At 42.5% G+C, this 63,025-nt stretch overlaps 1 non-coding gene across 1 annotated transcript; it reads left to right on the forward strand.

Moving 5' to 3' along the window:
- The first annotated feature begins 22,687 nt into the window (after positions 1 to 22,687).
- On the forward strand, positions 22,688 to 22,792 carry LOC116659692. Its single transcript, XR_004315060.1, has one exon. It is a non-coding gene; the product is annotated as a U6 spliceosomal RNA (small nuclear RNA).
- Positions 22,793 to 63,025: the final 40,233 nt, after the last annotated feature.

Genomic DNA, 63,025 nt, shown 5'->3' on the forward strand with positions numbered 1-63,025 from the left:
CGTTAAAGACAAATAGAAATCTTGTCTCTTTCATAGATCTTAGTAACAAGGTTTAGCCACCTAGACAGGTGACTTCGATTTGTTCCATCTGCCAGAAACCCAACTTGAATCCAACCTCTTTTGTAACTGATGGGTTTTACATTGTTGTACCATATTCATGGCTAAAATTTCGGAATGGGAACTCTGAAGTCTCTGTGTTTTGTGTGTTTGTGTGTCACGAATGTATGGCATTGCCAAATTAATTCGTAAAATGGTTCTATTTAATTGGCTTAAAGAAACTTAAGTGCTTATATGAATGCTCAGAAATATAAAGAAAAACAATCAAAATAAATTTCAGATTCACATGACCTTGGAAACTTCCAGTACTAAATCAATATCTGGTACTAAATCTAGTTTAAGCTTGTTGGTTTAATTAATACAGATACGTCTTTAGAATCATCAATGTTAAGTATAATACTTATGTTGTACTTAGGCTTACTGGAGGTCAAATAAGACCTTATATCTGTTGCACATTTTTCAGCAAGGAAGGTAACTCAATGTGAAAAAAACTTTCAAGAAAATTAAAAGTAAACAAAATAAGGACTTTTTTTTTTAAGGTAAACTCTATAGGAATAATTATTGTTTTGAGAATGTCTATCTAAAGTTGTTTCTCCAGATTTTGGTAACTTGAAACTAAGTTAAATGAAGAGAACTCTCTGTCTATTTCATTCATGAAATATTGAAACCTTAATTGCTGGGAAGGTCTAAGTTTACCTACCTTTTGCCTTCTTGGGAGGAAAAAACTTACGGAAGCATAAGTTTCTAATCAGGAAATACTGGTATGACAGCTGATTCACAATTACTTGCTTCTTGATTTTTGCCAGAGTATTAAGGTTTTTAAGGTTTAAAATTATAATGTAAGTAATTAAAGCTACTAAAATAATAAGGGACAAACTCATATGGATACAGAAAGTAATGGGAGGTTTATAAAAGAGGAACCCTGAGGAGTTTTATGTTTAATTGGAATTGGCCTAATTTAAGAGAAATTTAGTAAGTAAATGGCTTTTAAAAATAAGCTAGTGCAAAACAGGAATTGATTCTCTCCGCAAAAAAAAAAAAAAAAAAAAAAGACTTAAAAGTCCTGATGCTAAAGCTGTTAAAACTGCTGATTCTAAGAAATCTTGCAGTTTGCTTTCCCTCCCTTACTGCTTTCGTGCTAAGTAACCTCCAAACTTCTCCCTGACACTCTTTACATAGTTTTAACCCAGAGGCTTTGCTCCAGGAAGAAGGTAATGGGCCAGTAATCTCAGAAGAATGGAAAGACCCTCTGCAGTTCCCCTGTGACACCAGAAAGATTCCTGGAGGTTAAGGGGAAGGCAGCAGCACCCTGGAAAGCGCCCTGATTGTTCTCACCTTTCCTGTTCCATTCAGTTTTTTTCTATAAAACTTCAAGACCCCAACTCCAAGAGGGGTGAATTCACAGTCTAAGGCATGAGCCAGCTGTGACTCCCCTCTGCCTGGCAAAGCAATAAAGCTGTTCTTTTCTAATTCTTCCAAAACCCTGCCTCCAAATCTCAAATCATTTTCGGGGTACAGAGTCCGGTTGCGGCAACACTGTTTTGAGGTAGTTTTCTAAAGACTCTGTCCTTAACTTACAGGGTGTTCTCTGGGTAGTGCAGGGCAGGTGAAGTAAAGGTTCACAGGCAGGCCCCTGGGGCCCTCATGGCTTTCTCTGCTTCAGAGGATTGTGCTGTCGAAAGCCCTTCTGTGGCGTTGCGTCTTTAAGCAGGATTCTTTCACCGCAGCCTTCACAGCGCACCCATAGAAGTGAACAAGGGAACTTTCTGTGTGACAGCTACTAGGGCAATGAATCTGTTACATGTTTAAATGTCCATGGCAAGAAAAATTCCAAATCTGCCAAACGTTCAGACAAGGTTGTTGTTTGGCCTTCCCTTTGCTATGATTTGGTTGCCTAAAATCCAACTTCACATCTTTGTATCATGATTTGCAGGGAAATTCAAGGGACCTTTGCCTCTGGCTCAGAAAACCTAATGAAGTGAGAGGCATTGCTGCCAGTTTTTGAAACTCATAAAAGAAGGATTATAAATATTCACTTTCCCTCAGTTCATATTTAGTAAGTCTCATCTAAATTAAAACCAATTTCTTATAAGGGCCTGAACACTTTCAAATTATACTTTCTGATCTGATCCTCTTATGGTCTGCTGCATGAGTGAATTTTGATTGTCACAAATACATAATTTGTTGTTTTAAAAAGATCCTAAACTTTTTAGATACAACACCAAAGGCACGGTCCATGAAAGAAATAATTGATAAGCTGAATTTCATTAAAATTTAAAACTTCTACTCTGTGAAAGAGACTGTCAAGAGAATAAGATAAGCCACAGGCTGGGAGAAAGTATTTGCAAAGACATCTGATGAAGGATTATTATCCAAAATATACAAAGAACTCATAAAATACAGCAATAAGAAAATGAACAACCTGATGGGAAAATGGGTGAAAGACCTGAATAGATATCTCAACAAAGAAGATACCCAGATGACAAATAATCCCATGAAAAGATGCTCCACTCATAGATCACCAGGGAGATGCAGATTAAAATAAGAGCAAGATATCCTGTCTTGCCTATTAAAGTGGCCAAAATCTGTAACACTAACACCATCAAATGCCAGGGTGGATGTGGAGCAGCAGGAGCTCTCATTCATGGCTGATGGGAATGCAAAATAGTGCAGCCACTTTGGAAGACAATTTAGCGTTTTCTTACAAAACTAAGCATGCTCTTACCATATATTCCAGCAGTCTTTCTCCTTGGTATTCACCTAAATGAATTGAAAATTATGTCCACACAAAAGCCTGTACATGGATATTTATAACAACTTCATTCATAATTACCAAACATAGGAAGGAACCAAGATGTCCTTTAGTAGGTGAATAGATAAATAACCCATGGTCTATCCAGACAATGGACTGTTACTCTAAAAAGAAATGAGCCATCAAGCCATGAAAAGCCATAGAGAAACCATCAGTACATATTACTAGTAGAAGAAATCAATCTGAAGAGGCTGAAAACTGTATGATTCCAACTATATGACATTCTGGAAAAGGCAAAGCTATGGGGCCAATTAAAAGATCAGTGGTTGCCAGAGGTAAGGAAGTGGGGAGGGATGAACAGATGGAACACAGGATTTTTGGGGAAATGAAAATACTCCATATGATACTATAATTTTGGATACGTGTCATTATACATTTGTCCAAACCTATAGAATGTACAGCTCTATAGGAATGAACCTAATGTAAGCTATGGACTTTGGTTGGTAAGGATGTGTCAGTGCAGGTTCCTAGACCGTCAGAAATGCACCACTGTGGTGCTGGGATGTTCATAATGGGGGAGGCTGTGCGAGTGTGGTGGGAGGGTGTGTCTGGGAAATCTCTGTATCTTCCCCTCAAGTTTTCTGTGAACCTAAAACTTCCCTAGAAGTAAAGTCTATTTGAAAGGAAAAAAGAAAATCCTAAGTCTTAAGCAAGTGCATAAGGCACCAAGGCTCTCCCACATAGTCATGACTTATTATTTTACTTTTCTCAGAGAGAAAAGAAAAAAAGGTAGACTACTAGTGATGCAGCCCTGTGGCAAAGATGTTAAGGTTTTTGTCATCAGTGGAATCAGTGAAATTATCATACTGAAATAACAAGTAATAATTCATAAGGATATTTTAAGTTGTCCAACAAATATGAGTTTTAAAGAACAGTTATTCCCCCACATCTTGGGGTGCAGGAGATCCAGCACTAGATATGAGTCAGCACCGAGTCCCAGCCTGCACCCCGGAACCATGGGTGACGAGGACAAGTGAGTCATTTTCTCTGAGCCTCTGAGCCTTTCGTTTCTTAGGGAATGGAAATACTAATACCCTCAAGATTGTTGAAGGAATTAACTGAGATAATGGTGTTAATTTCTTTTCCCAGTTTTCATCTCTTAGAAACACTTCCAAAGAAAGAAAATTGAGGTTTCTTGATTTTCGAGGTTTCTTGCTCTCCTGCCGTTGCTGGTAGATGTAGCCAGTGTCCAGGTTCTTGTGCCATCTCGGAAAGAATTCAGAGATGAGACGTGGAGGTTAAGAAAGTAAAGTGGGGATTTATTAAGGGATGGATAGTACACTCTCAGGGGGAGAGAGGGCAGGCTCAGGTGAGCGGCTGCCCTGAGTTTCTTTGGCAAGTTGGTTACACAGGGTGTAAAAATGAGTGGGTGGAATATTCATTAGGAAGGGAAGGGTCTGGGATCGTATTTCCTGATTTTCATCCCAACTCCACCTTCCTGAGGGGAAGAGGGATTTTTGTCCTTATTTAGTCTGGATTGGAAGTGTCATGGTGTTGGTGCATGATGGGTACTTCTAATCTGGAAGGCTAATTTTATTGAAATGAGGGCCTAATGAGCAAAAGGTTACATTCCGACAGTGGAGATTTCTGCCTTTTCCCACCTTTCTTTGTTGGCCTCTAGGCCACTCATCATCCCAAAAAGTGTGACCACTTATCAGCCCAAAGGTTCCTGCTTTTCTTTCTCTGCTCAGGGCCCCCTGGTGCTTTTATGATGCATGGTTCCTGTGTTTGGCCTGTGCCTCTCCTTTCTGCCCAATTCCTGCTGTTTGGTCTGTGTCCCCCTTTCTCTGCTCATACATAGCTGTCTGCTCTAAGAATACCATGCCCTTCCATCATGCTCCCTGGCAAGTCATGTTCTGCACACAGAGGATTATTGCAGGATTGGAAACCAGCAGCTGGGTCGACTTGATTTTGAGATGTTTTCTAAGACCATCAACCGGCTGCCCAAATTAGGTATGTGCAGACTAAACCTTGTGTTTGGCAAACAAGTGTGTTAGAGACTAAACAGGATATGAGACGACTGCCCTTCTAGGACTTGAATATATTTCTTTTAAAGCTTTACCGTGACAAAGACCTTCTTAAAAAGAAGTTTTGTCATCAACCGACTATATAACGTGTACATTTTAAAGTGTTCTAAAAAGTTTTTTTTTAAAGCAAAAGACTGGACCATGTTACTTGGACTAACAATCAGGTCTCGGGCTGGAATTACTGCTTCTCTTTCTTTTCCTCTTTTCAGACACTAGCTCCTGCTCTTGGCTTTGCTCTGCTTGAGTGTTTTTGTGACTTTGTCTGGAAATCGTATGAAACAAGCATCTCAGTAGAAGGTTCAAAGCCTTCTTTTCAAAGAGTTAAAATACTCTTAATCAGTCACCTATCAGGAGATTGTGACCCTTAGTACCAATGACAGTGTGTCAAGTAGTTAAGACTGCACCATCTGCAGTCAGATGCAAAGTCTCCAAAGTCTCTTGGCTTTGGGCAAGTTGTCTAAACTTTCTAGAAAATGGAACTAATAATATTGCCTGATGCACCATGTTATTATGGGGACTAAGCAAAGAAATGTACATGGAATACGTGATGCAGTGGCCGGAACATGAAGAGGCCTCAGTGCATGTCAGTCTGTGACCATGTGTAAATGGATAGTTCCTATCTGTCTGGGTGCCTGGGGTGGATTTACCACCATCAGGCTGGAGTTGAGCTACAGAAAAGTCCAAGCAGAGTTCTTTGCTACCTGATGGCTCTTGGAGTCAATCCCCCTTACAGGCAGATACTTCAGAAGCTCATTAGGGAATGATTCTTTCTGCCTCTTCTGGGCTGTGCTCAGGGATCATTTGGGAGTTTTGGAAGCTGGGCAGAACCTCCCTAAAGGGAAAGTTTGAAAACAATATAGGGCAACGTCAAGGAGAAAGGCTGTGGGCTTCTCCCATGTGGGCAAAATAAGTCATGAGTCAGACTTACACAAGTCCATCAGATTTTGATGTTTTTATGACACATTCTAATAATGAACTTTGAAAAGAATAGCCTGGGTTCCAGGAATGAGCCTCCTTCCACTTCAGATGGGTCTTTCCCTCAGTGCTTCCCATTCAGAAACCAGAGACCCCGGATAAGGTACGAGGGAGTCGTTTGAGAAGAACTGAGAAGGTGTGTCCTTGTGACGCAGGTTTGTGCAGGTTCCACGCTTCGAACTGTGTGGGCAGAAGAGAGCCCTGGGGGACAGTTGTCACCGTTTTTCACTTGCCAGATAGATAGGATCTCACTGATCTCACTGATAACCTGCAATGTCAGCACTTAACTCTCCTTGTGGACTTGGGGAAAGCTTACTTTCGTTTCCTTCCTCAGTCTACTGTGAAGCCTTGGGTTCTTTCTTCTAAGACAGATACCAGATGTGGGTAATTGTAGTCTGTAAAGGCTGGCAGTGCCTTCACTGTCATCATGGGGACCTGGTGGCTGGTGCTAATGGGAGCGTTTAGATTTAATCGATGAAGGAAAAGCACTTTTACTTTCTGATGGCTTTCCTGTGTCTAGAGGAAATCCACTTTGGACACTCAAATTCAGTGAACTGTCCTTGCCCGGATAGCAGTCGCTTCACATGACAAAAGTGTCTTCACAAAATGAAGCTGTCTGGTGAGCTGCAGTTTTCTGAATGGTAGGATGCTGATACAGGAACAGCGTTGAATGGGGGTCAAGTGAGCCAGGATTTAATTTCCTCTGTGCCACTTAATAGTTTTAGATGCTTTTCCTACTCGTATCAGCTCCATCTCTATGGTTCACAGTTTACTCCTTTGCAAATCAAGAGTAGAATGAATTGAATCTAGAATTAAATGATTTTTATGGACTCTAGATAAACAACTTTTGGGGGATTGACTTCTAGACTTAGGAATGCATTTTGCATTTATTGAAATGCATAATCCAAGCAATAAAAGTAATAAGGAAAAGGACTTTGCTAAGATGGAAGTGGTTGGTTTTCATTTCCCTTTTATGTTTGCAGCTGGCTAGGGCAGGAAGGTCTGTGTATTCTTGTGTGGGCACACACCTGGTAATGGATTTGAGATGAAAAATCAATCTCTTTTAAGAAACCACCCCCTTATAACATTTTGGGTACATCTATACCCTCTTTCACTCTGGATCCAACTTTGAATAAACACTGTGCTCTCTGCCAAGGACCAGCAAATCCAGCATTAGTCATCACTGTCTTATTTCGCCCACATGGGAGAAGCACACACCCTTTCTCCTCAGCGTTGCCCTATATTGTTTTCAAACTTTCCCTTTAGGGAGGTTCTGCCCAGCTTCCAAGACTCCCAAATGATCCCTGAGCACAGCCCAGAAGAGGCAGAAGACTCTTTCTCTAATGAGCTTCTGAAGTATCTGCCTGTAAGGGGGATTGACTCTAAGAGCCATCAGGTAGCAAAGAACTCTGCTTGGAATTTTCTGTAGCTGCAATCCCTGTTGGTAGTAAATCCACCCCAGGCACCCAGACGGATAGGCACTGCCTCCATCTGTATATGGTCAATATTGACTTGTACTGACCTTTCCATGTTCTAGTGATTGTATCAGGCATTTCACGTACGTTTTCCTTCTCAGGAGAACTTTGGAATCTTAAGTCTCATTAAAAGTCCTTGATCATTCACATATACACACACACACAGGCTAGACTTTTCCTCTGTTTTAGAGTGCTGACCTTAACCTTCTTTTGCATTTTTACCACCTGAATTTCATTGGACTAACCTTTTGCCTCTGTTCCCTCTGCCAGAAAATTGTTGAGCAATGATGATGCTTTTCGGTAACAATAAAGAGGCTTGTCTATCTCTGATTTCAAAAATGTTGAAGCTTTTCATTTCATCAGAGAAAAGGATCTCCAACAATGTATGTCCAGAATTTCTTTTTGGTGTCACCTTAGGGATCTCTGTGGATGGAATTTTTGCTGCTTCTCTGTAGAAACTTGCTCAATCTCTTACCTCATTTTTGGTCTAATGACTGGAAGGAAAGATCCCAGGAATATGAAGCAATGGATTAGTTGTTTACAGCACAATGCAACTTTCCTGGTTGCATGCAACTGTTGATAAGCTACGCAAGGGTTTAAACCAAACACTCCTTTATGTTTGTGTAGCAGAATTTATTATCTCTGGGACTTCATTCTCAAGTTAAAGGTTGTTGCCTTATGTAGGAGAAAAGCTAAATTTTCAGCATACTTGGAAGCATTTCGCTTGCCTTGTTTGTTTACATGACTGAGTCAAGTATTGGACTTTGCATAACATTCTCTTGATTGAAAATAACTAGCTCAACTGGTTGCATTACAAGTTGTAAACATGACGCATGAATTCATGAGAAACGTGCATTTTTTCGTCTTAAGACTTTTTAAAAAGAAAGCTTTAAAATATTTTAGTGCTGATTTTCCTTTTATGCAATTAAGAAACAGTGCACCCTTGAGCACAGTTTGAAATTTAAATTCCCCTCAACGGGACAAAATCCTGATTTGCTTATCAAATGGGACAAAACGTATCTGGGGCAGGGGACCTGGTTCTTAGTTCATCATTTAGTTTTGAAATCAGAAACAGCGACCAACCATGCTGGCACTTTACCCTTAGGAAAGTCGTGATCTAGATGTGTTTGTACAACCTTGAGTAGGTGGAATAAGGCTGAAGACATAACTTGACAAAAGGTTGGATTCATCTCATGAATCTGGTTCTGCCCTACCTGGCCTTCGTTCTCTCTGGCCTTGTTCTCACTGGTTTTTCATTCTCAAATCACAGGGGAGGAGATTATTTCAGGGCATTCATCACCACTCCCCCCCTCCAAATCTATTCTTGAGAGATTGCACAAAACCCCCAGTTTTCCATTCCAACAAGGCTTGAGTCTTTTTGCCTCTCTCTGTAGGAAAGGAGGTTAATATCTTTTTCCCAGACACATTAAATGTGACTTGCAAATGGTTCCCACTGTTCCATTTACATAATCCATGAAACAGTCACAGTATTTGTATCTCAAGGGAAAACAGAAATTCAGTTATACTCAAAATTTCCATCAGGGCATTATATAATAAGTTAATGATTTTCCTATTGCTTTTTACTTATTAGTAGAATAATAGGTCAGAAAAAGCAATTCGGTGAACATACAGCAGAATAATTGTCACAACTGTAATGCTTAATAAATCTGATTTCTCATCTTTTACTGGAATTCTCACAATTTGAATTAACCCTGTGATTTCGGTGAGCTTACAGGTGATATTTCAAATGATTTTCCCTAAACCAACAGGTACCCAAAATTGTAACTTAAAGCACACAAAAATCTTGGGAAGCACACTTTTGTATGGCCTTTTGTTTCCTGTCATGATTTGCATGAGATCTGCTTTAGGCCTGTTCCCCGGAAAAGATTCTCTGCAGTTTGTGTGCTGGAAATTTTTTGAGAAGGGTACTCAAGTCAATACTGTGGGGGACAGAAGGGAGGTTCGGGCAGAGGAAGGAGCTGAACTGTGATGTCGGTGCCAAAAAGGCAGAAAGTTTGAGTCTCTCCCACAGCAAGCCCTGGAGTTACACAGAGTTGTCCCACCTTGAAGCAAAGGCACTGGACATCATGTGCTCCTGCTCCTGCCCTGCCCCCACCCCGCCCTGTCCCCTGGACCCACAGAACGGGGCTTGTCTCTGGGTAAGGCAGCAGTCTCCAGCCTGACAGTTTATGGGCGGGACTCAGATGAGGGCCTTTAGCTGCTAATACCTCCAGCAGCGGGGACGAGAGTATCTCAGTCCTGAAGGGGAGATCTGGGTGGAGCGCCCCAGCGTCCATTACAAAATCCACATGAAAATAGCTGATTGGACGAGTGATTTGGGCCAGGAGCCCAGAGGGTTCTCTCATCTGCATTAAACTTTTCTCTGCTTCCCTCTGGGAGTCACGAGATCATCTCCATAGAGTCCATGGGCAGTTTTCCTTCCCTTTTCTCATCTGGCCCCTTTCTGCTCTCATGAAATAGTGGGTACAGGGCATGCTTTGGATGGAGGCAGACCTGAGTTTCTTTTTTCTTGCTTTTTCTTTTTTAAATTGGTGTAGTCAGTTTACACTGTTGTGCCAACTTCCAGTGTACAGCACAGTGTCCCAGTCATACATATAGATACATATATTTGTTTTCATATTCTCTTTCATTATGGATATTGAATATAGTCCCCTGTGCTCTACAACAGGACCTTGCTGTTTATCTATTTTATATATAGTAGTTAGTATCTGCTAGTCCCAAACTCATGATTTATCCCTTCCCACTCTCTGTCCCCCCTGGTAACTTAAGTTTGTTTTCTATGTTAAGACAGACCTGAGTTTAAATCCCACCTCTGTCTTTTACTGGCTGTGCGTGGCCTCTCTGAACCTCAGTTTACCTGTCTATATAATGGAGATAATAGCACCTGTCAAGAACTGTGAAGAGGCTTCTATTTTACCCTTCTTTCAAGCTAGGTTAGCCTGCCACCACTTTGTGGATGCTTTTAAAAGACATGGGACTCGGGTCAGAGACAAAGGGCAGTTTATTTTTCACAGCGATACTTTAGCTGGAGTGCTAGCATTTGTTTGGGTTCTCCAAGCACCAGTTCTGACCACAGGGCAGTGCAGAGAGGGCCAGAGATACCTGCAGATGTAGCAGGTTTGGATACAGCAGTGCAACCTTGAGCATCAGGAACTCAGTTCTTTTATACCAGGCACTAAGCAGGGTTGCCAGTGGCTATGGGCAGAGACACTGTCTCTCTGTGGTACAAGACTGCTGTAAAACATCCTTGAAAACATAGTCTGAAACAAAGGCAGTTAGTGCCTCTACTAGAAAGATGTGCAGGATTGCTAGAGACCCAAGAAGAATTATCTGTCACTCCAGCAGGACCCACTTCATTAATTGACAGAGAGGGCAGCTACCATCAAGTTAAGAGTGTGATATCTGAGGCTGGCTGCTTGAGTTTAACCACTGCTTATACAACTTTAAAGAATGGGACTTGAGGCAAGTTCCTCAACCTCTGTAAGCCTCAGTTTACCCATCTGTGAAATGGGAGTAATGATAGTACCTGCGACATAGGGTTCTTGTAGGATAAACCGAGACAAGCCATGTGGAAGGGCTGATGTGAGCAGATGCCCGGTAGATGGTGACGCTATTACAGCAGCCTGGACACTGACCAACTGCCTGGTTATTCTCCCCAAGTGGCACCAGGAATAGGAAAAAGCCTTATCTGTGGGCTCAGCCTCACCACAGTGACTCGGGCTCATCCTAACCTTGCAAAGGAGGACTACGAAGAGCCCGAGGCAGGTCGCTCAGGGACTCACGCCTCACCAGCCTTACATGTAGTCTTGCTCTGCCCTTGGGAGGAGGTGACGTCCAGGCCACATCTGTAACATGGGGCATGTAAAGGCCGAATGACCTACAGGTTTCCTGCCAACCCTCAGGTACCATGGCCTTAACCTTCACAAAAGGGGGACATATCCCCATGAAGGAGGTTAGCTGAGGTAGCAGAGAATGAAAAGAAGAAATGTGTGCATGGAAACCAGGACAGTCAGAACTCCTGGGCTTAAGTCCTGGATCTTCTTGACCACCAAATGTATCAGCCCGACCCCGTCCGCTGCCTCCTGTGTTTACAGCATCTCTCCTCCTACCCTAGGCTGGTCCCCTCATGGGTATTGGCCTCCCATCCCTTTTCTTGGGTTCAGTCCTCTCCTGCAGCTTGAACCTCTTTCCCTCCTGGATAACTGCCATCGAATGTCCTGCAGCTCCAGGAAGCAGCAGCATCACCAGGGAGCTTATTAGAGATTCAGAACCTTGGGCCCCACCCAGACCTCTGACTCAGAATCTGCATTTGAACCAGCTCCTCCAGGGACTGAAAACCACGTCTAGTCTACTGGTTCTCAAATGTGCTTGCACACTGGACTGACCTGTTGTGCTTCCAAAAAAACCCACGGATGCCTGGGCTCCAGCTTGCAAAGGGTTTTAATTTAATTGTAAAGGAAGGCGGCCTGAGCATCAGAATTTTAAAATTCCTTCCAGGTCATTCTAATGTATAATCTAGGTTAAGAACAACTGCTTTAGTATCTCATATCTAAAAAGAAAAAAAAGCTATACTTGAAATGATTTCTTCCTTCAGGTATTTATTTTTCCACTTGCTCTTTCTTTACTTCCTTTGTTTTATAGGCAAAACCCACTTTCTTCACGACTTTATCTCACATTCATTCCGCGACCCATTCTAATCTGACTTCTCCACAGACCACTGGAATTGCCTGTGCTGAACCGCCCATGAGCTCTGTTTGGCTAAAGGGGCTCTTTGAGCTCAAGTCCTCACCTGGGCTCTTGTTCTGTCGCCTACACAGTGGCCTCCCTCTCTCTCCAGTTTCTTCTTTGTCCAGGCTTCCCTCCTCGTTTCTCTTCCAACTTTGTCCTTGACCTCTCCACTGGGATGTCCTATGGGCTTCTCAGACTTGGCATGTCCAAAGCTGAACTCTGATTTTCCCCACCAGAATGAGTCCCTCCTTCTGTCTCCTTCTCAATAAATGCTGCCTTCTTTTTCCATCTCATTAAGTGGCATTTAAATCTATCTGGTCATTCATGCAAGAAATCCAGAGACACTTTTCAACATCTCCCTCTATCATTCTATCACCAAATCTAACAGATCTGACCACCATGATTTGTCCCAAATTTGTCCACTTTCTTTTTCCATCTCCACTGGTATCACTTCAACCCAGCCAGCATCTCTCACCTGGACCACTGTCATCGCTTTCAGAATGACATCCCTGCTTATTCTCTTGCCTCTTCCATCCATTATAGTCATAATGTAAATTATTCCGTCATCTGATGCTTAAAACCCTTCAAGTTTTACCACTGTACTCGAGTGAAGGGAGCCTTTTCTTACCTTTCCAGTCCTGTTCCTTCCCCTCTTGTAAGTTCTCTTTCCTCTCAACGCTGTCAAGTGCCAGGTTCTCTCTTACTGGGACCATCCTGTCATGTGGACAGCTGCCATTACTTGGAAATGCCTCTTAGAAGGCCATCTGAATTGGATGGAAAGGAGACTGAATCTCCTGCTCCAAACCACTTTCTTAAGGAAAACACTGCATTTTAAAGGGAAACCCCTTTGCTTTCAACAACATTGCCTTCTCCAAACCTTGCAAAATAACACATCAAAACCAAATCTCAGGTTCAGGTTGTCTGTGCAGCTTTGTTATGCTGTAGTAGAGATTTAATAACTCCAAGGCTTTGACAAGCTGTTAGATAGTAACGTATCTTTTGTGGGGAATTAAGTTATTCCTTTTCTATGAAGTCTGGTCTCTGAAAATGTCACCACAGATAATCTGTCTCTCAGCTTTATAATGACATAAATGTATGTCAGAAAATATCCAAAGCAATTTGTTCTTACTATATGATCATCTGTTTAAAAAAGCATAAAAAAAAGGAGAACAAGCAAAAAGGTAGGAAGGGCAAGAATAAGGAGAGAAAAAGCCTCAGAATCTGTAAAATTTGAATCAAACTTTAGAAAAATAGTTAATGCAGGGTGTAGGATGTGTTTTTTGGAAAATATACTAGTAGTTATCTGCTGTTTCAGCAACTTTCAAACTGCAGTTTTTTGTTTAAAAAGCATCATTTGTCAGTAAGATCAGTGGCTTGTGTCAGTGTCAGTTTCCCGTTTGTGATGTTGTACCGTGTTGTGTAAGGAGTTATCTTTGGGGAAACTGAGGGAAGGGTACGTGGGGTCTCTTGGTATTCTTTCTTTCAAATGCATCTTGTGTGTGTGTGTGTGTGTGTGTGTGTGTGTGTGTGTGTGTGTGTGTGTGTGTGCATACACATATACAATTCATTTATCTCAAAAGAAAAGGTTTTAAAAGTTGCATCTAAATAAGGCAGTAGGAGTTTGATAGACAGAAAGATGGATCTACAGAGACTTCGCTTTTTTCATCCTCTCCATCCACTGCAAAGGCCCACATGATTTGTTAGTTAAATGTGCAATTGTTGTCTTTTCATCTCAAACCCACATTTTACTCTGAAGCATCAACAGTTATTCTTAGAACTGTCTCTCATCCCTGAAGAGCAAACGTACTATGGTTTTGTACTGGCAAAGACCTTTTTAATAGCCATTAAGGCTAATGGACTTATCTGATTCCACTATTTTTTCCATCCAAAGTTACAAAATTTTCAGTGTTCCCTAAATGTTGCCCATGAAGGTAAAATGCATCTTCCATGTGAATTACACAAAAATTGGTAAAAACTTTCCTTCATATTTCTCCGTATAACTTAGTTTGTTGGTTTAATATACCAAAAATATATTAAGCTCTGAACTAACAAATTAAAGTATACTGTATCTGGGGTTTTTTCTTTGATTTTTATAGGTGTTATAAGAGACAAATAATGTATAAAATAAATATTTTAAAAAGGAGACTTTGTCTTTTAAATACTTTTAATTTAATTATTTTCAAATACAAATGTTGAATTTTTTTATTTTTAAAGTAATATAAAATTTTTTCACTTGGCATTTTTCTAAGTTTTTAAAAATTAAGGAAACTTTTAACTTTGAGATATAGATTTATAGGCAATTATAAGAAATAATACAGAGAGGTCCCATGTACTTATTACTGTTTCTCCCAATGTTAACATCTCATAAAACCACAGTACAGTATCACAGCCAGGAAACTGAGACCGACATGCTCCACTGATCTCATCCAGATTTTCTCGTTTCACTCGTATTCATTTGTTTGTGTGTATGTGTTTATTTCCAAGCACAAATTATATATTTTCTCTTCCATTAAGTTTTCAACCAGGAGGACATGGGACTTCATTTGTGTTTCTGCTTCTGGAAATAGGAGATAGAGATTTTAGCCATAGAAAACAGAATCCACCCTGGACTGTGCTGTTTCCCTGTGATAGTGTGAAAGTGTTCCACAGAGCCCCACAAAGAGCCATCAGCAACCGCGGAAAACACATGCCGGTTTCGGTGGTTTTTCCGTCTTAGTCATTTATTTCAGGATTCTAGACGCTGAAAGGGCAGATCTCCCTCGTCTTCTCTACCCCCTGCCAACCCCCTCATCTCTCTCCCTATTTTCTTTCTCTTTGTTTTTAACAGATAAACTAAAAACAGCCTTTGGAAAACCACAACTTAAGTAAGCAAATCTACTTTTTATAGAGTTATAGGCAAATGATTCACTTAAGAGAAAACCGTTTAATGACAAGTACTAAATAGATCTAATCTTTCCAATGAACAAATCCAAATGATTTTTTAAAAATAGTATGTTGTCAATAGTTTAATACAAAATGAAAAACACACAATTATGAAGGTCTATAGAATAAAAATGAAGAACTCACCCCCTGTCAACAGTTGTGATGATTTCTTACACCTCTGACAGTGTCCTCACCTCAGATTAATACACACACACACCCATACACACACAAACACACACACACACACACACGTACACATCTCACACAAAAAACCCAAGGGTCAAAGACAAAATCAAACAATACCCCAGCTAGAGTGGTGGTTTTCCCAAGTTACAGATACTGCAACTCCTATCATAAATGGGGAAAAAAAAAGGGATTTTTGTTGGCAAAGCATGAAGGATGGTGATTATTTTCTCAGGAAAAAAGGGTTAGATGTCATATTTCCCCCTGTTTTAACACAAATGAAAGAGCATTTATAAAAACAAGATGCTTAAATCTTGTTAGGATAGGTAATCTCGTGTTAGTTTAACAGTAAAACCCCGAATCTGTTTGCCCCAGAACTTTTTCCACTAGGACGTGTCATTATCACTTGATACGTTTTTCCCACCAGGCTCTTTTCTCTCCACACTTCCTGAAGTAGATATGCTTGAGAGGAAAAAAATAGGAAGAAATAATAAAAAAAGAATTGATCTAGAGTGATCTATTCACATAAGCCAGCCCATTTAAACTTTTCATTCATCTTGAAACAATCTGAGAATTTATGCCACGTCTTCTAGGAGCATTAACCACAGAAGACAGACCAATGGGCTATGAAAGTGCCTGCAAAATGATGGGAGTTTCATGCAGGATTCATGACATATTTGCTCACAGTGCTGGGTCCTGATCTTTCTCTCTGTGATCCTTTGTTGTTTTGTGCTTGAGCTTTTAGTTGAAAGCTGAACGAGAGAAGCCCTTAGGTGTTACGAATTCCAGGTATCTGTGAAGTGGGACTGGGAACTCTTCTCCCCCCGCTGTGCAAGAGTTTTCCAGCCAGGAAAGGTATTCTGAAACCTACAGAGAGATTCACAGGATGGAAGCCAAAGAGTTCAGTGGATTTTCTCCTTGCTGTCAGAGATGGACACCCACTAGCACCCAGGTCATGGGAGCCATGCGCTGAAGGGGAGGCGTGCTGTACCTGAACACTGATGGCTGAGAAGGACTGTGTTAGCACAGAAACCGGATAAAAATCAGAATTTGTCAGCAGGAAGCCATTTGGCATCAATAATGAAAGAGTGGAACCTTTAGAAACCATCTGTTCCTCTTAATTCAGAAACATCACAGAGACAGAAATTTATGAGCCAACAGTTATGCAGACCTGGAGGCCTTCCTGGAGGTGACAAAACCGAGCATAATCTTACTGTTGCCAAGCAGTGCGTGGGACCCGCCTGATGTCAGGGTTTTCCCCCTGGTAGAACCGGCTGGGGAATGAGATGGACCTGTTTCTAATTAGCCCAGTTTACCCAGTTCCAAAGAGGATCCTGGCTCCTGCTCAATCTGGCAACACAATTCATTAGAAACATAATTTGGGGCAGCATCCTGGGAGGAGCGGCACTCAGAAGGAGCTCTTGTGGGGAGGTCAGAGGAGAGAAAACGCCGCTTTCTGTGCAAACAGCACCTCCTGGTGAGAATTCAGCCTCTGGCCTGAAGGACAAAAATTCACAGCTCACCTCTGAGATAGAAAGTGCCCTGTGTCTTTTATGTTCTCTCACCGGGACCCTCCAACCAAACTGATCTGATTAATAAATCAAAGTAAGAGGTTCCTAGTTCCCTAGTCACTGCCACTGAAAATGATCAGTCTCTTCACTGGAAGTCCTCCTTAGTGTCTGAAGTCAAAGGCTAGATTTAGACTTATCTCTGCCCCACAGGTTGGACAGGCTCTCATGATGCCAGACCAGGAGCCGCATTCCCAGGGATGGGGGATGTTTAAGGTCAGTATGGGATCAGTAGGGCCAGGCTCAGAAGCCTGGCACTGACGGCTGAGCCACTGGTCTCGTCTCTCCTTGGATTTCCTTTTATGTTCCTGAACAACCACATCTTAACTCCTGCTAGGGAGGCAGTATCTCTCTTTGAAGCTTTCGTGGGTGAACACACACACACGCACACACCAGAAAACCTTCTCACAGTCCATACGCTTCAAAGGTAACAATCCTTCCTTGAAGTGACTTGCGATGACATTCTTCTTTCCACAAAAATGTGCAAAAAAAGTAAAATTTTTTCTTCACTGATTATTCTCAAATAAGCATTTAATTGGCAAAGACACCTAATGCTACAGGAAACTTGATAAATGCTCAGATGCATTAGTATAAAATTCTGGTTTCTGCCTTCGTTAAATAGGGAGTATAGCATAGTAGTTAAGCATCCAGGCACGAGAACCAGACTTCCTGAGTTCCAGCCTAATTCTGCCACCGCCTAGAGAGAGGACTTTGGTAACCTACTTGTTACTAGGTTGCCTGGTACCTTGATTTCTCATTTGCCAAAAGGGGCCAGTTTCACCAATACTCACTGATAGGGCTATTATGAAGACTAAGTGAGTGAATCCAGGCTGAGGGCTCCGGCCCAGTGTGACATGGGGTGAGCAGCCAGTGACTGAGCTTGCCCCAGTTGCTGCTATTTACTGATGCTTATTGATTCATGCTCTGCAGACAGGCTCCTAGGGGAACACCTAAGTCACAATTTGCTGTTGATAGCATTCCACTGTTTGCAAACTACAGCCACATCCAATACGCTATTATCCAACCCTCATCGCAAGCCTCCAGCTGGGTGTGTTGTCCGTTGTTACCTTCATTTACTGGCTGTGAACGTGAATCTCGGAAAAGGTGTTTCAGATGCTGGGTTCAGAGTTAAAATTAACCCCTGCTTTCCAACCTTTGGACCAGCACTCTTCCAGTAACACTGAGACATCAACATACTTTGCTGATGAGATAATTATGATTTTATTTTGTTTTTAGTGAGATGTCTTCTAGGACTCAAAAGGAAATTGTTCCTATTTTGCATATAAATACAGGAGAGCTCCTAGAAAAATTTGTACGTAGAAATTGAGCAATGATTTTGAAATGGTGGATCACGACTCTTTAGTGGATAATGAAATCAGTTTAGTGAGTTGCAACCAGCATTTTTTAAGATAAATGAAATAAGATAGATGATACTATGACATGGAAAATATCAGAGCATTGTATTATTTTGTGAAGCTCTTATTTCAGTTATTTTTTCCCTGTGTGATTACTAGGTTGTGATATAAAATGTAAATAATTTTTAAGTGTATTTTTCATACCCATTAAGATGGCTATATTTGGGAAAAAAAAACCTATGGAAAATTGCAAGTGTTGGCAAGGATGTGAAGAAACCGGAACACTACATAACTGGTGGGAACGTACAATGATGTAGTAGTTGTGAAAAACAGTTTGGCATTTTCTCAAAAATTAAACATAGAATTATCATACAACCCAGTGATTCCACTCCCAGGAGGTATTGAAAATTGGTATTCAAGCAACTACTTTTACACAAATATTCAGAGACCCACTTGTCACAATAGCAAAAGGTAGAGACAAAGTCAAAGTCATCAATGGATGAATGGCGAAACAAGATGTGGTATATCCATGCGCTGAAATACTATTCAGCCCCACAAGGGAATGAAGTAGTGTTAGGTGAGCCTCGAAAACCTTACGCCAAGTGAAAGAGGCCAGATATCAAAGTTCGCATAATGTGTGATTCCATTTATGTGGATTATCCAGAAGAGGTAAGTGCGTAGGATTGGAAGCTGATTGGTGGTTGTTAGGGGCGAGAAGTTACAGGGAATGGCGAATGACTGTTTAATTGGTGTACAATGTCCTTGGGGTGATGACAGTGTGTTGAAACTAGAGAGAAGTGATGGTTGCACAACACTGTGACACTATTAAATACCACTGAATTACACACTTTAAGATGGTTACTTTTCTGTTATATGAATTTCATCTCAATTTTTTAAAATAAAAAATTGTATTTCCCCTTCTGGGTCATAGTCAAAAAAAGTTTGAAAGCCACTGAAATGGAAGGTCCTGTTTGGTCAGATGTGACTGTTCTGGTGCAGCGCTGAGACCTCTCCTTGTGTTTTGAGCTGAGGGAGGAAGCCCCTTCCTCAGCTCCTTTCTAGAGGAAAGAATCAAGCATTTACCCTGTCTTTCCAAGGGTCCAGGCATGATCATCCATATAGTAAACACTAAACGGAGAGAGTCAACCAGACAGTGTCCACCTCCTGATGGGCGTATGGGGTACTGTCTGTGAAGAACTCTTCTCAGGGGAGGCAGGGAAAGAAAGAAAATAACTGAAATCTAATCAGGCATCTAGATACAGCTTCTGTTTTACTGGGAGTACAGGTGATGGAGGAACAAGCCTGTTAAATGACACCATGGGGGTATAATCAGCAAATCTACAGTGTGAGAAACTGCAGGACAAACAACCCTGTTTATGAGATAAGGCGTGGGGGTGGGGAAGGGTGGGACAGCCTATGAACAGAGATTTCAGTAACTGATAAATCAGCTATTATGTGTGAACCTTGCCTGGATCCTGATTCAAAGAAACAAACTACAAAAACCATGAACAGTACAATTAGGGAAATGTGAATACTAACTGGGTATTTGACCATGTTGTGGAATTACTCTTTGATGGGGGCGAGGGAAGGTGGTGGTTATTGATATTGTGATTATATTTAAAAAGGGAAGTCCTTGTTTTTTTTTAAAGATACATAGAGAAATATTCACAGATAATATGATACGACATCTGAAATTTGCTTCAAAATAATTCAAGGGGGTAGGTGTTGGGTGGAAGGACAGAGGAGAAAAGCTTGACCATGAGCTGATAATTATTGAAGCAAAATAATTAGTGAATGATGGCTTATTGTGTCTACTTTTGATCATATTTGGGTTTTTCCATGATAAATTATGTCAAATGTGTGAAAACAAAAATCTGTAAATAAAGCATTCAAAGAAGAAGCTACTGATAGCAGTTAACTAAAAGATAAAATACATTAAAATAGCCATAGGAAAATATCACAGATTTTCAGAAAAATAGTTTTGAGAATGACAAACCATATGGTGAACAAAATTTATCCATCTAAGAAACACAATGAAACCTTTGTTTATGTTAACTGTGGGCCTGTTGGCTGACTTTTTGGAAAAGTCATTTAGAAAAAGCCTCACAAGTAACTTGAGAATTGAATATGGCAAAAATTGAGACAAAGTATAAAGTTGGACTGTTACCAAGTTAGACGTAAGATAGATAATCTTCACTGTAGCCAAACTCAGGCTGGAAAATTAGCCTAATCACCCAAAGGGATGAGAAATGTGATATTTTCTGTTATATTTGCACATCAACATTTTTAAACAGATGTATTTATTTGTACCGTTTCCTTTGTAATTAATGGGAAAAACACAGAAGAACTTGAGTATGCACCCCTGACATAAATTTGTTCTCAGAGTCGAGGGAATCTCTTGGATTTCTGCAGATACAAGGAAGTCATTGATTCACCCATCCTTGGTCAGCAAATCCCTTGAAAAGTGGCCACCAGGATTACATGAATCTTACAGAGCAAAACCTCTGAAAACAGCCCATCCCCACTGAAGTTTAGCAAACTAAACTTCCTTTACTAATTCTCTCATATGCCTGAATAATTCCCTCTGGAATATTAACTTGTCCAGTTAATGGAGAAAAAGAAAGACCAGCATGCCATATTTCATATTTATCTAGAGCCACTTAGAAAACCGTTAAATGGTGCCACATGGTATGCTGAGACACTACAGTGCAGTGGCCTTTGCGCCTTTACCTTTGTAGGAGGCTGAGCCGTGGAAAGTGTTGGATTGGCAGTTGGATACTTGACAAAGGGCAAGACTCCACCACTTATTAGCTACATGACCTTGAGCTGGTCTCACTTTCCTTTCTCCTCGTCTGTAAATTAGGACTCCAAGAGCAGAGCAGGATGACAGAGGGAGGGTCTTGTACTTTTTAAACATTCACCAAATTTAAAATAAAGTAGAATTCACCATTTTATGCCAATGCTTGACTCAACTTTTCAATCAATAAGTAGCAAACACTGACTCAATGTCCATGAATTTCTGAGTTCAGTGTTCAGTACTAGGACAGAAGGATACATAAAAAGCACTCCTTCCCTCACACCCATTAGGATTCACACGTGAGCAGATAGATAATACAGAGCAATGTTTTTAAATAGCATGTGCCTTGGCAGCCCAGAAGGTCTCTTGGGTTAGTGTTTATTTGCTCCAGGTCTCAAAGAGGGGAGAGAAGAGGGGAGAGGCACAGGGTGGGCAAAACAACATTCAGGGCAAAGGAAAGGCCCAGAGACAGAGTTTAAGAAAATCCAAAGGCATTGAGTAAATATCCCAAAGTGGCTTACAAAGGAGGAGTAGAGACTGCGAAGGAGTGGGTTGAGAACATCACCAAGGAGCACGGCTGCCCCGGTGAGGAATTTGGGCTTTATCCTGTGGGCTCTTGGGGACCCACTGAGATTTTTCACCCAGCGAAGCCCACGATCGGTTTCTTGTTCCTCTGCTGTTGTCAGCTTCCACAGATGGAGTTGTCCTCTTCCCAGCAGCAACGCCAACGCGGTCTGAACGTTCTTATTCAGAAAGGTCACAGGCAACTTAATACAGAGGCACTGTGATCATGGTTCCCATGCTACTTATCTTGATAAAATGTAGCTGCAGCCCCTCAATGTATGCAACTACTATTTACAACTGGTTTTCACTGTAGACCTTATGTACACAAAATACAGGAGAATTCAGATTATATCTGGGCAGATTTGTTCATTGCATAAGGTCTGTCTCCAGATCAGTTTCTTTTCCTGGGCTATATGTGACGTGTTTGTTTTCTGAAAGAGCTAATGTGACTCCCCAAATTGTCGTAACTTACTCACTGAGAGAGGATCTGAATTATGGTGGAATGCTGCCCCATCCCCCACTGAGCACAGATACATAATTTATGCTTTACTGTTTGAAAATTCTGAAACGAATTTGGCCCCAATGGTTTCAGAGAAGAAATCATGGCCCTGGAATGGCAGAGACTGATTCAGCACCATTCACATGTAAGGTGCTGTACATCCATCACCTCACTTGGTTCTCACTGTGCCCTACAAATGAGGTATTATTACTACCGTTCTAATGATGGATAAGCTGAGGCCCAGCAAAGTCCAATAATTCATCCAAGGTCCCACATCTCACAAGAGGTAGAGCCAAGACTCAGACCCAGGGCTGTTGGATTCCAAAGCCCACGTTCATTTCACCATGTCTGAGGCTTCCCTGAATCCCTTCTCAGCACGTCCCTACTCCCCAGCCCCATCAAGCCCCCGCCACCAGCCCCCACAGTGGCTGTGGATTCTAGGATCCTTCCAGGCTGTATAGATGCCAAGGAGGAGAAAGGTGTTGAGTGTCATTTCTCTTCTTGCCCCTTTGAACTCACAATGGGTGTCTTCCTGCAAGACCTACATTTTTATGCTGATTCATTGCCATCTAGTGGTCATTTTAAAAATGAGTTTTACATAAAATATTAGGATGACATAGCATCATTTTTAACAGTGGGGGAGTTGGTCCTCAGTTGCTGTTGAAAAAAATAACATGATTTGCAGTAAAAAGGAAACTAACCGCTTGCTTCGCGGCAGCACATATACTAAAATTGGAACGATACAGAGAAGATTAGCATGGCCCCTGCGCAAGGATGACACGCAAATTCGTGAAGCGTTCCATGTTTTTTACACAAACCGTTATGGTAGCTTACAGAGAAAAAAATGTGACAATGAGTGTGTATATGTCCATGTATGACTGAAAAATTGTGCTGAACACTGGAATTTGACACAACATTGTAAAATGATTATAAATCAATAAAAAATGTTAAAAAAAAAAAAAAGGAAACTAACCAAAGTAAATACCTATAAAGAGAAATACATTTTAATTTTTACATTCTTGAGGTGAATGACTAACACAGTGGATGAGTTTTGCTATGGCTTTATAAAATCTCATCTATAAAAACTGACCTAAATAATCAGATTAAATCTCTGCGTAGGCAGCTTAGGGAAATAGAAGCTTTCTCTAAAACCGTTTTTTCAGCCTTGCTCTAAAGATTGCTAGGGACTGTCTCTGTTCTAATTACAATATTTACAATGCAGATTAACAGTTGCAGTGTGCTCCTCTTCATGAAATTAAAAACAGCCATACGCATCCTCATTTACATACGTTCTTCTCCAAAACAGATGAACTCTGACTCATCTTTGGTAACAATGGTAAGATTTATAAACTTGAAGGTGGATTAAAGGAAATCAAAGCATTGTCCATCAAAAGAAAAAATTTTAGGTATTGTAAATACTAATTTAGTGTATTTCAGTTTAATATTTATTGAGCTTCTGGAAATTCCTGTAATAGATTCAAATATGGACTCTGCAGTTTCTTGGCTTCAAGTTGTTTAGAATCTAGAGCCAGGAGATTGGCAAATACACGTTAAGGCAAAATTCAGAATGTGATATAAGAGAATCTGTCCAGTATATTTGGAAATGGGTATAGTCCAGGATTAAAATCCTCAAGACACACACTAGCTTGCTAGTTTCAGCGGCCAGGTCCTGGGAACTTCGTGACACCAAAGAGTTCTCAGATAAATTGAAATCAGCTACCTAATTAGTGGACCAGTAGGGGAGTTAAAGTTGCTTTGGGGTTAAAATGGGTACCTTTGGTGACCACGGTGCAGCCTTGCACCTGTTGTTCCAGCCTGAACCATCAGAAGGAGAGTCCTGTGAATGTCAGAATTGGGTGTGTCTTCCCGTCTACGCTGCCTGCAGGTTAAATGAATCTTGCAAGGAGGGAACATAAAATGAAGCCGATTCCAAAAATACACTTAATTTCAACATTATGTGGCTTGGAAGAAAGGAAGGAAAAGAAGTCTTCTACTTGCTGTTAAGTGTAGGGATACAATGGGGGGTCGCCAGCCAGGCACCCAGGGTCCTTTCTTTTTGAAACTTAATAAGCCTCATCACGACTCAGAGGTAGATTTTTCCCATCAGCAGGTCTCTCTTGTGCTTCTTAATCTTCTAACTGTGAATTGTGACCGTGTCTTCCTTTCCTCAGGAAAGGCCAGCATGGAATGCATCCCTTGGCCCATGTGGAAAATTAAAGTGATAAAATCACCAACACAAGGTGCAGAACTCCAATATATATAAATGTCAAGTGAGCCTTTAAAAAAGCCAGGCTTTTGATGAGGGACGAAGCTCCCCAGGATGTGGGTTCTCAGCACGGGGTCTGTTGGAAGGCACTAACAGGATGGTGCTGGAGGGCCCCCACCGACCCCAAAGCCAGAGTGCTCGGGTTCAGACAGGATGGGCTCCCATGACCCTGGGCACGTTCCTCAGCCCTTCTGCCTAGATTCGCATTATCTATAAAGAGGGCCAGTAGTAGGACTTCCCTCACAGGATTATTCCAAGGATAGAAGGGATGAAGACATAGAAGGCATTCAGCATAGTGCCTGGAACAGAGTCCCTCAATAAGCATTAGGCCTTATTATTGCTTATTTACAATGAAATTTTGAATTGGCTTTCAACAATTCTGTGTAAAAGTATTTGTCAAGTGACTCTTACATGCAATATATATTACGTAGAAGAAGAAAAGTTCCATGTTATCTATATGGAAAGAAAAATAAATAAGAATTAGTCAAGTACGATGGAAATGCTTTGCATATTTTAACTAATTTAATATCCCCTGGGGGAGAAACTTTATGTCCATTTCACAGGCAAGAAGACAGAGACTCAGAAAAGTTAAATAATAGGTCATACAATAAGCTGATTGGAATTTAAAACCAGGGATAGCTGATTCCAAATTATGGGTTATTTGTACTTCATCCCAAAGTTGGGTTTAATTGTTGAAATACGGTAGGCATTAATTTTCCTCTTAGCCACTTGGAATCCAAGGTAAAATAGAAACAGAATTGATGAATGCCCTTCTTTGACAGAATCAGACTACTCTATCAGAAAAACAGTAATGACCAGGGGGCCAAATCTAAAAGAAATTCGTAAATATTTACTGAAAACTTCAAAGGGCAATATTCTCAAATGCAGTACTGTGAAAAAACAAACAAAAAAGGTTCTTTGAGTAATTGATTTTTTGGGTGAGTGCCCCTTGCTGAACTCCAGCTTACCCAAGATATTTCTAGAGGCGGTACTGGATAATAACATATAGATAGTGTGTAGCTGTCACGTGATCTAGCTTGTTTCAGAAATCTTGGAAAATGTAAAAGAATGATTGTGGAGCACATCCTTTGGAGAATTTCTCCTTATATATCAATTTCTTGACAGTTTCTCCAGAAGTTAGTAATTAATTTAGCATTGAGCTCGCAGAAAATGGCCAAAGTACTAAAGAACCAGGGCATAACTATATTCAGGATTCAGTGTAACTTTTTCCTTTTTTTTAATTAAAAAATATTTTTTAAATGCCAGCATTCACCAACTGTGCAAAGAAAAAGTCATAAAAATAAAACTCCCGACCCTCAGTGTATACAGGAAATAGAGAAAAAATTCAATAAAAAAAACCAATTTTAGGTTTTGGCTTCTGTGGAGTTCCAGCCATATGTACTTGGAAATCTTTTTAAATGATGAAATCAGCAATTTAGGAGAGATTCCAAGTAATTCACTGGTCTATTGGAAACCCAGGGCAGTACGGAAACAGTGGAGGAACTGTCACATTGAGATGTGATGGTAGAGTTAATGTGTGTGAAATGTTTAGAACCTTGGTGAAGGCTAGAAAAATGATAGAAACTAAGCACTAGTGCTCTGCCTAGTTTTGGGCTTGTTTTGTCATTTTAGCTCCTCTCCGACCTTGGAGAAAGTTGTTCACATGTACACACTGCCACACACGTGAAAAGCCTCTTCCATCTCTCCAGCCACATGGCCCTCCTGAGCTCGTATATCCAACGACCTACTTGACATCACTTCAAGTTTAGCATGATGAGAACCGAGCAGGCTACTTTTACCCATTTCAATAAATGGCAACTTGATGCTTCCAAGTTCAATTCGTGGTGACAAAAACCTCTGGAATCATCCTTGGTTCCTTTCCTTCTCTCAGACCCCCATCTATGACGTCTGCACCCTCTCAGCTCTGCCTTCAGAATCTATCTGGCACACAGCCGTTCTTACCAGCTGCGCAGCCACCATGGTCCACAGCCCCACACCACTCTCCCCAGCTCAGTGCAGTGATTTCCAGCTGCTTTCCCAGCTGCCTCACTTGTTGCCTTTGGTCTGTCTTCAAAACAGCATTTGGAGTGACGCTATGACCATGTTAAGACAGATCATGTCAATCTGTTGCCTGAAACCTTCCAATGAGTTCCCTTCCCACTCAGTAACAGCCAGCATCCGGATGACAGCCAGAGGCCCTGCGCCATGTCTGGGTCCTGCCCCTTTGACTCTGACCGGACCGTCCCTCCTGCTCTATTCCTCTCTCTCTCACTCTCCACTCCAGATACTCCGAACTGTACCACACAACCAGTAGACACCATGGCAGCCACCATGGTGGTGGTGGTTGTCAGGAGAAGGCTGCTCTGATACAAGAATTGATTCATCACTTCAACTTCCTCTGGCCACCTTTCCTGATCCTGCCATCCCTTCTTCTTTAAACCAAAACAGAGGAGATGGGTGGCCCATATCTGGCTATCCCCAGAGCTGTGGGAGTAGGAAGGGCCTCTCACGAGTCCTGAAGTCAGTCATTAAAGTCATTGTCCTCACTAGTTCTGTCTTTTGCCTTGTTCTGTTTGCTTTGCCGTGTAGCTAAGAGATTTTTCTGAAGCCAACCTCCCCCCTGGCTGCCTTAGCTCAGTCCGCTTTTGTCCTCTTTAAGAAGTTAGAATGATACTAGAGGAGGAAGAAAATATTTAAACCAAAATATTTTTTCTACCATATCTGAAAGAATGTTAAGACTGCAGGGTTAACGAGTTGTGGGTAGTTACGGTGTGTTCAGCATTGGCTCATCATTAGAATTAAGTTTTGAAAAATGAAATAATATCGATGACATATGATCTGTAATCACAGACAAAATATCACAGCGATGAAGAGCAATAGGAAAAGATGCCCTCTCTCAAAGTCAGTGCTGTTCATTGTGAAAGCTAAAAGTCTCTTTTCAAATAATTGCATTCAAAGTGCTTTATTCATTTCTTTCTTGTGGTGGAACGATAATCCCAAGCTTACATAGACGGGGTTTAGTCTGGTGGCCAGTGCAGTGGGAAAGAAGGGAAATGACCACTCCGTAGGCAAACGTGGCGCCATGGCCAGCAGCAGGGTCAGATGGGTGGCTCCCTTCTGTTCTGGTTATGGTGCAACTTTCCTGGCACATGTAGAGCTGTGTTGTCACGGGCTGTATGTGTACACAAACCCCTTGAGAAAGAGATTTGGGGGTCCTCTCTTGGTGATGAAAGTAAATACCATCTAATGAGTACATCAAATGGGCAGGAGTAATGTGAAGATTTAATAAGAAGACAAATTATTTTTAAAGCAGAAATGTGTGCTCTTGAAATCGTCCCTGGAATTTATATGGATTTTGAAGCTGATATAGAAATCTATTTCAATCAGTGTCAATTGTGTCCACCAGGAGTTTTAAATTGAAATAATCCTTTCCTTTAGAACATTTGATGTCTGTCCATTAAGTCTCTAATTTCCTTATGCAATTCTGTGCCTGCCAGCTGGCCTATAACTGCACAGTGACTTGACATTGACAGTTGCTCATGTTCATTCTCAAGGCAGGTGCTTTTTTCCAGGTCCATTTTTTGTTTGGTTTTTAGCCCGTTTCATGATCAGCTTTGACCTTAATTATCCACTTTCTAAAATCAATGAGAAGCAGTTATTGCTGCCTTCTCCAGATGTGGCACACAGATGAGTGAGACAACACTCTTGTCTCGTTTTATGTTTTTTCTTTCCAGTAATATTGATCGCCCCAATTTTCTCACTTCTCTCTGTGAAAGCCCATGACTGGGGCTGGGGGCTGGGGACAGCTCATTTGTTAAATGAGCCCCACAGCAAATGAAATCAGTTCACACTCCTTTCCAGAGGCTAGCTAAAAGGGATATTCGCCCTCATGGGCCTGACCTAATCAGGTGAGCCTTTTAAAAGAGAGCTGAGGCCTTCCCTAAGTTTGTGCATGTGGGGCTCCTCCCTGTTCACCATGCTCTTCTCCTGACCATCTGCACTGCAGCCTTCAGACTTCCTTACCTAGCCCCGCAATAGCATTATATGTAACATCTCCTACTGGTTCTACTCTTTGAGCTCTGACGGGTACAAGTTCAGTTTAAAAAAAACACACACACACAAACTATGTATCTGTGTACGTATCTTTCCTTCTAAAGAACTGCTTACAGAAGTTCACTTAGCAAACCACGAATTGCTCTAAGACAACTTGTCATCCAGGAAAGGTCCTGTTCCCCCCCAACAGCTTATTTTTCTTTTAACTTTAGACCAGTGGTCCTCAAAGTGTGCCCACCTCCATCCCACCAGTAGCATCCATATCAGTGCAGAGCATGTTACCAATGCAACTTTCTCCTGCCCCATCCCAGGCCCACTGGACCAGGAACTTTGGGTCTGCAGTCCAGCGGTCTCACAAGCCGTCTGTGTGATTCTGATGCGTGTAGAAGTGTGAGAGCCAACTTAAGCCGTGGTGTCAGTTACAGGTATTTGCCAAAGTTTCTTAAATCATGTAATATGAAATAAAACAAAGCTGAAAAATTCCTAAATTTATGAAACTCATGTGTCATTGGTCCACTTTAGAGCCTGCTCCGTCTCTCCCTTGGAAGGGAGCTCTTCCAAATGGAGTGCTTGAGTTTTGCCCACAGGACAGTGACAGTGCAGACCGCCAGTCTCTCATCCCATAGTTCTGTCACCAACCTCCCGGTGGCCTTAGGACTTCACGTGTCATTGCTCACTGCCTAACTCTTTGCTGGCTGGAACGTTGTTACTTGGGACTTGAAAGTTGTTCCAAGGTCAGATAATGGTTGATTCCACGCGGAATCAGTCCTCTTCCTTGCTTCCCAACTTTGCATCCCAATCTGTCAGGCCTGGCTTTTGTCCCAGCGACTGTCCTGTCTGTTCAGGAGTAATTAGATTAGTCTCCCAAATTAGCTTCGCTGATGACAAGTTGGTGCCCATGGAATTATTTAGTGCATTTGATGCTGACTTTGATCTTTTTGCTTTATTTGACCCCATAGCCACAAGTTGGACTCCTTCCTCCAGCCAACCATGTCAGAAATATGTGGGTTTTTTGTCCCAACTGAAACTGGATGAGACCAGCCATTGGAAATACACCACTCCTTAGAAAATTAACTCAAGGTGCTCAACCAGTGGTGGGCCAATGGGATCAACACAAGCCCTCCTTAAACACGGAAGGGAGTCCACTCTGCACATCCTCTCAGCCCTCAGTTAGCATCTCTGCATCCTCACAGGAAGTAGAACTTTTAGTGGTACTTACTTGTGTGCTTAGTTTTCTATTCTGAAGCAATATCATCTTGCTGTCTCACTATGAGGAAAAAGACCAAAGATGACGGGGTTGCTGCAAACTTGAATAACCTAATTTACTCAAGTTTAACATCTCTGCATTTCCAAATTCAGCTCCATTTAAATAAGAATATTTTATTTCTTCTCTAAGATAAGAATTCACGCACAATGCTCTTATCACAACCCAAGCTTCCTAGATGGCCTGGGGCCAAACAGAAAGGTAGCCAAGTAGTAGCATTATTCTAAAAATCATTCTAAAAACACTATTCTTTTTTAAAGTTCATGGTAATTTTTATAATATATATTCATATCACACCCTCATTTGATACGGGTAAAAACTGTTTTCTCTAAATAGATTTGGGGGTGGGAGGTGCAGAAGGAAGAAAACCTAAGCTGAAATAGTTAAGTCAAACCGCGTACCCTGGTAGGTTAGGTCGACTTCATTCATTCACTCTTCCATTTATGTCTTCATCCATCCATTTCTTCATTCATTCGTCTGGTTGAGTGCCTCCAGTACATGAGCCAGGGTCCAGTTATGAAATAATTTGTGTATGTGTGTGTGTGTGTGTGTGTGTGTGTGTGTGTGTATACATGTATAGGCTATACTCTAAAAATGCTTTTAACTGTTAACATAGCTGTTATTTTATAGTCTCATGTGTGCGTTATTTTTATCGTTTTACCATTAGGAATAATTGACTTAACCTTCCCACATACATGAAGTAAAGAGAATCTCATACTCTTAGAAAAGAAGCTTCAGCCAGCTACTCGTTCCAAAATGTCAATGTAGTGTGTTAAAATGCCAAAGATTCGTATTGGGAGGGTGAAAGCAAACATCACGGCGGCACAAAACAAACAATATTACCAGACTGATGCATATTTCATCGATTCTTACTGTTTTCCTGTTCCTTTAGGTTGGCTGGTGCCTGTGTATGTGGCTGACTCTGAGTGAATAAACTCGGTGTAGGGGATGTTAGCACTTTAATCAAGGGAGAAATCCTGCCTGAGTAACACTTGGGCTATTGGGTCTCAGGCCATCAGCACAGTCCAGTCTGTAAAACAAAATATTCTTGAGTTTCTCAAGTGTTTGTAAACTGGTTCTAACCTGACTTTTTTGAGCAAAGCCTTCCCCTTGGTAAAATAAGCAGCCCTTTTACCCCTTTTCTGTTCGTTCATCTCTGTTATCCTCAGACCTTAATCAGAAAGATGAGCTCTCTAGGCAACATTTGACCTAACTCTGATTTTTGCTTTGCTCAGCGCACACGGTGACTTGCCTAACGTGCTGATTCCTTTCCTGGATTAGAAGGAGTGAGAATGAAGTAGTTGAAGAATGGCTGACTCTCTACTCCCCTCTCCCCTCTTAGTAAATTTGCAGGCAGACCACGTAGGCAAGACAGCATCTGAAAGAAGGTCAGGAGAAGTCAGCGGGTCTGCACATGATGGGAAAATGACAAAGAATTTGACCTCCTACCCTAATGAGCTGAGATTGTATCCCCCTTTCCCCTTTAAAAATTGTCATGGCTGAGCAGAATCTTGGAGATGGTCTCTGGACGGAAGTCTGCCTTCTCCCTGGATTGCCAGCTTTTCTGAATAAAGCAACTTTCCTTTCCACTGACACTTACCTCCCAATTATGGTCTTTTGAGCGATGAGCAGGAGAACCTGAGCTCCATCACAGTAAGCCTGGTCACAGAAAGACAATTCCCAGCAAGAAGATGGAACCTTAATTAGGCAGCAGGATGGGGTACGGTGCTTTCTTCAAACCTTGAGTTGTGAAATCAGTTTAGTGTGGCGTGTCCAGCAGGGAATGGACCAGAACAGAGCAAACTGGAAAAGACTAGGAAGTATCAGAATGGATCGCATGGCATGTCATATGGGTAGGAATTGCTTGGGGAAACCTTTTCCGTAATATGGCATCATTTATATCTATTTATATCATCAGCCTTTCTCTCTGTACCAAATCTTCCCACGATTATACACATGCAATTATTTCATTTTAAAACAAAACCAAACCTCGCCTGACTCCACTATTCACCCTGACTGTTGCTCCAGTGCATTCTCTTTAAAGCAGTTTCCTGAAAGGGGTGTCTGTACGTTCTCATTTCTCTCCTTCCCTTCTGTCTTGACTGCCCTGCCCTCAGCCTTGTAAGCCCACCACTCCAGCAGGACTGCTACAGTCAGAGTCACCAGTGGTGAGCACATTTCCGAGTCCAGTGGTACCTTCTCAGCCCTCCTCTTGCTTGGCCAGCCGTCAGCCCTGACCATGGTGGTTCACCCTCCCCTCTGTGAAACAGCTCCTCGCAGCCCTCCAGTGCACCTAGTCTGGTCCAAGTCACTCTCCTTCGTCCTGTTCTGTTGCGCTAGTGTCCTAGCTGGTCTTCTTGCTTAATGCTCTCACCCACTAACCACCCCCTACAGTCTGTGCTCAACATAACAGTTAAATCATGTCACTTCTTTGCTTTAAAATCTCTGTTGACTTCACATGTCATTCAAGGTTAAGGTCAACAACTTTACAGCAGCCCCTGCCCAGTCGCCTGCCCACCTCCCCGCCCAGCCTTATTGTCCACTGCTCTCATTCACCTCCACCATCTCTGCCCACACTGCCCTTCTCCATGTTTCCCAAACCCACCAGGCTGCTCCTCTTGCTGGACCTCTGCACTTGCCATTCCTCTGCCTGGAACACTCTCCCCCAGATCCTTGCTCAACCTGGTCCTTCACTTCCTCCAGGTCCTGGCTCAAATTGGCCATCTCAGAGATGCTTTCCCTGGACACTGATATCAACTTTACACACACACAATGAGATAGCACCTCACACCCATGAGGATGGCTACTATCAAAAACCCAGAAAATAACAAGTGTTGGTGAGCATGTGGAGAAATTGGAACTCTTGTGCATGCTCTGTTGGTAGGATTCTAAATGGTGCAACTGCTATGAAAAACAGTTTGGAGGGTCCTCAATAAATTAAGAATAGAAATGCCATAGAATCCAGCAGTCCCACATCTGGGATTCTGCAAAGACTTGAAAGCAAGGACTTGAAGAGATATTTGCACACCTATGTTCATAGCAGCACTGTTTACAATAGCCAAGAAGTGGAAGCAACCCAAATGTCCATCAACGGATGAACAGATAAAATATGGTCTATTACCTACAATGGAATATTATTCAGCTTTGAAAAGGAAGGCAATTCTCTTATCTGCTACAGCATGGATGAACCTTGAAAACATTATGTAAATGAACTAAGCCAGACACACACACACAAAACCCAAAAACTGCATGATTCCACTTATATAAGGAGCCTAGAGTGGTCATAGAGACTGAAAGTAGAATGGTTGGTGCCAGGAATAAGGGGTTTGGGAAAAAAGGGAAGTCCTTGTTTAAAGGGAACAGAGTTTCAGTGTTACAAGATGAAAACATTCTGGAAATCTGTTTCACAACAATGTGAATGTGCTTAACACAACTAAACTGTACACTTAAAAATGGGTAAGATGATAAATCTTATGTTATGCAGTTTTTACCACAATAAGAAAAACTCCAAAAGAAACTATATCTTCAAGGAACTAACACTGGGTTATGATTTCTCTTTCGAAAGCAAACAGGGAAGAGAGGCAGATGTTCTCTGAAACAACGGTTTTGCCTCACTCTTAACAGCCCCTGATTCTTTCCAGTCACTCTTACTCTGTTTCTGTACCTTTGGGGTCACTTTTGGGGTCATCAGCTTCCACGATTCAGCTTACAGCCCTCAGGCACCTCATGATTTTGTGTCAACTTCTGGGAGCACATGGAGAAGCATGCTGCTAATTCTGGACGTCTTGGGTGCACAAAGTAAACACAAGCAGACGTTGCTGTAGAAGGACTGGATGTAGCACCAGGACCACCTCGCGTTGGGCGAGTTCCCACCAGACCGTGGGGGCTCAGCGCTGCCAGGAGTCTGAAGGAGCAGCACCAGTGTGTCTTGGACAGTCCCTCGGTGTCTCAGGGGTGGGCAGCTGCCTGTCGTTTTCCTCTGCAGTAACCATCGCTGTAAATCTGCCTGCTGCTAAGGCTGCTTGAGCGGAGCCAAGGCAAACACCAAGCTCTTTGCCAAGTATGTAAAATGAATCCTTTACTTCTGACGGTCAGCCTGTGGACTTTTTCCTGGAGTGAGTAGGCTGGTGTACCTGGTGGCAACTGCTGTTTAATTCACTTTTTCTCCTCTGGGGAAGGGCAGCTTTGCCAAGAGGCTAAATTCTGAGGAGATTAAATTAGTTTGCACAGAAGGCAGTCAATTTCTGGGTAATTTGTTCAGGCACTGGTGTGTGCCACGTGGATGACTTCCCCAATTATGCAGGGCAGTCTTAGAGGTCCTTGGGGGACTGTGTTCCAATATCCTCCCTCTCCTAATGACACCATCCTGGGCTGGATGGTTCCTTCCAAAGGAAACGCTGCTTTAGCAGATTTTTGGATGAGTTCATGCTGGTTAGAAAGTTTTGAGTGTTGAGTAAACTCTTCCTTATTCCAAAGGCATGTATGACACTTCCGATCTAGTGTCTAACCACCATAGATTTGTGTGGGTTTCTGCTGCTTTCAGAGGGTGCTTACAAAATATTTTCATCTGGTAGCTCTTTATCCTCCGTGTGAATCATTTACCTTTCTTAACATCCAACTACATTAGAAACAGACGAAAATAAAACGTGTGATTGACCTGCTTGCTGTACCGCCCATCCACTGCCTCTTATGTCTCGGCTTCACAACCAGGTGTGTTTTAGTTGGGAAACGTGAGGATCTGATGTGAAACATGAGCCGTATGTTGTCTTCCAGTGCTCCCACCCGCATCCCCATGGTGTGTAGTCCCTTGGGTATCCCTTTCCTGACCCTCCTACGCAGAGGCCAGAATGGACTTCTCCCGCCTGCACTTGGGAATGTAACAAATGCCCCTCCTGCACTCCTGCTTCGGTTGGAAGCCTGCTGCCCTGTGGGTAGAGGTCAGGGTGAGAAGGGGGCCCAGATACTAATTGGAAACAAATAAAGACTGGGTTTTAAGATTTAGGACAGAGAAAAGGGAAAGTTTCAGGAGTGTGAGGTTGAGAAGTGTGGGTTGGATGGGAGGGGGAGGGATGAAAGTTACGAGATGCAGGAGAAATAAAACCTGGAGCCATCGTGCACATCATTGGTCCTCCACGGGGATGATGAGGTAGTGGGTTCTTCCCCCACCTCCCTGCCCTGTTACCACCCATCCCCTAGGCTTCCCCGCACTGTACTGTCAGCAGAGAAAGAGTGCGTTCATGGTGAGGGAGAGACCTGTTCAAACAAAACCCACCCTCCCGGGATTGCCATGGACACAGACTGTCGGCAGCTGCAGTTCAGAGGGTGCAGCCCCAAGTGTCTCAAGGCCAGGCTGGAGCTGGGCTCCCTCCTGCTACGATCTGGATGACTGGCAACCTGGAGCCCCCACTCCCACTGCCATTCGATTACGAACAGTCTGCTCAGCAAACAAAGTGTGTCTCTGGATTGCCTATCTTCAAACCCTGTTGGGTCCACAACACCCTCCAAACAACCAGCCAGAGTCCCCACATTAACAGAGTCTGGTGCACCCTCACTGGTTAGACTAAACGCTGTGGCAAACACGCGTACCTGGACACTGCTCAGCACATGGTAGTTTCCTGGAGAAGGTTCTGTAAGATCTGAACATCATCACCAAGCATTCTTCCGCTGTGGCAGGTCTATCCCTGAAAACATCCGAGCTTAACATGCCCTGGACTTCGGTGTGAGAAATGCTAATCTCTCTTGGTCTAAGGATTCCACTGTTGGATCCCTTGTTAGAGCCCATCGTTGCATCAGGTTTCCCAAAATCTTGAAGGAAGGCCCCTACACCTGCCTATGCATCATCGTGGTGTCCACAGCTATTTCAGGATGGCCGGGTACCACCTGTCTTGAGGGCTCAGAGATCTCTGAAATACTTACCATAGCAGCTGTTGGGCAGTTTGAATTTAGTTGCATATGGAAAAAAAGGAAGAACCCAGGAAGCAAAGTCACATCATTTCGGCTTATATAAAAGTCAATTCTTCACTCATTCCTTTGATGAGCAACTTGGTTTGAATTCCTAAATGCCAGGCATGGTCCAGGTGCTGGTGAAGTGGTGCAAACAGAGCGTGTGGAGGTGAGTGAGGGGAGGGAGAAGCCTCGTGGATGGAGCACGGTCTTGTCATCTTCCAATGACTTGTGCTACCTGTGCAGTGACCATATGTAGCACCATGATGGGTGCCTTGTCCACCCCTCTGCCCCTCTCCTCTTCTTGGCAAACACCTGTGACAATGCCTGAGAGAATTTTTTCTGACTGCAGGGACATACTTGGCTCTCAGCTCGCTCTCAGAGCAAGCCAGAGTGCTGGGAAGGTAAACTCCTGGAAGCAGCCCTCAACCAATGAAGATGAGCAGCTGGTGGATCAGTACCCTCACTGTCTCACACCTCGGCCAGAACTCCAGACACGCTCTCTGCTGCCTCCTAGTGGCTTGAGAACTTTATTGCTTTCCACCCTTTCTTTATCTCCCTTCCCCATTTCCCTACCTGTATTTCTTGGCTTCACCTTCCTCGTGTGCCTCTGAGGAACGCAAAACAAAGAACCTGGTTACTTAGGTTTTTTTTCCAGATAGTTTCAGTTTTAACCATCGCATCCCACCAGTATATGGTTTGCCGTTTTTATGGGCTACGTAAGATGTCAACCAAAGGGTGATTTTTCTTTGTTTGGAACCAATTAGAGCTCCCCAACCCCCACTGTTCCATCTGCATCTATGGATGCTAGAAATGAAAATAGGATAAAGAGAAAAGAGTGTTTTAAATTTCCATTTTATTCAGACATTTTCTTTATATATTAATTTCTAAAAAGGTTGTTGATTTATTTTTCTTGACACTTAGAACTGTAGGAAGTTTTCTGGTATAAATTTCAAGGCTCACCCCCAGCCACGTGAATGGCTGGGTGAATCAGTCCCAGGTTGCCGGCTCCACACAGACCTGCCTCCTCTCAGCGAGCCCCTCCGTCTCCGGGGTGGCTGTTGCTAGCAAGCACTGTGCTTACAGAATATCCTTGGAGGCAAAAAAAAAAAAAAAAAAAAATCATCAGCTGGATTGTAGACAATCTAGAAAGAAGGACACATCTGGGATCCAAAATGGAAAAAAATGATAAACAATGAGCTTCAGAATGTATTGCATGTCATGTCACTTGTCTCCCCAAAGTCTTGATTTTAGCCAGACTTCCCTCAGGCCAGTTTAAATGGAGGACATTTTGAACTGTTGAATCAAAACCAAACTGCATAAAAAGGCGGCTGATTTGTTGTTTCGATATTTTATGCAAGGGATAGTAGGGGGAGAGCGTTTTAAAAATCAGCTGTATGAAACTGTAGCTTAAGGGAATTACAAAACTTTATGAGAATCTGCTAGATTTTGGCCAATTGCCTTGGCCTGTAAGAATTTTATATATCAGAGAAAACACACGCGCACACACACACGCACACACCACATCAAACACCCCACCTGGTGTAACATTTTCTCAGATGCACATATAAGCTAGTAGCACGTTGCATAATTGTCTCACAACAGACACATTAAGCTACAATAGTCATGTACTGGGCATCTGGAATTTGCTGATATTTCCAAACTGGCTTTTGCCTTGCAGGTGATGTGAGGCCCCATCTCACGGGATTACACCGGGAAGTGACAGAAGCAGACAATTTTAACAGCAGTGACTTAGCAATCTCAGCCCCTGGGAAAACGAAAAGAAAGAAGAGGTTACAGAGAAAGGACTAACGTTTTTTTCTTAAAGTAAAATTACCATCTAACAGAACATGAAATATACTTAGAAGGCAGAGACTCAAAAGTGAAATTTTGTTATTATGATAAACCAAAACCATTAGAAATAGAGTAAACATTAGAAACAGTCACATATATAGCACAAGAGTTCTTTTTAATATTTTAATGTTTTGAAATCATCCTGTGCCAGCCTTCAAATAAACATTATGGAAAACACCTTAATTTCTGAAACAAAAATCAGAATAGGAATATATTTTTTATGTATGTTAAAGTCATAGTAACACATATCACTGAGCCTTTTTCAAAAGAGTAATATTCAATTCAATCTAGCAAATAGTTACCAAAAACTAACCAGAAACAGGATACTGTATTTTTCCTCTTCTTACTTCAGTTTCCTTACCTGTAAAATGAGGATAATCATAATACCACCTCAAAAGGTTGTCGTGAGTATTAAAAGGGTTAATCAATGTAAAATACTTAGAACAATGCCTGGTAAATAGTGAGCACTAGGTGAGTTAGTTTTCATCATCATCACCACCATCATCACCACCATCATCATCATCACCATCATCACCACCATCACCACCATCATCACCACCATCACCACCATCACCATCATCGCCATCATCATCATCATCATCATCACCATCATCATCACCATCATCACCATCATAGTCACCATCACCACCATCACCATCATCACCACCATCACCAACATCATCACCACCATCACCACCATCATCACCACCATCACCACCATCACCATCATCATCATCATCACCATCATCGTCACCATCATCACCATCACCACCATCACCATCATCACCACCATCATCATCACCATCATCACCACCATCATCACCACCATCATCATCACCATCATCATCATCACCATCATCACCATCATAGTCACCATCACCACCATCTCATCACCACCATCTTTAGTGTTCTGTTCACTACAGAGGTAGAAAGTTGAGGTAGTCCTGTCCACATTGGGTTTGGCATGTTTGCGAGGAAATGTAGCTAGTAACTATAACACAAAGTCACATGTGGAAATTTCCCTCAAAAGCTACCAGAGCACGCTCAGATGTGGAAACTTGGTTCATTAAGATAAAATTATGGAGGGGAGATTACCCACCTGATACCACTCACTCTGGGTATCAGAACTTTGACTCTTACTCTCAAAGGGTCCACCCACTACAGGTGTCTAACACCTAGAAATGTTCTTTTAACTTGCAAAAGGAAAGGGGAGTTGTTTAGAATGAATAAACCTATATTCTGTGATAAGAACCACATCCTTATGCACAAGGAGTCATAGTGTCTGTCTCCAGGCCACAGTCACTGAAGGGTGGGAGCTCTTTTCCAGAGTGCTCACTGGCCCCTTGTATCCTCTTCTGTGATGCCCATACTCTGGGATGTCTGCGTCTTACTTCACGGTACTCACAGTTGACCACAGATGGTTTCAGAGCTTGCTTTTAGCCCAGAGATGGCTGCATAACGAACACTGCGTCTAGGTCGCCACTCTGATCCACCTGCAGGATGAGCAGTGGCCCATCCTAACCCCTGGGTCTTCTGCCTCTTGTGGCCCTGGGGGATGTCTTTAAGTCCCCAGAGGAAGACCTGCTTCTAACTTGGGGTTAGAACCGAACGTATACCCCTCATTTTTGCCATGCCACGAAACTCCCTGTTAATTCCCCTAAAACATTTCCCAGGCAACAGGAGCTCGGGGCACTGCTGTGAGTCATTTAGGGCTTGGTACCATGTGGGCTGTGATGTGAGAGCTGTGGCTAAGCTATCGGGTGTTGAGGTGAGAGAGGTCACTGGAGGGCGGGTTGGTAGATGAGGATGGAGGTTGAACACAGGTCAGGAAAGGTGAGGAATGGCTTTTGATAAGGTTTTAGAAAAATGGGTCTGAGGATGGAGAAGAGGTGTTAGGGGAAGGAGAGAACCTTCCAGACCCGGGAGCAGCGCCTTCTCCACTGTACAATAGCGCCTTGCACAGTGTCTGGGCACATTGCAGGTGCTCAGTAAACACTGAATGGATGAGCGAATGAATGAATGAGTCAGGGAAGAGCACTTGCACTGTGCAAAGGTGAATCATGATAAGGCAGATTTTCACCGCTGTTTAATTATTTTGTTTTGACTCTAGTATGAAACCCAAGTTGGAGTGCGACGGGAGACAGAAGGTTTCTGTGTTGTTTAATAGTGATGCAGCAGTACACGAAAGTCATTTACTAGCTTAATGTCCAGGCTTTTGTTTTAGATTTAACTAGAATGTCTTTTTTTGGCCTCAATCTCCATCCTCCTTCTTCCCTCTCCCTTTCTGTTACCCTTTCCCCTTCTTTCTCTCTCTCCCTTTCCTTCTGAAAATGCCTCCTATATATTACTTCACTTATAAAGCATACTTCATTTATCTCTTAAAAAAAATTAAAAACAGAACCTACACAGTAATGTATTAGTCGCCATAATTTCATAACAGATGTGACTGTTCCAAACCATGAGACAGAGATGACTTTTTGCTGGCCTTCCCATCACTGTCTTAGAGTCAGCCAAATGGAACAGGGCCCCTAGGATAGATGATCTTCAAGGTTAGACACCCGCTGCGGTGGTTACAAATCTGCGTGTCATAAATAATATTTCATATACAAATAGACTTGAAAAAGGTCAGTGCATTTTCTCTGCTCTTTTAAAGCTCTTCTCTTTATTTATTAAAGGGTTTGTGTTACAGATTAGCTTTCTGCCTTTATTAATGTCTCTCCTGCCTGGAACCAAAACTGGGTTTGGAAAGAAACAAGAAATGACTGGCTTATTTTATTGCATTTTTGCACAGCTTGAAATATCATTTCATTTGTGAATTTGATTACTGTCTCTGGGGAAAACATTTACCAGCCAAGGAGAGGAATTAAAAAGGGACAGAACTTTGGGATTTGTAGATACACACTACTGTACATAAACTAGATAAACAATAATGTCCTACTGTACAGCACAGGGAACTATATTCAATACCTTGTAATAGCCTGTAATGAAAAAGAATTTGAAAAGGAATATATATATGCATGTATAACTGAATCACTGCTGTACACTGGAAATTGTACAACATTTTAAACTGACTACACTTCCATAAAAATAAAAAGAGACAGAACCTAACATTCAAGTAGAAGTAAAGTCTTGTCCTAGGGAAATATTGGATACCATTTTAATCTCACCTCTTAGAAAAAGAGAATTCATTTTTTGAAGGACTCAGTGTTCTGAGAAAAAAATTATATTATGAATAATTAATAGTAGAAGTTGAAGTTTCCACTTTTTTTTTTTTTAGCCATAGTTGATTAACATGTTTTTGAAGAAACACCTTGAAAGCCAAAAAAAGGTGGTTCCATTGAATACCTAGCCTCAGGTTTTTCTTCCTTTCCTGGGACCGGCTGACTCACCCAGCCTCTGAGTCACTCAAACCCTCCTCCACCGCCCTCACCTGGAAGCAGAGGAGGTTGCTTCTCCTAGAGGTGACTGAGTCGTCCTCCCTGGGGAGGCCAAGGACACTGAGCTATGACCTGGAGGTGGCTCTGGGTTCTCAGGTCTGCCCAGCCCAGCCGTGGGGGCAGCTACCCTGTAGTTTTGTTACCCCAAAAGGTAAAGACTCCAGTTCTTGTCATATCTGGAAAATAAGTTTACAGTCGGGAGATGGTGCATTGTGTAGCGAAAGATCTTAACAATTTATTTTAAAAAGGAAAAGTACACCTCAAGGAATGGGAGGCGGGCTGACCCAAGGGAGGAAACCGTCAGTTTTGTCTCCCCTTTTTCTCATACCCTCGCTTCGAAGTGGTCTCTTGATTGATTGATGGCTCTTGTCCCTGGAGTGCTTGGTCATGTTTGGCGCCTTTGTGCATGTCCTTACCTGTGATGCACACAGAAAAACCCATGGAGGGGGCCTAAACCGCAATGCTAATTATAATACAGTGAACACTGGGCCGTGTCCGGTTAAGCCCTTTCTGCTGCGGCTCTGTCCTGGCTGCTGGGTTCTAATCGGTTTCTTCCTGGCATCATTTAGAAGTAAAGTCCCTTTATGCTGGATGCGGGCACAACGCCATCTTCCAGAGCATCCTCCCTCTCCACCTGTCTGCCTGGTGCCCCTGCTTATCTAACCACCTAACAGTTTCTTCTCCCTTCACCAGGCATGTCGTGTGAACTGTTTGTTTCCTACCTGTCTTCCTTCCTTCACTCCCCCTCCCTCTCTCAGCCCTTGCTACCCTCTCCCATCCTCCTCCCTCTTTCTTTCAAATTCTCTTCAAATTTCTATAATCAATTTTAATGACACAATTATTATGAAAAGTACATGCTCAATGGAGAAACTACAAAAACAAAGTGATACCCAACTTTTGCTCCCGCCCTGTCTACACCGCAGTGTTTTCCACAGTGTGAACAGCACTTCTGGACACTCACAGATGATATGGTTTTCCTGGGTGACTGTCAATGTCAAGGTGTCTGCATGTTATTTTCTGCAATTTGATTTTTTAAAAATATTTTAATAGTCTATAATCTCGAAGAGATGTAAGTTAATCTGTAATATGTGTAAAGTGTACAGAATAACAGGACCTATGCATCTCACACTCCATTTAAGAAGTGGGATCTTTCAGGGGGAGGGTATAGCTTAGTGGTAGAGCGAATGCCTAGCAGGCAGGAGGCCAGGGGTTCAATCTCCAGTACCTCCATTAAAAAAATTAGTAACTAAATAAACCTAATTACCTTCCCCCACAAAAAAAAAGTTAAAAATAAATGGAATCTTTCCTTTGATTTATAGGCTGCTTTAATCTCATCCCCCACCCTCCTCTGTCTAGTAACCACTCACCTGCGTTTTGTGTTTAGCATTCTTTTACTTTTCTTTATAGTTTCTTCATATGTGTATTATCCCTGTAACTGTGTGATGTAATCTTTCATGTTTTTGCACTTTATGTAAATGGAATCAAATCCAAGTGTGTGTGTGTGTAGATGATGCTCACTTATTTTCATTTTTCTACAATAGCCCTGTATATGATTAGATCACCATTGATGTGCACGGTGTGTACATTACATTTCTGTCTGCAAATCAGATCACTGCCTATTTTTTGCTTTTGATTTCCTTGATCATATCCCTTGATGTACATGTACCCAAGTGCATCGAGGGCATATGCCCAGGACTGGCCTGGCCGATGGGTGTGCACATTTTCAACTTAATGGGTAACGCCACAGTGTCTTCCAGATTGGCCGTTCCAAGTCCCACTCCTGCAAAGAGCGTGGAAAGGTTCTGGCTGCTCCACATCCTGCTCAAGGCTGGGTCCTTATTGGAGTTTTAGATCTGGGGATTTTTAAATCAGGTGGCTGTGAAACAGACCTCACTGCTTTCATTTTCATTTCCCTGATGGACAGTGTGGCTGATAATCTTTTCCTCTTGGATGAACAGCTTATTCACATTTGGGGTCCATTTTTCTAGGTGGGTATTTGTCTTTGGGGAGATCATAAGCGGGGGATCATGAGAGTCCCTTCTGTAAGCATCACACTAACCCCTCGGTTGTATTACAACTATCTTCTCCCTCCGGCTCCGTTCTCCTCTGGCTTCTCTTTTCCCCTTTTTTCACTGTCTTGTAATACACAGAAGTTCTTAATTTGAATGTAGCCCAATGTGTCAGTATTTCCCTTTCAAATTTTTGATGTTTTGCCTATTTTAAAGAACTCTTTCTTTCCCCTGAGATTATAAAAGGACTCTCCTTTTTATCTTCTATGAATTTATGGTTTTGCCTTTCACATTTAAGTTTTTAATTTACCTGGAGTCGTTTCTGTCTGATGAAAACAAGATTCAATTTTCACTGTTTCCATATGGATAATCACTTGACACTACTCCATTTAAGTCCATTCTTTTCCCATTGATTTGCAAAGCTAGCTCTGCAGTAACTCACTTTTTTTCATATACAGATTCCTGGGCCTGACATTTTGTTCCATAGGGTTTTTCCTATGTAAAAACCACTGAGTCCTCTAATTGTTATAGGCTGATATTAAGTGCTGATATTTATAAGACAAATCTCCCATCTTCTGTCTCAGGGGATGTTGTAATTTTGTTTATTCTCTATTTTAGAATTATCTTATCAAGTTCCAGCAAAAGAATGACCTCCCTCCCTCCCTCCACACACACACAGGATTTTGATTGGAATGCACTGAATCTAGGTTATATGGGTGAGAACTGGTATGCTTATGTTACTAAGGATACCAATTTATGGACATGGAGTACAGCTGTATTTATTTTGGTCTGCTTTAACATCTCTCACTAATGTTTTACACCGTTTTCATAAATTCTTTCACATCTTTTGTTAGATTTACTTATATATAGTTGGTATTTTAATGGTTTTAAAATGGTATTTTATACTTTATATTTCCCACTAAAGTATAGACATCCCATTTTTAAAAATTGAGTTATAATTGATATACATTATATTAGTTTCAGGTGTGTAACATAATTGTTTGACATTTGTATATACTTTGAAATGACGGTCAAAATAAGTGTAGTTAACATTCATCTACACATGCCATTGGTTTTCTATATATACAAATAAATATATACTATATATATTTGCTAAGAATCCCATTCAGTTCATTAATTGTTAAAATGTATCTATTGATTCTTTTTTATTTTTTAATTTTTTTCCTGTTGATTCTTTTGAGTTCTCTATGTACAGCAGGGTTATTTGATTATTTATTTTGTTAATAGAGATTCCCTGAAAAGCCTGCAAGAGAAAATGAAATTACAGTGGTTAAGGATATGAGCCTGTTTAGGTTTGAATTCACAGGGGGCTGCTTCCCAGCTGTGTAACCATGAGCAAGTCATTAAATCTCTAGCCTTCATTGTCCTCATCTGTAAAATGGGAATAATAATAAGGCTGTGTTCCTCACAGGATTAACTGAGATGCTGTATATAGTGACCGAGCCCACTTTCTTGGCCCATAGTACGTGCTCAGTAATCATTAGTTCAGTGGATATAACTCTACAGGAATGAGGTTGGGTATGCAAAAAAATGCAGCTTTCGTCATTTCAAATTTTAGTCACTTCAGTCCTTGACTCCAAAATCCCAGTGCAGGTACAGACTGGGTAGGTGAGTCAGCATCTCTTCCGGGGTTGGCCTCGTACAGGTGTCTGCAGCGGACTGGTGGTTGTGTGCATGGATGATGCCAACTGTTCCCGCTGGCAGAGCTCAGAGGTGTCCTTTTGCAAACGCTGATCCCACCTGGCTCCTGCATCTGCTGGTGTCTAGCTCCCTTAGTCCGTGCTGGTCCATGTTGCTTCATTTCGAGAGGCCCCTGTAAAGGTGATGGTCCTCTCCTGAGCTGACCTCCAGGTCCCCAGTCAGAACCAAGGGAAACATTCCTGTCCTCGGTCACCCCGTGTGGGAGCCGTGGGCAGGGGGTTATTCTTAAACTCCTCTCCCGTCCTCCATCCCCCAGGACTGGCCTGGGTATTCACTTCTGTGCCCATAAGCTCACAAAACAAAAGCAAAACAAGGCCAACAAGCATGCTCTCAGTGCAAAGCCTCACTCCCTGCTCCGTTGCCCCCTCCGGGTTCCCACTTCCACCAAGCCTTTAGGTCAGGGCTTTTTCACTCTTACAGGCTCATCAGTACCATTTAAAACATGTATCTCTGTAGTTTTGGGGGATGGTGTAGTTGTTCTTGGCAGAGGGATGGGGGCGGTGCTGCCTTGTACACTGCGGGGCTTCAGTCTGCCAGGACCATGCTCTGTGATTCTCTCACGTAATCCTCACACCAGACCCAGGACACAGGGTACAAGTACTCAGATTGAAGGGTCTCATCATAATGTAAGTTCAGCTGTAAAATAGGTTTAGAAAATGTGATTCCTGGGCATAATTCTCTGTTCGGAATTATCTTCCAACATGGAAACTGCAGCTTAAAGATGAATGTAAATCCTGGCAGAGTATCATCTCAGAGTGCTTTCATGTTGTGTGTTTGCTTGTGAGAATTATTTGACTAGAGGCAAAGGAAAGGCCCTCCCTGAGTTAGTAACATGATACAAATACCGCATCTGAGGAGGGGGCATCCAAGCCTGTTCACAGCCATCACACGGAAGGAAGAACTTAACATTCTTGCCATTACGTGGGGGAGCCGTGTAATCCTGTGTACACCTGGCAAAGTGAATGGGGGGGGGCCTTACATTCTTGCCATTACGTGGGGGAGCTGTGTGATCCTGTGTGTACCTGGCAAAGTGAGGGGGGGTGCCTTTGCACCAGAGCAATCTGTGGGTGAATGGCAGCCATTAGCAGGGAGGTGCCAAGGGAAGTCCAGTCTTCAGTCAATGGCTGTGAGTGCATTTCCTCAAAAGGTGAGGGGTAAAGGCAAGCAGGATTGCAAATTCTTTTCAGGGAAAGAGGGAGAAACTGCATTTAGCCTCGAGACTGCTTGAGTGGTAGGTAGCCTACTTCACATGGGAGAAGAGGAGTCTAGAAAGAGCAGAGTCAAGAAGTTAGCAGTACAGATGGAAGCTGGTTTTCCAGATTCGCTCAGGAGTCATCACTGAGAGGAGAAATGGAGAGAGGGTGATGAGGGAGGAGAGAGAAGGAGAGAGAGGAGGCAACTCCCTCCCCAAGCAATAGACAAGGGTTTCAAAACAGCGTGAAATCACAGAGCCTAGAGCTGTACCGAAGTGGAGAGGTTGTTGCTAAGGCCTGGGAGATGTTGCTAAGGACTTCTCTTTTTGAAGCCATAAAGGAGGAAAAGGAGGAATCATAATACTTAAGGATCAGTGAGCGAGGTACCAAGTTCTGGCTCAGACCAGGGACGCTCAAGTGATAACGTGCACTCTTCCCTGGAGGAAGAATCAGAAAGTTTCAGATCATGTAGCTCCTGGAGTGACTTAAAAATCCTTCAGCGGTTTCCTATTGCTTTTGAAATAAAATCCAAACTCTCCATTGTGGCCTCTGGGCTGAGCAGGAGCTGGTTCTAACCTTCCTCCCAGTCTCCTCCCTTCTCCTCTCCAGGGGCTCAGAATGAGCCTCACCGGCCACCTTCCCCCTGGACACTTGTCCCTCCCTCTTCTCCAGGGCTCGCTCTTGGCTGCATCGCTTGGAAAGCACATGCTGTGACACTGTCATCCTTGGTCTGGGCTTGTCACCTCTCCAGGAAGATCCCCCTCCCTTTGGGGCCCTCCCTAATTACTCTCTCATCACTCAGCTTTTGTTACAGCCTGTAATTATCTGGTGTATCCATTCGTTTGTTTGTTTATTTTTCCCCATTAGAATAGTCACCCATTCAAATCGTTATTCTTTCCAGTGATGTTTACGGAGCCTATTTTGTGCCTAGAACAACTCTGCTTTTAGGGTTTATCAGTGAGCCTAACAAAGATTTCCTCCCTCGGGGGCCTTGCTGGAGAGCGAGGGGAGGCCACAATAAGTAAGTGAAGCATCTCATAAGTCAGGTCGTGACGTTTGCAGTGGACGATGTAGAGTGGGGAAGGCGAGTGCCCAGGGCTGGGGAGGCACTGCGATTTGAGCAGATTTGTAATGTTTAAGGCCCGGCGTGCTGCCCAGTGCAGCTGTTCCACGAGTGTGGGAGGGGAGTGAGGGAGGGAGAAAAAAGAAAAAAGCAAACACCAACCTAGGAGTCTTTGTAAATTTCCACCATGCCTGTAATCCTGGTCACATCCTAAAGGTGTGCTGGACGGGAGAAACCTTGAGAAAGCTCTGCCTTAAACATCGTTACTTTCGAACTCTCTCTGCGCCCTCCTGCAAGACAGTGATCTGTGTGCTGTTTCTCTGCTTTAATGCCGTGTTTCCTTGGTTGTAGGAGAGAATTGATTGCAGAGCTTGGCTGACAACATATTAAATATGCACGTCAAATCTAAGACGCATTTTGATTTGAGACACATTAAAACGTTGAAAACTGTTGATCTTTTAATCAAGGAACTCTTTTAATTATATCTTTCCAGGTGATTAGTGGGGGAAACCATGATTTTAATTTGGATTTTGGCCAAAGCACTTGCCTTGTAATTCAATCCACCAGAAACTCTTGTTGCCTGCAGGCAGTAAATAGTCATTACAGGAAAAAGTGCTTAAGGAGGGAGAAACAGCCTTGGTGCTTTACGTGAAAACCCAGAGAAGTGCCAGCAGCAGATGTGAGGTCTCACGGTGCCATAAACCAGCCTGACCGTGCGGTACAGGACCCTCACTATTACAGCAGAAGGTGAAGTCTGCTTGTAGAAGGGAGTTTTAGATACTAAATTACACAGAGGAACCTGTACAGGGAATGATGCTCATTACAGAAAAACTCCAGTGTATTTTGCATGTAAAATGTGCTATTTGCATTTAAAACCAGTATAATAATCTCCAGAAATATGCAGGATAAATAAGTGAATAACTTTGCCTCCCCCTCACCAACAAATGTCACACTGACAACAAAGCAATGCGATTTGCTCCTGGAATAACATGCCTTGTCCTCCTGAACCAGAGACGAACAGACCACAGAATGTATCCTGCCTAACATGGCGATACTGAAAAATCCAGTGATTATTGCTTAGGGTCAAAAATTCTTACCTCCATCTTCAGGTGAATGTTTTGTGTATCCTTCTGGTTAGGTGCATGGAATGTTGCTTTCGCTGTGCACCGGTATTGGCCCAGAAGCCTTTCGCTGTAATGGAATTCAGCCTGTACTACCTGTGGACTTCTGAATTATTCATGCTAAATAGAATGGGCTATTAACTATTCAATTAATCCCTCTCCGTGGCAAAATGCTCTTTGGATCTTTATTATGCATTTTAGCTACCTATTTAAATGTAATTAGCCACATAAATGATAACTCCCTGTTTTTTAGGGACCATTCATGCATAGCCTTAGTTTCAAGAATGGATTTCTAAATATAATATCATTATTCACAGCAAGACTGTTGAAGTCAGAGTCCGGTCACACACTGATCGTCAAAATTGACCAGAAGTACCCTTTTACAGGCTATACAGGCTGAAAGGAGCGTGTATATTTTTCTACCTACTCAGTGAATCAGTAATGTTTTAATAACTTAGGTGGGGGTCATGCATCATCTGTGACATGTCCAAAATGTTTTACTGCTGAGCCAAAACAGGATCACACTTCCCAGCCTTCCAAGGCCAGCTCTCTGAGGGCTCCGACTGCTCCTTGCAGGTGCAGTCTCACACCTCTGCACACGTGTTCTCTTCCTCTCTGCCCTGGGCTTGCCAGAGGCCGCAGTGCAGGATGCAGGTAGGGGCCCACTCTGTGTTTGCACCTGCACGATCCAGACTTTGGGAGACCTGGGGTGGGGTCCTGCCTCTATTTCCTGCAGCAGACATTTCTGAGATGCATCCCATAAGGCCCCTCAGGAGGTCCGGGCTGGACAGAGGGTCAGAGGGCACAGCAGAGACCCTGGGAGGGCACATTCTGGCATTAACGTTCCCTCTTCCTTGCTTTGTGCTCCTTGGGCCAGAACCCCTCCTGGGAAATAAGCCACCCACATGCAAGCCTCTGACTCAGGCTCTGCTTGGTGGAGGAACGCAGACAGCACATCACTATTTAGTCTCTGTCTTCCTGCGGGAACAAATATTCCATTTTCTCTTCAAAGCCCAAATGGATACAGTCCTGATAGAAAATCACTAAGCCAATATATAGCTAGGTTGAGTGCTAAGAACAGCCTTAAGGATCAGAAAAGGGGCCCAAGGGCTGCCTTGGCCACCATCTACCAGGCGTCTCCGTAAAGGAACACATGTAGGATGGGGAGCCAGAGGCCAGGGCTGGAGTTTTGTCTCTAGGTGATGTGATCTTGTTACTGTTACCCAGATTAGATCTCAGACTCAAACAGAAGAGTGATTCCTGTTTTATTATACTGAGAGCATTCATATTGTTTTGCTTGTGTGTGGTCCTGCCTATGAGGCTGGGAAGCTGTGTCAACCCTTCAGGCCTTGAGTTCCACCCAGCTGTCCACACCACCATGGCCCCACCCCTCTGCCAGCGAGGTGAAGCTGTGGGCTGGGCTGGGTGGGTCGACGTTCCCCGGGGAGCCAGTAGGTGGTGCTGAGTCTGCACGGGACCCTGGGCTCCTCAGCGTTCAGCACTTCCTACGCAGGAGAAATGAAAGACGATTCTTCCTACGATGTTAACAGGGAGTGGATATGTAATCTTTACTGTTTTGCAACTAAGATCTCCAGGTCATTTGTCTTGAACTCATCTCTGGCTTTATTCACCCCCAAACTCCAGCATAGCTTCAAAGTTCTTTGATAACCTATTAAGTCAGAGGTTGTACCTCTGTGTGGTCCAGCCCTAGCAAGTTAGTAGGAGCTCTAGAAATGCTTCTGAAGCGAACACAGCATCCACATAGGTGATTCACTCATAGATGAGTTAGTCAAGGCCCTTGGGAGCAAAGTGCCTTGTTCAAGGCCACAGTCACAGCCTGGACCAGCTCCTGCCTCCACCCAGGGCCCGTAGTTCTTTCTGCTGTCCACCCACCTGACTGCCAACTCTGAGAAGAGCTGGATTGTTCTTTTTAGTGTATTACTGTTTACAAGGCAGTTTTTAAAGTTTTTAAATATATAAATCAAATTTTAATTCCGTCTACAAAGAAATTAATCTTACAGGCATATCTGTTAATACGTATGTGCCATATTTAATTAAAAAAGAAGCCTTCATGTCAAGGTTCAGAAATTTCAATTTCCATCTATTTCCAATTATTCAGTGAGGCATCATTACACTCAGCAGGGGAACTGTACGACAGTAAAACTTCCTTTATCCAACATTAGTTGGGGGTACAATAAGCTAATTCAAAATGTGAAGTCATCAAATTGTACTTGTCCGGGCCACAACATATTTTTGGAAAATGCTAAAACATTTGGATGGATAATTTCTTAAATATAGAATAAATTTCATGCCAGGAAAATTATGGCATATAATTTAAGTGAATATGGTTGAGGGTCCCCACTGAACTTGAGTTTTGTGCTGTGCAGTGATACCTTTCGAGCGACAGATGTCATGTTTGACAACCAAGCCTGTTCGCTGTGGTAGTAAGGGACTCTGGGCTTCTCTTCTCGTATTAGTCCTTCTTTCTGTTTGTTTGGGCATCTCCTGTTTTCTTCACCATCACACTGTCTGCTCTATTTCTCCCTGCCCTGCCTGTCTTCTTCCTGCCTTGGTCTCTAAGGGGTTTCTCCATCCTGGCTGCAGTCACCCAAAGCCACATGGACACAAGTAACTACTTTCAACTGATTGTGGGTTGGGACATAATTGTCTGTAAAACCAGAACAAAAGTAAAATCCCCAAACTGTGTCTTGCATTAGAACACAGTGTAAGAATTATCAATAGGATTATTGACATGCTTGGTCTTTGAATATATATTCTGTCCCCAGTTCCAGTGAGGTGAGGGGACTTCCCACACCACCAAGCAATGCTCAGACACCAGCTGGGTGGCCCACAACTCAACTCATTTCTGGCACTGTCTATCTGGAGGTCGCATCAGATCCCTCAGGTTAAGGGCTCAGTCCTACGAAACTGCCCCTCGACCCCCACCTTCAGATGCCAGTCACAAGAGCAGGTTGCCACCTGTGCTTCTGACCAACTGGCTGTAGATCGGAGGTTCCCATGACCCCCTCTTTAGGTTTCATTAATTTGCTAGCGTGGCTCACAGAACTCAGAGAAATATTTTACTTACTAGATTACTGGTTTCTTATGAGAGGATCTAACTCAGGAACAGCCAGAGGGAAGAGATGCCTGTGGTGAGGTATGGGGAAAGTGGGCGGAGCTCCTATGCTCTCTCCAGATGCGCTCCTCTCCCCAGATCTCCACAGGTTCACCAATCCAGAAGTTCTCCAAACCCCGTCCTTTTGGGTTTTGGTGGGGGCATCATTACATAGGCAGGATTGATTAAGTCATCCACATTGGGGATGAATTCAACCTCCAGCCCCTCTCCCTCTCCTGAGTTCGGAGGGTAGGACTGAAAGTTCCAAGTCACTTCATTAACACAAACTCAGGTGTTGTGGAAAGGGGTTCACTGAGAATATCAGCCCTGCCAGAAACAGGGACAAAGACCAAATACCTATTTCTCCTTATCTGCCTGCTTTTGTAGCACAGACCTTTTTCTGGGCTGACTGTGCTCTGTGTAGTGAGATTGTTTGACAAACCTCCAGCTCTGTGAGATTTTCATGTCTTATTTATTACGTGGAATGTACTTGGCGAAAACCTTAAGCTGATTTTTAACTTTGGTGAGATCTCGTGTAAGCCTTTGACAGGGGCAGCACAGCATGGGGCAGGCAGTTTAAATACCAGCAAGGACTGTGAGAGTGTCAAGCCCTTAAAAGAAATAAAATCCCACAATTTTCAAAGAAAAGAAACCAAGCAGTACTGCCACAATCCTGGAGGAAAGCCAGTGTTTTGAGGATAGCTATCTCCTGGGCTGCAATTTTCGAGAAAGGGATGGGAGTCAACTTGGCTGGCTGAGGACAGGATGTCCTCAAAGTATCCATACTTTCAGGAACTTGAGTGCATGTGTGGCCTGGCTCCAAACACCTTCCTTCTGAGCAGGACTCCTCTTTGTCTGAAGACTGAGCTGGCTGTCCTATAATTACCGGCCTTTGTATCTAGATTGTGGGACCATGTCTAGTTTTTCTCATTGTGGGACATGTCACATCCCTGGCTTAGTTGCAAATTTTCCATTGTAAAAAAAAAAAAAAGCCCTATTATTAATGATATTATTCAGCCAAACATGCTAAATTGAATATTGTCTATACTGCCCTTAATTTTAAATACTCTGGAGAACATAAAAATCTTTGAAATAACATGAGTTGAATACCATACCCTTAGCTTTTCTGGTCCTTCCCTGACTGGTTCTCATCCAGTCTTTCCTTTGGCTCTTTGCTTTGATTTGGCGTCTCTGGTCTCCCTCCCTCCGCCTTCTGTATGGGGAGGCTCCCCAGAGCATGGCCTCTGGCCCTTTGCCTTCCCCGCCCACGGCCTCTTTGGAACCTTCCTCCACATTTGAGACTCCACCAGCAATCCATGCACAAAACTCCAAAGTGTTCCGCTCGCACCATCTTTTCAAGGTCAACCCAGTTGACTGGTCTCCCAGCCTCAAAATCTGGACTAAATGTTGACTGTTGTGAACTCTTTCAATAGCCTTGGCATGTCAAGAAAAAAACCTTCCCATCAGTGTCCTCTTCAGAATGTCTCCAGATCCTGCCCCTTTCTCTTTATTCTTGGCTGCATCTGGGCCCCCAGAGGAGCCTCTGGATGACTGGGCTTGCCTTCCAAACCATCTCTCTGACCTCGGTTTCATCCCACCTGAATACTGCCATCAAACTCATTTTTAAAATATACTCCCTCAATTATATTACTTCCCTAGTTGAAAATCACCATTGGTTCCTTTTAGCTTAGTGAATTGGTTCCTGTTTTAGTTCCACCGAGTGCCCATCCCTCTGACAGGCTGCTTCCCTTACCTGGGAGTGGGCTCCAGCGTCAGCAGACATGGCCCTGGCGCCTACTATCTGGAAAGTAGGGACAGTCGTGCCTGCCTCAGAGGATGTCCTGAACAGGAAATAAGATTTGCAGCGTCAAGAACAGAATCTGCAAGATGGCAAATGCTAAAGAAATACATCCTATTTCCCACCCAATTTGTTTCTTGATGAGATTGAAAGCAGGTACTTTATTGACCCTGGAGCAAACCAGGCAGAACCTTTGTGAAGTGTGCTTGATCGATGGATCCAGGAGGCTGGGGATGTCCACTCGAGTGAGTGTTTTGGTGTGGTTTTAGAGATGACACGTTGCACGTGAAGACGGTGGTCACAGGTGGCTAGGAGGGCGAGGGAGTAGGGAGGTCACCAGTGGGGAAGATCGTGACCCAGGTAGACAGCGCTTCAATGGTGGGACTGTTGCTGCCCAAACCCAGGGGTCAGGATGAGCATCACTAATTGCAGGAATACCAGACGCCTCACACTTTCTAAACTGATGCAGTGTGAAGTCCCAGCATCACCAGTGATGTGCTCTAGCCAAAAATTCTTAAATTTGATCCATTCAGTCTTTAGATATAATTTCTTTTAGATATAATTTAGGTTCAATTTCCAGGAAACACAGGTGTGGACACCATGCAACAGGAGGCTCAGATTGCCTGCTGTAGGGGTTGTGATGGAGTCCTGGGCTCTAGCGACGCCTAAGTGCTCGGCCAGGTCTCGTATGGCTCCGGGCAGGGCCAGTGGTGCGCCAGGCCCAGCTGTTCCTAGTTCCCAGGACCTGATCACTAGTGTCTCTTTAGAGCACCACGTTCAATGACGGCATATGTATTTGTAGCTTGAAATCAGCCACGCAGGACAGTTTATACCAGAGAAATCAGCAAATACTAGGATTTAGGTGGGGGGATTTTTTTCCCCCTCCTTTTCAGAGGGTTGATTGTTAAACACTTCTCAGCACACCGTTAGTGAGGGCCTAGGTGGCAAAGCCTGAGATTCTGAAACATGGGCTGGAGACATCTGGGTGCAAATTCCAGAAGAGGTTGGCTCTGCAGACCACCTGAACCCAAGAACGTGCAGAGGTGACCCCCTTCCGTGGGAAGAGTGGTATTTCCCACACTCAAAGGTGCTGCAGACCCCCAGAAGGATTATGGGAAGTAACTAGTTCCTAATTTTAGCAAAGGTGAGTATAGTGACGCATTTCTAGTAAGAGTCACGATATCATTTTATTCTAATTAATTTTGTCACTGACATTTTACTTGAGATACAAAAAATGCTTTCTAGTCTATACATGACTCATAAGAAAACTCCATGGGCTTCTATAAGAGGACAGAGGTTAGTGCTGATTGCACACTGAAGATCTATACAAGATTTAATCATAAAACTAATTAGAAAGATAATTAACAAATCATTATTAGGCCCATATAAGAGACAACTGAAAATATTTCTCACTTTTTATGGTGACTGAAGTCTAGGGGTTCCCTATCCATGGATTAGTATTTTTTTTTCTGATCTGGTTGAGTAAACCAATAATAAATGCATAAAATTGAGTGTCAGCAGAGTATTCTAAGAGGGCAGTGTTTATAGGACATGCATAAGAGTGAGTCAACAGCCCAGTGATCTGGGATCATCCACATTTAATATTAACTATTAAGATCCAAGGGTTGTATGTTTTTTTAGCTGTAGGCTGAATAACTCCCCATTCATTCATCTTTGTTCTCCTACAACACACAGAAGAATCTAAGTTTACTCCAAAGTAACAAACCCCAAATCCTACTCCATGAGGCGAGGGCAAGGTTACACCAGCCATGACATTGAGCTTATTTCAGTCCTGTTGAGTGATTGTCCCTGGATGGGGATAAAAGGGGCATCCTAGTGGGTCTTCAGTGTTGACAAAATTTGCTCTGAAGCATTTCCTTTTAAGTTGATCATCTGTTACGGACTGAATGTCTGTGTCCCCCCCACCCCCATCATTCATATGTTGATATCTAACCCCCAATGTGATGGTGTTAGGAGATGGGGCCTTTGAGGGGTGTTAGTGTGAGGGTGGAGCCCTCAGGAATGTGGGCTTCTTATAAGAAGAGGCCAGGGAGCTGACTTCTCTCTATCACGTGAGAAAACAGCAAGAAAGCAGCCATTTGTAAACCGAGATGAGGGCTCTCATTAGATACCACGTCAGCCAGGATCTTGATCTTGGACTTCTCAAGTAACTGTAAGAAATAAATTTCTGTCATTGACAACCCACCCAGTCTATGGTATTTTGTTACAGCAGCCTGAGCGAAGAGATCTTCCCTCACTTTATTTTTTTTATTTTAATTTTTGACTTTAGTTTATCTTGTATTCTCATTCTGCATAACTAAAACAGCATGGTAGATGAATTTTCTACTTTTCAGGTCTTGACTTTTGGTTTGTTTTACTTGAATACACCTCTGACTGCTGTAACAAAGGCCAAAATAACACTGGCTTTAACAGAGTAGGGTGTATGTCTGCCTCACATAGCAGTGTGAGTGCAGTTGCCCAGAGCTGGTATGGTGCCTCAGTGGGGTTGGGGGAGCGGCTAGATTTCTCACTAGCTGTTCCTCTTTGCTCAGTTCATGTTTTCCAGCTTGTGGTCCATGATGCTGCTTCTTGCTTCTGCTTCTGTCCACTTTCCAGCCGGTGGGGAGGGGAGAAGAGAAAATGGAAAACATCCCTGCCTCCCCCTAGGCAAACAACGCAGAAGTTGTGTGCACCGCTTCAAGTCGTATTTCATTGGCCAGAAGTGAGTTGCAGGGCCACATATGGCTAACGAGGCTCAAGAAGTTATCACCTGGACATGGAATTTAGTTGTGGGTCACTGATGTGAGATCAAGTTCTAATCATGCAGAATATCCTAACATATGCTCTGACATTTCTGTCTTGGACTTTTAGATACTGCTTTAGGATAAACGTGTGATAGCTTTTCTGATGGGAATGCAGCCAAGCAAACATCTTCTGGCCAGCTTACTTTGCCAGGATATTACATCATGAGCTCTTTGGGGCTAAGAGAACAGAGGAAGGAGTCAGGACCCCACAAAGTGATCTTGATGGGGCTCGTGTGGGTCACTGAAGAGAAATGTACAAACAGTTGTCCGGGAACTGACAGCCTCAGGCACTTTCTGCCACTTGGACTGTGCTTAGAGCAGGAAGACAGCTGCCAATTTAATTTTTGGTTGAGTGGGAGCGTCTGGTGTTTCTGAAAGGTTAAGAAGTCCTTTCGTGAAGGCTATGAGATCACCTAATTCCAGAAGTGCCTGGACTTGGCCTGGTAGTAAATCTTGATCAATTCCAGAAAAATGTAGAAATGACAAGCCATAAACCTTTTAATAAAATTAAACTAAGCTATCATATAAACTTTTATTCCCAGGCCATAATCACCAGGTTGTAATCCAAACTTAATGAGACTGTCTGGGGTCTTTCTTGGGAACCAGAATGGGGCCAAGATTTCCCTTCTTAGGGATGCCTTCACGTATACTGAAGGAGAATGGCTGGAAATAAGCCCCAAGGCCCTTTTCATGGAAATATTCCTGAGGCTAAGGATCCTCACATTAAAATATTCCAAAATATTCCATACATACTAAGAATTCTGCCAAGCAATTAGGTGACTAGTTTCTAAACTGACCCTTATGTGTACAAAAATCAAGGGCCTTTTTCTTCAAGAGTTACTGGTAACCATCATCAACTGTCTTATCTGAGCTCAATCCCAAACGTTTCTTAAAGCAGCCACCTAACAAATGATTTTAATTTTTAGTAACTCAATTTAAAATATAACAATCCAAAAATGTGTGTTAGTGCTAAGAGTGAGTCGGCTTTTAAAAAAACAATAGATCCAGCAGCTGTGATGAAACTAAAGCAGAAAATTCACTGAGTATTAATAATAAAAGAAGGAATTCACTTGAAAGAAAGGGGTACACATTTAAGAACATTTTGATGAAGTGCAATTAATCTTACTAGCTAATTTCAGTTTGGGATTACCTGGAGGAAGAGTTTGATCCGTGTAAAAGAAGAGATGGTAATTAAAGGGTGAAGATAAAAATGTGGTCTCAAGACACAGATAACAGAGTTAAGAACATTTCAAGACTTAAAACAATGAAAGTGAACGGAGGCCGAATGGAAACAGATTGCCTGCTTGTTTGTGTTGTTAACCTCTGTGGTGCGCCTGTCTGCTTCCTGTGCATTCCTGTTTCCCAGTAAACAACTTGGGAAATGAACTAGCTAGGCAGAAGAAGAATCCTTTTAAAATATACATTTATTTTTAATAATTAAAGGTAATAACCCAAGCTTACAGATAGTTTGGAAAATAAAAGAAAAATGGTCACTCTTCATGTCATTCCCATAGCATATTTAATGTTTTCTTTCTGGTGTTTTTCTTTGTTTTATGTTTATGCCAATTTTGTTTCATTCATTCATTGATGCGTTCATCCAGCAGTGAACACTATGGGCTGAAAACCCCCTGCTCTCATGGAGCTGAGATTAGTAGGAAGAGACAGCAAGTAACTGAATTGATGATGTAGGATGTTTGAAGGTGATGAGTGAAGTGGGGAAGAGAAAGCAGGGCAAGGGGGTAGGTCTGGGGGGAGCTGGACCACGTTAATGGAGTGGTCAGAGGGAGGCTCAGCGACAAGGCAGCTTCTGAGGCAAGGCAGGGAGCAGGTGGGGAGGGAGCCCTGAGGATGCCTGGGGATCCAGGGGCCAGGAGGAGGAACCAGAGAATCCAGAGCCCTGTGGGGAGGCCTGCCTGGCACGTCAGAGGAGCTCCACCACCTCCTGGACCAGCTCCAGGCTTCTCTGCTGGCCAGGCTGCCATCTGACCGGAGACCCCCACCCCCTCTCTAATGCCTCATTTATTCTCATCTCATGTTTTGCCTTTTTTCCATTCAGGCCCAAGTTACTGTCTAAGTTACCATTATGAAAGGAAAATTTTTACATTACAATAAAAAAAAAGCAGTTATGGCTGATACATAGGTACATTATTGATTTTAGTATATTTACTTTTTAATCACTTTGTTGACTATTCTTTGGCTGCTTCTAGGCTTAAAATGATGCCATCCACAAAGTAGAATAACCTTATCTTTTTCTTTTCTATACCTGTGCACCAAACTTTTGTTTCATGACCTCTTGTAATTGTCAAAACCTACCAAAAATATTAAATGATTATCATAATAGTGGGCTCTTTTATTTTATTCTGGATTTTCATGAGAATGTTTCTAGCAGTTACCCCCAAGTATGGTATTCACTTCTGATTTAAACTACGTATTGTTCATCACTGAGAGACAGCATCCTCAAATTCCCGTTTCCATGGATGGCTTTATTAGGGTTAGGTACTGATATTGGTCAATTTTTCAATATACAGCTGGATTATTATTTTTAAAAGGTCAATCCATTGAGGTGATGTGCCAGTATGTAAGCATCTTCTGAAACTGAACTATCCTTACCTTCTTGAGATGACTGGTCAGAAGGGGGCTTATGACATGGTGTTGGGTTACATCACTAGTGTTACAGGTAAACATTCACATCTGTGTTGATACCATAGTTTTCTCTGGGAAGCAGGAATCTAAGCAGCAAACAAGCAGGACTTTTATACATATGAAGACAGAAACGGCGTAAGTGAAGGACATATCGTTGTGTTGCAGGCAGAACCATCAGAGCGGCCCCAGGAGACCAGAGCGAGGGAGGAGGTGGTCCATGCTCTCCTCGATCCCGGGCTGGGTGCTGAGCTGTCAGATCTCAGCCATATGGCCCTGCCACTCCACAGAAGCAGAGCGTGTGAGGATGGCCAAGTGACACGACAAAGTCTTGCCATCCTGTTTGTGCAGCTGCTTTGTGATCAGTTTAGGGTCTTTGTGCTGCTTTGGGCACTTTGAGTCATCATCAATCTGGTGTGATACAGCTTCTGAACATTTAAGTTTGGAATGCTGCATTCTGAGCACATGTGGAGATATTTGTCATTGATACAAGGCCTTGTCACCTGCAGCATCTGCAGACAGACCCTGGGCTGGGAGGTATGTACGATTCTTCTAGCAACAATTCTAGAGTTTCCGAAAACTGCTTATAAAAATGCTGTCCTGGGGGAAGAGTTCGCCAAGGAAGTCCATTCCAGAGAGACATTTAGTTTGTTCTGTGGTCATTTAACAGATGAAAAAAAAAGTTGCTTGCTAAAAATAAGGAAAGAAAAAAAATCCCATTTCTCCATAGTTGGAATTCCACAGTGGCTCCTACTAGTATCTGTTAGACACTAAGATCAGTGGGGAATATGTAAAACATTCTTTACTGAAACCTTTGGAGAGAGAACTTCTCAGGCTGTGTAAGTTCACTTCCTGGGGACATCGCTCTGTCTCTGCTGTGCGTTGTGTAACAATAATATCCGAGCACATTCCTGAACACATATGAAATACCAAGAACATTATCTTGCTTAATTTTCACTTCAATCTGTGAGTCTATAATCATAATCAATTGATATATGATGACTCAGAAACTAAGGTGTGTCCATAACGTTTCCCTTAATCACATGGCTGGCAAGTGAGAAAACTTGCATTAGAAAACAAGTTGATTGCTGAGAGAGAGGTTATGTAAATGGTGAGAGGGTAAATCGTCCAAAGAGAACTTACTGAACACCTAACACAAACCAGGCACCATGCTAGACTTGGTGATAAGAATCCAGGCTCAGTTAATGAAGTGGGCAAGAATCTTCAAAGTCTCCACTCACCTTGAATCTACAACCTCTTTTCTCTCTCCCCTACTGCAGGCTCCCTGTGACTTAACACACCTTAAATTTCTTTTGAGTGGTTTATGACTGAAAGGTAACACTAATAAGGACCACAAGAACAGAAATAATCACTAATACTTACGGATGCATACTTTGTTTCAGCCACTGTTCTAAACACCTTAACTCATTCACCCCCTAACAACCGGCCAAGGTCAGTGCTATGACTGCTGCACAAAATTAAGTCACGCGCTTAAGTTCCCACGGACGGCAGTGTCCGAGCCAGGCCTTGAACTTGATCTCAGCTTTTCTTGTGAATACTCTAAGAGCCAGGCCCCAGCCATCCATGTGCTGTGAGCACCTGCTAGTATGTTTTCCAGAAGGAATGCAGAGCAAAGGTTAATTCACGGAGAATGATATAATTAATTACATAGAATGAATAACATGAAGAAATTTGGCTGAAACCAGAGAAAAAATAACAGTCAAAATTATAAAGTAATGAAAAATTAGATTTGTGGGAAAAAAAAAGCATTAAGAGTTTGAATTATCTGGTGCAAGGAAGAGTTGGCAGAGGGATGACCTCAGTGTTTTCAAGTACACAGAGAACTGTGTGAAAGGGTTATGAGCGGTGGTCAGCCATCTCTACAGAAGGCAAGAAGAAATAGCCATCCTTAAATAGAACAGTTAGAGAAGATACAAGGTAATACTCACTGACAGTTAAGAGAGAACCGTCAGAAAAATCTGCACAGGGACGGGGGGATTTCGTGAGATTTAGAGAACAAGGTGTACATTCCAGGTGGTTAAAGTGTCATTCTGTCAAAGATTTGGACAAATGCGTGTTTTTCAGAGCGTCCTCTGCATGGCTCCAGCAGGTAATTTATTCCCCCTATCCTTACTGAGTATCTACCATTTGCCAGTTACTGTGTGAGCTGTCTGGTTACAGCGGGGAAGGGGAAACCAATGTGGGCTCAGCCTCTGCGGAATTTACAGTCTAACTGAGCAGACGGATAAGAAATCAAACCGCCGCCTCATAAATAGAAAACTGCTTGGCTAGATATCTTTTCTTTTTAATTGAAGTCTAGTTGATTTACAATGTTGTGCTAGTTTCAGATGTGCAGCATAATGATTTGGTTATACATACATATATATATATTCTTTTTCATATTCTTTTTCATTATAGGTTATTATAATATATTGAATGTAGTTCCCTGTGCTATACAGTGGGGCCTTGTTGTTTATCTGTTTTATTTTATTTTTTTTATTGAAGTATAGTTGATTTACAATATTGTGTTAGTTTCAAGTGTACAGCATAATGATTTGGTTATACATACATTATATATATTCTTTTTCATATTCTTTTTCATTATAGGTTATTACAAGGTATTGAATATTGTTCTCTGTGCTCTACAGTAGGACCTTGTTGTTTATCTATTTTGTATACAGTAGTTAGTATCTGTTAATCCCAAATACCCAATTTATCCCTACCCCCTTTCCTCTTTGGTAACTGTAAGTTTGATTTCTATGTCTGAGAGTCTGTTTCTGTTTTGTAAATAAGTTCATTTGTGTCTTTTTTTTTTTTGATTCCACATATAAGTGATATCGTATGATATGTCTTTGTCTGACTTACTTCATTTAGGATGATAACCTCTAGGAAAAATATTTCTAATATGTGGGATTGACACTGAAATAATAGATACAAAGTAAAGTGGAAAGGTGGTTCAATTGCCTATTGAATTCAAATCCAAAACACTTATTTCATATCAAATATGTACCTAATTCAGAAAAAAGTATATATTTGAAATGTACAATACATGGACTGAGTTTTTCACTCACCTTGGACAGCTAGTTTATCCCTTTGCTTCTCAGAAGTAGCACATGCTTATGTTTCTTTTTGGTAATGAAGCTAGAACACAGTTAAGTACGGTGCCAAGATTGTATTACGCTTTACAGTTCATAAAACCTTTTCACACACGTGATTTCCTTTAGGCATAAAACTAGGGCTACGTGGTCAGCATAAGGGCCATAATGCTGAGCCTCATTTTAAACCTGTTTCATTCCTCTAAATCTGGTGCTCTTTCTAACATTACATAGCCTTTCTGTATGTTGGACTTCAGCTTTTTTAAAAAAATATTTCATTTTATAGTCTGATATTTTGTTTAAAATGTCCCTTCATCTGCAAGATCATAAGACCAAAGGTTCTTACTGTGGGGTACATAGGACTTCAGGGGACCCAGGTAGGTGGGGAGCCACTGGGCTCTGTGACCCTCATAACATCAGATGCAGCTTGTACTGTGTGTATGCAGATAAGCATTTGTTTGAGGAAATAACTAGTAGTTTTCAAAACATTCTTAAGTCTGTGGATGCCCTTGCTTCCAAAAAGACAAAACCGTTGAGTTAGATATTCCCCAGTCAGCCTCTGCTTTCCTGATCGTGTGCTGTGCTCATAATTGTGATGTGGTCACGTTGTGAAGGTGATACCTTCTGAATGAGTTTATAACAGCATGTAGAGTCAGGCCCATTGCTTTCCCTGCGTTGTTGGGTGGCTGAGAGATTGCCCTTTGGTTCTGACCAATATTTGGAGGAGAACCTCACCATTCCACTGCTCACATATGTTCGAAAGTGGAATTTTCAAAATACAAATTTTCCTTGTGATATGGCTCAAAACCACCCCCTCAAAGAAAATGACTTCTAAATTTGTCTCTAGAATTTATAACTGTGTAAAGATTTACTGAATCTCTCTATGCCAGGTGTCCTTTTTTTATTGTGGTAACTGTATGTAACATTAAATTTACCATTTTGATGATTTTTAAGTTTACAGTGTACAGTTCGGTGGCATTAAGTACATTCACGTCGTTGTGCAACCATCACCACCATCCAGCTCCAGAACTTTCTCATCTCTGCAAATTGAAACTCTGTTCCCATTAAACACTAACTTTCCCCACTCTCCCCAGCCCCTGGCCACCACCACCCTACCTTATGTCTCTACTTCAGGCAGAGACATACTAAGTGGAATTGTGTAATATTTGTCCCTTTATAACTTGTTTATAGCCCTGGCAAACTAGTACAATCAAAATTTAAAAACTATGGTTTGTTAATTTGTGATGAGAGAGATGTATATCTAATGGTTTAAACTCCAAAAGACTCACAAAAGCATGTTCCTTACGTCATGGTTATTGTCACCATTGGATAAAAATCTGTCCTTAAGATAGCCACTCAAGTTCTAGAATTTGTCTCCAGAGCTGTGCAGACAACATACATTTGTACCTTGTGTGTAGTGTCTACATCCCACATCTGCAGGTATGTCCACATGTACATCTTTCGTTATTTTTCTAATCGTGAGACTTAACCTACCGTTCCAGGCATCATTCTGCCTCATGACAAAAATGGTGGCCATTTAGCTAGTAACTCAGATTTAAACTTCAGCTGAGTTGTGATTTTACTTTCTTTCTAAAGGACCGTCCATTCTCAAGTGGGCTGAGGAGTCATGGGACTGGGGGTGGAGGGGTGGACAGATGCATTATA

Source organism: Camelus ferus, chromosome 24 (assembly GCF_009834535.1).
Source record: "Camelus ferus isolate YT-003-E chromosome 24, BCGSAC_Cfer_1.0, whole genome shotgun sequence".
Classification (NCBI taxonomy): domain Eukaryota; kingdom Metazoa; phylum Chordata; class Mammalia; order Artiodactyla; family Camelidae; genus Camelus; species Camelus ferus.